Below are 65747 nucleotides of genomic sequence, written 5' to 3'. Positions count from 1 at the left end.
GCCAAGAGATCCCAGGTTGGGCCAGGCGACGTCGGTAAACCCTGGCACGTGATTCCTTTTTGCGCCTATCCCGACATTTTGGAAAGATGCACCCCAAATGTACCTTCAATCCTCTTCTTTTTGCTTGATTTTTGGCATGATTGTAGATGTATCGTCTGTTTATATTTTGGCCTACCGGATTTTGGAAATTCTTCCTCAATCAAAAGTTATTCACCATACATAAAATCGCATTTTAACATATTGCTTTATAACTCAATGATAACTACATATGAACCCATCAAACTTCGATGGAATGCTAAAATAGCATTGGACTGACTCTTTGCTCAGTTATTACCTTGGTACAACTATATATTATATGGAGCTTGGGCCTACTACATCCATTGTGGCTTCCAAGTCACAGAATGTACCTTTCCTCTTTTCCGATTGGGCTCAAACTTTGCGAGATTTCTCTATAGGTACGAATGCAGGTTTCGGCCTAGTGGATTTCCGAAATTCTTCCTGGTGCATGAGAAAAGCTCAAGAAGATCCCGCACATTTTGTGATATTCCATAATCATCCATAAAACCGCTTCAAAATGGGCTCACATCCTGTGCGGTATCTCAATATCATTATTAAGTAATAATTATGGTAATACTTGAAACATGGTTGTACTGTCAAGAGGAATTGTTTTTGCATGAGGATGACGGCCGTTTTTTTGTATCACGTGGTTACAATATTACCTCAGACGTCTCCCTTCATTTGCTGACCCCCACTACTAGTCAGTCCTCATTGCACGCTTATGATATCAACCTGCTACCGGTACGTTTGCACTGCGAATGCCAAGTACCCGATGGCAACTATACGAAGTTCTCACCCATCTCACAAGTCGCGACCTCGCACACGGTACGCTCCATTGAGGAGCGCCAAGTACCTGTGGCTGACCCATCCATCCTGGCATCTCTGAGGTTGTGAAATCAAGTACTAGATGAGAACCGACCTATCGCCAGACAAATAAGCATCTTGAGTGTGTTGTACTTCATCCTTCGCACACCTTATAATGCATACACAGGTCGCAAAGGGGGGTTTAGGCTCAAGGAGTTCACTGAGTACTTTGGGGCTGAGATAATCGGTATCAGTCAAATCGTAGATGGTGCGAAAGCTGTGTGATGCAAACTGCTCTTTGTACTTCATCGTGAGGTGAGATTTTGAAGGAAGTTCTTCTTCATCAAGCACTTCAAGGAGTCTTTCAATTGACATGTAGCGTAAATTTAGCGCTATAAACAGAAGCAACAGTGAGCAACACATGAGATCATCCTAAAATGTGAACTGACGGATTGGAATTGCACCGGGATTTACACCTGCATCATGACTTGCATATGCCTGAGGCATGGCGGTATTGAATGGCACAAATCCTGTGGGATATGGCCACATGGCACCTGGAATCGGTGGTGGAGGATAACCGGATGTCGCACCAGGTGTTTGTTTAGACTTGCTGGGTTTGGGCAGACGAGTATCATTCTCACTTGAAAGTTTGAGCAAGTCAGGAGGAACTGAGAGGGTTGCACAGTGCAATTCCTATGTATTCATGAGTTTTACATAGCAAGCAAACCAATATCAGACTTACGATGGAAATTGCCCACAAAGTGAGCTCTGCAATGGTCAAGTGCCGATGAGTCCCATCAGGCCAGACAAAACAGGATTCCCCTCCATGTTGATTACAGTTGCCATATTTGTTTGTGAGTTGCCGCATATACATTGCCGATGTGGACTCGACCAAGTCTGGATCAGCACTATTATTGAGCTTAGCACAAGAAGTTTTTGAGGCAGTTTTTGGTTTTGTGATGGTCTTATAAAATCGTTAGCATTAGCGTTGCATGAGATTCTTGAACATCTATCTACTCTCACACCTTTTTTTCAGCCTTATTTCGCCTGTCCTTGATCAATACTTTCAACGCCTTCGGAGGCTTCATCTTGGACGCCTTTTTCTGGAGGACCACCCATTTCTCGCGTTCCAAGACTATTTCTTGTTGCATTTCGGAATACTCGTCCGGTGTCTCAAGGCTGTGTGCCTTCTCTCCCGCTCTTGCAGTGCTGAGCCTATAGCCCAAGCGTAGCCGGGTCTCATGGCAGCCCATTGTCTTGGCAATCTGATCCTGGAATGTCCACCATGACATAGATATGGGTAGTCGAAGAAGTTTGACAACATTGTCAGTCTCAACTTCGAAGTCTATAATGTAGTCTATAGGAGTAGGTAAACACGAATGACACCAGTCTCAGCAGGGTGAGGAATGAGAGTTGGCACTCACCTTCAACTGCCTCCTCTTGGACTAGCGCTGGAGCATCGTCTGCACCCAGTGCACCAGTGATCTCAGATTCATCACTAGACAGATCTTCAAGTTCACTCGTCATCACATAGTCGGAGTCAGGAATGACTGCGGAAACTTTTGCTGCAACTTGCAGCTTTTTGTTCTCGTGCTTGACATTTATAACTTCTTTTGGGTTAACTGCACCCAAAGTGGCAGGACCACTGGGTGCCTTGGGCATTTCTTGAATTATTCATGCATTCGCGACCACAATTGTGTACTCTGGAATGCTGATCTGCTCTGTTTGGTCAGCCTCGATTGCCTTGGCTTTAGTGCACGACTTTCTGGTCTTCCTCACGATGGGAGGGTCAGCAGCAGAGGCGAGAATAGGAGAAATGGGGGCAAGAATGGGGGAAACAAGGGTGGGAACCGAGGAAACAACCTGGGGCTCACTTGGTTCCTCAACCGCCAGGCCCACAGGAAGGGGGTTGACGATCTCAGGTGGTGGCATTTCTGAAGCCACTTTTCAACACCTACCACGTTGTTTCTGATTCACCATGGGCTTAGCCACAGTCACTACTGTGTGAGTGGCAGTGGGATCAGATTCGCTCAGTGGTGGCACATCCACTGCCTGTCGCATTCCTCTTGTTGTGACCATGTGGACATGTAGATGGGAGTAAGAAGAGAGGTGGAACTGTACAGTTGTGAGAATCCGAACTCAGATGATTTACCAATTTGTCACGCATTTTGGTGGCTGTACTTCAGACTCATCCCCAGTGCTAATGTCATGTCCATTGCCTCCATAATCTAATATTAATGTTGTGATGTTCAGAAAGCTCTAAATAAAGGACATGTGCACACAACGTTGCACTCAAATCACGATACTATTCCACCATTCATGTGCAAATCGGCAAGAAAAAAATCTTCTCATATTGCTGCGCCATCTGAACAATCATGAAGCACTACTCGGACGCTTTCCAATGCATGTCGAATCGCCAAAATCAGTCAAGTTTTGAGTGAGCAGTGACGCGAAAGATTTTGCGGAATTTTGAATTTCGGAGTTTGCCTCGAATTTTGCAAATGGCAATAACCAGGGGGCGCCGAATATGGTGTCATATCTGTTGATGTTAATTACATCAAAGTAGTGTTTTTCTACATGGCCGTTGATCTCAACGTCCACATTTGTTCCGAACAGGATCTGTGATCTTGTTCCTTTTGTCCCCATTTGAAGGACAACTGGGTTCTCCAATTGGAGAATTGGGATGTGGACCACACAGACAAAGTCCAGCAATAAAGTGTCCATTTCGGCTCCACTATTGAATAGCACATAGGCTTTTATGCCTGCTATTTTTATGTGGGCCATCAGTGTTCTCTTCGTTGAGAGCGGTCTGTTTGCGGGGTATTTTCCCACATCTTTTGAGATGCAGAATTTCACATCAAACAAGGGGGACTGGGTTTCGATGGACTTTTGGTCCTTGTTTTCCTTGGGTACTTTGGTGTATTTCCCCAAGGCGTCTTTTCTTGGTGCTTCCACCAAGGCTTTGGTGACTTTTTCGTCTGCCATGTTTTCTAACTGGCATGCTACAGCCAGTTTGATTTTGTAATTTATGTCATCATGATCGACGACTGACATTGGGCCCATCCTTATGGTCCCAACGTTGACTTCCTCACCCTCTGAGTCGGGTGAGTATTGAGGTCCTTCATATGGGTCCTCTACTTCAAAGCTTGATGCTTCGGAGTTACCAGAGTTGTTCTCTGGTTTCTCATCTGATGAGTCTTTCGACTCTTCTTCTGTTGTGATCGCGATCTCCATGGCCGCTATGCACCTTGGTTTTTCATCGCTCCTTACATTGTGTCTTGGGCAGTCTTTCGTTTGCCCTATTTTGCTGCATTTGCCGCAAATTGGAACTGACTTTTGGTCAGTTTTCCTCGAGTTTTTCGAGGATGTATCCTCTTTCCATCTGGGTTTCAGCTCTTCAGCCTTCTTTCCTGATGGGAGGGCTCTACTGCAGCTCGTGGTTGCCATGGTAGTTGTTCAGGTATAGTAACCTGATTTGTAGGCTGAAGACATCTTCAGCCTGTTGATTATCTCGTCTACATGAGATATTGCTTTTAACATCTCCTCGTTTGAGGAGAAGTCTGCTCTGATTCTATCATGAGCAATCATTTCCCTTTTCCATTCAAGGGGAATGTAGTTTAGGAACCTGGCGTTGAAGGACACCTGGTCTGGCAGCGTCACCATCTGGGACACTGCTTTGGACAGTTCTAAGTAGAACTGTTTTAGGCCTTTTTCCGCTTCATATTTGACGTTGCGGTACTTCTTTGTCGCGTTCAATGCGGCAGAGGCTTTAATGAAAGTTCTCATCAATATGTTGAGAACTTCGAGGAACATGCCCTCATCTCCTCTGAGGAGAGTTTCGTCTCGGAGTCTTATTCCGAGGTCGAACACAGATCCCCCTAATCCACGAATCAAGCAGTCCAGATGGACTTCATCGAATTGGGGACCTTTGCATCCTCGTGAAGCGAGGAATCCCAGTAGTTCTGTGAACCACTGCCAGAACTGTTACAAAAATGGGGCCGGAGGCGCCCATTTTCGTCCGTTCTTGGCACAGGAAAGTGGAAAGTGGAGGTGAGGTGGTTCATAGGTTTTACAGGTGGTTTCACAGATGTTGTAACATGAGGTTTAACAGATGTTAGCACAGCGGGTTTTTTGGTAATTGTTGATTGGTTAAACTTAATTAATGGCACGTGCCATACAAATCACCTGACAGTGGCTGTGTGCAAGGCCCAGAAGAGGCTAGAATGGGAAATTCCCATTTCTATAACAAGAACAATTCCATGTCGTTCTCCCCTGACCATTTCTTGTCAGGGAATGCCGGCCCATTTTTTAGGGCTTCAGGCTTCACTCCTTCTGGGTAGGGAGTGAGTATTCTCACTTTGGCCATTCTTATCGCCTTTTCATACCATTTCTCTAGGTACTCCTCTTGCTCCCCTGCCTTTGCGGGGTCGCTATCCAATGGAGATCTCTCCTTTGGGGGGGTTTTCGCTGGGGGAAATCTTCCTTGCAGCATTTCTTTGGTTTCAGGCAAATTCGCCTGAAGTTGTATTTGGATTCTCTCATTGTTTTGAGAGTGTGTGTTTGAGTTACCTCTCTGTTCGAGAGGTCCATCGTAAGTGGACGTTTGTGTTATGGAAATGGGAATTTCTGTCAGGGCACGCCCCACCTGACCCCGCGCCGCACCGCCCCACTCCGCTCCCCCGCTACCACTCCCTGTTCCTTCCTTCCCTTTTCCTTCTTCATTTCTATTTCCGTTCCACGGTCGACTTCCCCTTCTCTATGTATTACTACACACTTAACCCCGCTCCCCCGATCGCCGTGCCCGCCGTGCGCATTCCCGCTCACAGAGCGGCACACCTCCGGTATCTCCCACGGAGATACCCAGAGGAGTGCGGCTGTGTGCGGGGATGACGTGGCTCCTCCCACGTGACCTCAGCCGCATGTATATAATAGCACCTGGGGTGGGAATAGAAGAAGCAGCCTTCTTCTCAACTTCCCACTTCAGGTAAGTACTGTAGCTCCCCCCTTTTAATGATAACTCAACTTCCCACTTCAGACTAAGTGGTTGGGGATGCTCACCCCACGACGGGATCGCCGCTACGCACAGCCGCTACTTGTCTCACCGGGCCCTGCGCACAGGGACCTCGCCGCTCTCGGAGCTGTCCCTGACAATTTCCCATTTCTAGCCTCTTATGGGCCCTGTGTACTATAATATCACATGACATGTAAATAGTAACAACTTAACCATCAACAATCACCAAAAGTCACCCTTTGTTAATGTCATTGTAAAGACAATTGTTAAACCTCTGTTACATTAACTGTAACACTATTTCGATGTCACAGCCACTCCCTGCACCCAGACGCTATAGAAATGGGCCAATTAGGCCCCATTTTTATAACAGTTTGGCTGAACCTTTGGTACGTGCCAATTCTTCTCCTAATCTCTGAATGATGCCTTCTTTCGGCATCATCTTCTCCTATCCTTGGGAGAAGGATCTCCTTAGCGTCTCTGTCGAGTCGCTGATGGTATTCCAGTGTGCTTTCACTGGTGGTTCTTTTCATGAATTTTTCACAAGTTTTATTTATGTCCTGGACCGTGGTCCAGGGGTGTTTGTTTGTTTCCTCACTTTTTTGTGAGAAATTTATTTCCTTCAGCAAGTCTGTCTGTTTGCTGATTTTTTCAGTCAACGCATTGATTGCGTTGGCCATTCTTTCTAGAGTTATCTCTAGACGAGCCATACTATTGTGGTTCATTTCCTTGATCTTTTTTTGGATCATGTTTATCATGTTTATTATGTGCGATTCCTGGTTTTCCAGGAGGAAGTTTGGTTGGGCAAGCAGAGACTCTCCCCAGTTGACATTACCGCTCCTGGGGGTTCCAGAAGGGGTTTTTGGAGTGAACACTCCATGCTCACTTTGTTTAGGCAAGGCTGTTGCAGAGGGTGCTTCCCTTTCATAGAGGGGTCTGTTTGCTGGTTTTTCCTTACTTTTCCGTAAGGCTTCCTCAGCGAACTCCCTCATTTCAGTTCACCTCCTCTTCATTATCTCGGAGACCTCCTCCAAGGTTGGTGACCTTGCCTTGTCTGGCATGGCATTGCAAGAGGGCTCGCCACTCTCTATGCCGACTAAGCTCGTGGGGCCAAACTCTCCAAAACTTCTACTCTCGATCCTTAACTCCACGTGGTGAGTTCTCCGGGATTTCCACAAGGTCCGGGCTCAACAAATCCACTACCCACTCGTTGCAGGCTAGATTGTTGCCCTTATTCCTACTGTTGGAATCCACTCACTCACACCCACTCTAGCGCGTCCTAGCACCTTAGAGAAATTGGGGGAAGGGAGAACTTCTATTCCAAAATCCGGTATGTACAGGATATAAGGAACAATTATTTTTAGAAATAATAGATGGCAAATATTGGTGCCATATGGCACCTGGGTACCTTATTAGGCAAAATAATAAAAAAGGGTAATAGTAACAATAAAAGAATATCAATCAATAACTGAAATGATGGTGAAATATGAAAATAAAAGAAAATAAGCGATTTCTCAACGGATTTACGGAATTAAGAGCCGAAATTGGAAATGTGGCTGAATGGAACTATTACGCAGCCAATGGGCATTTTTCACCAATTTATTAGACGCTGTGGGAACGAGTGAGGCTGGAATTCTGGGTTGCTGCTTGAGATTCCCACGCCCACACATGCCCGTGACCTGCTGTGCCTAACTTCTCCAACACGGAACTCCGTCAAATCTCCACCGATTGGGACGTTCTTGGTATCGTCGGAATCGTACGAATTAGCACTATTTTTGTAGATACCAAATTCGTATCGAGTTGTCACATGAATGGAAGTGGTTTCTGAATGTTGGAAACGGGTATCCGAGCCGGCTCTGTGTGTGGGCGATTATCCCGCCTACAGCATGTGGGAGTGTAAACAGCGGAAATTCTTTTGGAGCTTCCATGCTCTGGGAGATCCTGCTCTCAGGGCATATTTTCGCGCCTTCTTGGGCTTTCAGCCTGAAAAGAAGTTGGTCTTCACTTTCCATCCGAATGGAGGATGGAACCTGGAATATGTCCAGTAGTTTTTCAGATAGCCAACGCGGGGGCTCTTCCCTTTGTTTTCCTTTGTCTGCCTTTGGGGCTTGACTTGGGGACATGAGGGGGGACTCCAGGGGATAGTGTATTGCTGCAGCAGGCAGCGTCCATCAGTTATATTATGTAAGGGTGTAAGGGATGGGTGGTGGAGTGGTGGTGTGCACTTTGCATGCTTACTTTATTTGTTCTTTATTCTTTGTATACAATGTAAACAACTGTATTTGCATATGTATGGCTTGGGCTCGGGTAAAGGGTTCTTCACTCTTTACCCTCACCCTGATGTCAAATCATAAGCTCCATACAGCCTAGATCTCCATCAGCAAAAGTCCATTATGCTCCGGAGCATCAAGAGTGGCTGGAGCATGTGGGAGACAAAACAGCAGGTTGGGCACTCCTGGAGCCAATAGTGTTCTCCTGGGAGGGGGTTCAGGAGCAGCTGGGAGTGGTGAGGAGTATGCAATGTGCCAGGAGCTGTCAGAGACCAGATTTAAGACGAAGGAATGTCTCCGTAACGGAGGGCTTTGGCCTCAGCGACTTCTGCCAGGAGCGCTGTGCCTAGTGACACGTCCGTGCCCTAACTTACTGACTGGCACTTAGAACCTAGTGGGGGTAACTCTAGTTGATTTATCTGCTGGGGCGTAACCTATGTACAAGTAGTGTATATATATGGTTACAGTGGAGACGGTTCCGCAATTGGCGGAGCCGAACGGAGCGAAGCTAACGGGGTTAAGACATTAGCCGACTGAATATTACCGACGAGTCGGTTCGCGGGTTAGCGGAAAGGCAGGCGTTAACCCAGAAACGGAAAGGAGGGATAGGCCTGAAGGTGGACTCTGCAGGGCAGGCGAGTGTATTGCCCAGCGGAGGCGGGAGTGCGCTAGCGGACGTCGGAGCTGTCTGGAAGTCTTCGGGGCTCCGTACTTAGGGAGGCGTAGGTAATAAATTGAAATGAGGGGGTGGTGACCATCGAGGGGTACCGAGAGGTTTGCGGAATACGGGGGCTCCGAGGTTGGTGAGGGGGGAGCGGAGTTAGAACGGAGGGATCGGAGAGAACAGGAGTCGATGGCCGGGGATGGATATGACAGGAGCAGTGGGAGGAAAATTTTGGTCTCTAAAAAGTTGAAAAAAAAAAATTAGGGAAAAATCAAAAAAAAAAAATCAGGAACTATAGTGCCTTTAAAGTGCTTTCAGGACATATAATTATTTGCGAAATTGAGGAAGAAATGATGGAGAAAAATGGAAAATACTTTCCAAGACCTGAGAAATAATGAGAACTGAATTGATGGGAAAGTCTGAAAATTGAATAGGAAAGCCTTGTAGCATTGTTATTTTCTGCTGTTCTGATTTTTCCTGATTGTTCTTGGTCTCACTCCCAGCTGCTCCTGGACCCTCCCAGGAGCTTTCAGGAGCTTCCAGGAGTATTGAGGAGCAGCTGGGAATGAGACCAAGAAGAATCAGGAAAAATCAGAACAGCAGAAAATAACAATGCTACAAGGCTTCCCCTCACTTTCCTATTCAATTTACAGACTTTCCCATCAATTCAGTTCTCATTATTTCTTGGGTCTCCAAAAGTATTTTCCATTTTTCTCCATCATTCTTCCTCAATTTTGCAAATAACTATATATCCTGAAAGCACTTCAAAGGCACTACAGTTCCTGATTTTTTTTTGAAATTTTCCCTAATTATTTTTTTCAACTTTTTAGAAGTCCCTATTTTTCAAATTTTCCTCATTTCCCTCTATATCCCCCCTTCATTCCCCCCCTCATTCCCCTCCTCATTCCCCCCTCATTCTCCCCTCATTCTCCCCCTCATTTCCCCCTCATTTCCCCCCCTCATTCTCCCCCATTTCCCCCTCCTCCATATTCTGCCAGCCCGAAAGTGATTAAGTTGCCAGATTAATCATATATCAGGCCATAAATTTTGATTGTGTATTGGTGAGTCTCAGTGTCCTTGATATATATAGTGTTTGATCTAAATGTTAAGCAGTGTCTTGTTGTGTTAGTCTTGTGGTAGGAGGTATTCATGGGGGATCTTCCCTCTTTTTTTCCTTTCATTTTCAAATGCTCCAGGAGCTCCCAGAAGCTTCTCACCCCTATACACTTTGAAGCATTTAAATTGTATTTGCTGGATATGTTTGTGCACAAAGCAATGCTCCATGCCCTCCTGGGAGTGCCCTGGAGTACCTAGCCAACTCCGGAGGAAATGGGCTGTTCCTGGACTGGCCAATCTGTCAGGGGACGACTCCCTGCTCCCCATGACCCTCCCCTATGGTCCACAGCCTGACCTATGAACAGCCCTATCCAGGGCAACAACTACTGTGGGTAAGGAGATGAGAAGGAAGCTAACTTCTCATCTTCCCACAGTGGCCACAATATCAGCAAAACTTCTGGGGATACCCAGAAGTCACATGAAGGGGTAGGAACCGGGTCCGGAGCATGTGGCGTGCGGAGCATGCGCACGTGTGGGAAGCGCGGCAGGTGGAAGCGGGTCCGGACGCGGGTCCGGGTCCGGGCTAGTCAGGGTGTGTGCCCTGACATCACCCTCCCTCTAAGCCACTTCGCCCCGAAGTGGCCCTAGTCCCCAGGTAACCCATCCCTCAAGTGGTTAGAACAAAACAAAAAAGCGGAGGCAGGAGCGGGAGCGGGGGATAATGTAAGGGTGGGAGTATAAAACTATTCTAAGTTAAAAAAAGCGGCGAAAAAAATTAAAGTGGTCATCCATCGCCACATATGTGGCGCTCCCCTAAGACTTGCCCGAAAAAATTTGGGTCCTCCAGCACCCTCCATTGTCTGCTCGCGACTCGGCGACCTCCAGCCTGCATCCCTCATCCCATGATGCCCCAGCTGCAGTCGTGTCATCCCCGTGATCGCATCCGGCCTCGGGGCTGCGCCCGCTTCGGGTATGGAGGGTGGTCGTGCAGCACTTGACCTCTGGGCCATCGTCTGCGTGCCTGCACTCTGACCTCTGGGCTGCACTTCTCCGGGTATGCGGGGTCGGGGGTGTGGTAGCGCCGAGGTAGCGGCAATAGTGGGAGAGTCCCAGGGGATCCAGCAGGGTCTACACCCTGCTCCCCACCCTCCCTCTAATGCCACTTCGCCCCGAAGTGGCTAAACCTCAAAAAAACCCCCCCTCCCCCCTCCTCTGCACATGGTGGTCCGTTGCCTGGGACTCTGGGCTCCTCTTCAGGGGTGGATGGGGAAAGTGTGGAAAGGGAAAAAAAATTTTCGGGGTGGGTAGCGGGTATGCGGTAAAGATAGTCGGGCCCGGGACCGGGCGGTGCGGGGTTCGCATGTGAAAAACAACTCTCCCCCAAGTGCATCTTGCGCACTGGGGAGTCCGGGTGCGTGGACAGTGGGGTTACTTGATGTGGGCTGAGCACCACCCTCCCTCTGTGCCGCATTCCCAAGCAGTCACAGCAGGGGACCTTGGGCTCCTTCGTCAGCTCCTATCCTCCCCCTCTCATGTCCATCCTCCATCGAAATCCTAAGGTTAAACTCTCTCCTGGGTGCCCAGCACCACAGGGAGTCGGGTCTGTGAGCCACAGCGGGTCCGTGATGCGGCTGGGATACACAACCCTCCCTCTATGCCGCATGCCTAAGCGGCCATAGCAGGGATCCTGGGCACCCTCACCAGCGGCATCCATTCCCTCTCGTGCTCATTCTCCGTCGTGAATCCAAAAAGCGGCGCTTGCGCACGCACGCGACTCTCAGTCACAAGTGAAAGCGGGGGTGGGTGGTCTCATCCAGGTTATCTTGGGCGTCTGCAGTTACGAGGCTGGCAGCAGGTGGGTGACCCCGTTTCCAGAGTGCCTTTCGGCCGGTATCTCGGCAGCAGTCGGGCGGCTTTGTCTCCCTAGCGCATTCAGCAAGGTGTCCGGGTAGCGGTGGGATAACATGGGGAACCGGGTTGGTGGTCTCTAGCGGGTCATCATTCTTGCGTCTGCGGTTACGAGGCTGGTAGTGGTGTCAGGGATCAGCAATGACCCTGGACCCTATGCCGGCTGCGCATATGCGCGTGGGAAGTATGCCGGTAATTCCCGTCTACTCCGCTTACCTAAGCCCCGGTGACCCGGATCATCTCCGGCATTGTTCTGGAACATTCTATGATCACGTGATTCTATCGGCAATCTGTTTGGTTTCCCTATTGCCGGACTCTACATGTATATAGCCGACCCTAAGATGGGGACATCCCTTTCCCCCGGCTTTAATCACAACTAGGTTATCGGAGCATCTTGCGCGAGCACGCGCGTCCCTGACAAGTGGGTGGGCGACCCCGTTTCCAGAAGGCCGGTACGTTGGCAACAGTCGGGCGGCTATGTCTCCTTAGCGCGTCAGCGAGGTGTCCAGGTAGCAGTGGGAATGACCCTCAACTCAACCTCACAGATTGGTGTGCAATCTGCAGGACAGTGTTGCAAGGGGCCGGGATAGCGGGGGTGTGGCTGTGTCATGGGTAGTGAACGTGTAATGGTCTGGGGGAAGTGATGATGTGGCATGGCTGCCACTCGAAAATCGCGCGCATGGCCCATGCCCAGCTCCGACTCAGTCCGGGCTCTTGCGGCCCATGTGGGACATCCTAGGTGGGCAGGGGCGATTGTTGAAGCTTCCTTCTGCTGTCAGGGGACGACTCCCGGGTCCCCATGACCCTCCCCTATGGTCCACAGCCTGACCTATGAACAGCCCTATCCAGGGCAACAACTACTGTGGGTAAGGAGATGAATAGATAAAGCAGTAGGTAAGGTACACTTGCCTACTGTGGGTAAGGAGATGAGAAGGAAGCTAACTTCTCATCTTCCCACAGTGGCCACAATATCAGCAAAACTTCCGGGGATACCTGGAAGTCACATGAAGGGGTAGGAACCGGGTCCGGAGCATGCGGCGTGCGGAGCGTGCGCGCGTGCGGGAAGCGCGGCAGGTGGAAGCGGGTCCGGACGCGGGTCCGGGTCCGGGCTAGTCAGGGTGTGTGCCCTGACACAATCTCCTCCTGATTCTCCCAGTGCTCTTGATACTCCGGAGCACTCAGGAGCATAACAATTTTTTGCTGATGTTGACATTCTGAGGATTGAGTCAACCCAGGCCAGCACCCCAACTGGCCTTACAAAGGGTCAAAGGATGACGTAAGTTACACTGGGGCATATAAAAAGCCTGAGAGGTGAGCAAAGACAAAAGCAGGTTAGAACCCTCTACACCGATTAGGTAAGATGGAGCAGCCAATGAAAGAGGTTCAAGACATGGCTTCAGGGTAAACCGAGCCAATCAGATCTCATAAAAGACCGACCATGATTATTTATATGTTAGATATGTTAGATAGTAGTACTATGTAAAACTTTTACAAGAGCAATACAATATGGAAAAGAACATGTAAGCCAAAGTGGCAGATTTTACTAATTCCCGCTACTCTGTAGCGGGTCTTGAAAGCGTGAACTGAATGCCCGTGCAAGAGGTCCTCTATTATTGCAAATTAGCAAATTACCTGGCTAACCCAGGGTCCATCACTTGTATTCCAAAATCAAGCTAAGTTCCCGCATTTGGTTTGTAAGTAGTTGCCCTTTCAACTCCCATCTCCATCTTTCACAGCTGCCACCATCACAATCGAATGCGTTTTGAAAAACCATGCTCTACACCCTCTCAGACTCGTTAACTGCCCTTCAACCTCGCGATAACCAACGGCTATGAACCATAGCTCCAGACAGACACCAGGAAATGAACACAAACCCCCAATCGGGGCAGCCCTGACCCCGATCCCCCTGCTGGCAACAGACGACAGTCGCACCCCCAGAAATGCAAGATGACAACAGGGATGAACAAGTCAAACCTTCCGCAGCCACCTTCTCCCTCGTCCCCCAACCCTCTGGCTGTCAACCTCGATCATAAACATACCGCCATCACATGGTACTCCATCACGAAAGGTGCGTGCCTTATTGAAGGCAGCGTCATTCAATGTCCCTGTACCCAGCGAACTCTGTGGGACTGCTTACAAAATAGCCTGGAGTGTCGCGGACAAGGAAATCACGCCTATTGTCCAAGCAGCCATCCAAGTTGGCTACCACCCTGCTCCATTCCACGACTGCATAAACCTAATGAGGCAGACTACACTCACCCCCGCTCCTACAGACCTATACAGCTCCTAGAGGTCCATCGTTGCTATCCGGCTTTCATACTATGCCAGCCAACACGAACTCCTTCCGGTCACCCAATTCGGAGGAATGAGAGGGAGATCGATCTGCAGAAGACAACACCCTCTCAGCCATCCACGAGATGAAACTTACAGCTACTTCACTCGCTTTTGACATAACAGGTTTCTTTGATCTTGTCTCGCACCCACATCTGCTCAACACTTTGCCCGATAAAAATCCTACAGTCAGATGGGTGGCTTCCTTCCTCAGCGACTGCCACACTGCCCTCATCCCAGCCGCATATTTCTCTGCCCCTCTGATCGTGACATCCTTTGTGTCTGTAATGCTGTATTCCACGTTGACAACGGTGAAAAACCATTTGAGAAACATCCATTTTGCCCCTGAATTGTCTCTGTTGTACGCATCCAAATACATATCTTAGCGAGTGAAAAGAGTGGCGGGTTCTGCCGCGTCAGGCGGCGATCACCAGTTATTATGCTAATTATGGGGGAGGCAAACATGTTCTGCACATGATCGATCGGTCACTGGGCGGCGTAGTTAGGTTTACTGCGCATCTTTGCTCGGACACCGCTAGTCCCTAGAATCCCTAGAATAGACCAACTACCTTCCGAAGCGAGCGGAGCATTATATAGGCGTTGAATAGAAACCCCATAAATTTCCCGGATATGGAGTGGCAGCGAAAACCAAACCCATAAGCGATCGAGAGTCAACGTAAGAATATTAATTATTAATCGCTTTGTTCGGTGGCGACCTAACGACTTCTGACTGTTGCCCCATCACTCCCAGGGATTGGCGGAGATTTAAGCATCCTGGTAAAGTTTCAGTTTCACTAACGGGGGAACTGACGATAGTTTGCTAATCGTTTGCATCTTCGAGACATGTCTGCCACAAACGCAAAACCCATCGGGACAGCAGTGGTCGGCACTGGAATGAGTGCCACCGTTTTCCATATTCCCTTCATCCGATCGTTACCCGAGCATTTTCACCTCATCGCGATCGTTGAACGTAAAGCCACACCTGAATCCTCTATCGCTCGCGATCGATATGGATCACAATTTCCAAATCTGAAAGTGGCGAATACGCTTGAAGAGGTGTTGACTGATGAGGAGGTTGAACTCGTCGTGATATCTACCCCAAATGCTACACATCATCCTTATGCAAAGGTGGGTGCGGATCATGACTCGACTCCTCCATGACTCTGACGGCCAGAATCGCAAACGGTTCTGAATAGGCTGCACTTCGTGCAGGGAAACATGTCATCATTGAAAAGCCTCTAGTCAACGAAAGCTTTCAGGCGACGGAACTCATTCAACTGGCTAAATCCAAATCACTCGTTATCGCAACGTACCAAAATCGCCGATGGGACTCGGATTTCTTGACGCTCAGGCGTCTGCTCGAGTCGGAGAGAGTATTCGGAGAAGTTTCTGAATTTGAGACGAAGTTTGATAGATGGAAGCCGGTTTTGAAGGGGAACGATACTTGGAGGGAGAAAGCTGAATGGGGAAACAGCATCCTTTTCGATCTTGGATCTCATTTGGTCAGTCCCCTCCGTTGTCCTTTTGGCTTCGAAACGGCTAATACAATTTGGGGAAATTTTATATGTGCATTTCAGATTGACCAAGTAATTACACTCTTCGGAACTCCGAGCTCTATCTCAGGCCACGTATGGAATTCCCGAGGGCTTAAAGAAGGACTAGATGATGCTTTCATCGCCCATTTTATTTATCCGCCTTCCTCCTCTAAAGCGTCTTCCTCACACTTCACAAATCCTAACATCCCTCTCCACGTCACCGTCAAGGCTGCTCCTCTTTCCCTTTTGAAGAAGCAATTACGGTTCTCCGTCAAGGGGACGAAAGCATCATGGACAAAATACGGAGTTGACCCCCAAGAAGACCAGCTCAAGTCGAACACCTCAATAACTCCCGACGCCAAGGGGTTCGGCGTCGAAGATGCGGAATTCGAAGGGACGCTAGTCGTCGAAGAAGATGGGAAGATAGTTGAGAAGTCAACTCCCACAGACAGAGGGCACTAGTACGTTCAACCTTGTTGCCGATGATTCATTGTGGCTAGGAGTGACCAAAATACCATTAATCGCAGCTTGTCATGGTTCAAGAATGTCGGAGAGGCGATTCAGGCTAAAGATCCGAGCCTGTTGATCGTAAAGGTACGTAATGCAAATGGAGCATGTACCACTGAACGATTGGGATGCTGACGTGCAGGGCTCGTAGCCGGAGCAAGCACAGGAAGTAATCAGATTGATTGAGCTTATCTATCAAAGCCACGAGGAGGGTAGAGTCATCCAGGTATAAAGGATGCTCGCGGATGATTAAAGAGAGGGAACTTTCGAAAACCACGGTACGGAAAGATTGGAAGGGGGATGTTTCATGTTTTGCATCTCAAAAACTCGACGTACTCTGGGCTGCTAGTGGCTCTATCGGCGGGCCTATAGCTCATTACTCCCATCCGTTCCGCCACTATGAGGGAAAAGTTGAAGATTAATTGAAACACAGAAAAAATTACTAACTTGTGCGCGATCATCCCTCTCACGAGAGTTATTAGCGCAGGCGCCAAGTATTTCGCCGCTGCAGCAGCCTTCTGCTTATCTTCAGTGCCCTAAAAAGAATTCAAGGCCAATGTTGCGACAATTAGATCATTGTTGTCAACACCGAGCCATAACCCACTTCAATATCCCGAGCAATTATGAGGAAAGAAGAGAGAGACTGCGTCCCTGGGGCTTCAGGAAATCGCTTTGCCAGTTGATCCATCTCGTCAGTAGCTTGTGAGAATGCTTCAACGACAATGGCTGCATTTCCGTCCTCTGCAACCGTCGTCAGCTTGTCCTTTATGCTATTCGCGGATGATGAAAGTGACATCTTGTATTATGGGCCTGGGCTTCCGATTGTCGACTTGAATTCGCCGGCATCGTCACAGGTTCTTCGAAGCAAATACGAAGCAACATATGATTTAACACGACGCCTAGAATTTGGCTATTGTTATTGTGAAAAAAGGGAATCGCTCCAAGAGACTCTGGGCAATGTCGTCTTCTTGTCAATGCACACGATGCCAAATTCCTTCGCTATCTTTGCGCCACTATGATATTTAAGATTTGAACTAGTCCCTATATGCTCTCAGGGTTGCGTTGGAGGTGCCTGGTCGGGGCCATGTGCCCTGACAACTTCTTTTGTTTGTGTGGGTGATCGCATCTTTGTTTGCATAGCCCACGCTGCTAATCCACTACTTTGTTTATGGTAGTATGAATTATACGCCGATGCGAATGCCCACCACCCACAAGCTAAAGAGGGTTTTGTTTGTATTGTCTACTATGGGCGCCTTGAATATACTGTACTCACACGACCAACTACCGGTCACGCGTCACAGAAACCTCCCGGTCCGGTCGAAATTCAGGGTCTGTCACGCGTCACAGCCGGTTGGCGGTTGGGTGTTTGGGTGTCATGCCAGTTTTGCTGAGGCAAGGTGGCTGTGCAAGGCAATTCAAATTTTCCATTTCTGGAATGTATTTACATTCAAAAACGGAAAATTTTTGTTTGGTCTTCCAAGTTTCTTGTGTGCCTTGCTCGCATTCCACAGCCAAGTTCCTGCTCATGAATAGGCACAGGGAGTATGTGAACCTTGTAAATTTGTTTGGAGGACTGGAAGTGTAAACTGGATAAATTCAGTGACAGACAAGTTCCCGTCTGGAAAGTAGGATCCAATAAAATCACCCGGGATGTCGCTATATGAGATAGTCTCATCCGTACACAAAGCAATGCGGTGTGCAAGGGTAAAACCGTTCATGAGATGATGCACAGATGCTCAGAAATTTTATGGGGGCGGTGTTTTCAAATGTTTAAATTTTAAATTCAAGGTGGTTAAAGCGTTTTTCAGAGAAACTGTCCGATGAAAAGTGAATGGGGTATGACCCCGTTCGTGAGAAATCAACCAAGAAATGACCAAATTTCTGCAATTTCCACCTTTCAATACAGTCCGAATTATATTTCAATATATTAGTTATGTGTTCCCCGTCCATTCCCCGTCCCCCATCCATTCCACGTTCCCCGTTGACGGTGACTACATTGACAGAGATCCAGCGATCTAGCTCAATCCTCACATTGGTCGTGATCGGACCATGTCAAGTTAATTAGTTTTGCTGTATTCTGTTGATGAGCGACTTATGATCTCGGAGCTGGACTATGAGTAATGATAACCTCAGTCTCAGCCAATATGCGTGAAGAACTGAGGGAAAAGGAAATGAATTCAAATGAATGAATATGTCCGTGGCCTGGCACGGGTTAGTCCAAAATAGGCAAAAGAAGGTGTTGTGACTAAGTAGTCACATGGTGGATTCTGGGCGAGTTGCTCTCCCAGAATATTCCCACGCTAACGCAGGAACGTGGCTGTTCAGGTTAACTCCGCTGGAGTACCCTCATAGCACACGGTTCCTCCAACATATTCTAAGGACAATCGCCATCATAAGGACAATAATACTAGCATCTTTGCCGTGTCCTAGAAAGCCCAACTGCAGGGATATCATGGTGCTGTCTGTAGTGTCTCAATTTCAGACCTGTCATCAAAAGGGCACATAAATATGGGCACTCATGAAAGCAGAGTCCCCGTCAAGCTCTTGTCAGCTAGATCTTCTCTGATAGCGGTCTCTCAGTTCTTTGCTTGAACTATGCACGATCTAAACTACTATGTTCTCAACAGGGATAAGCGTGCCTGATGGAATGATGACCACATTATGGGATTAGCCCCGCGCCCGCTCCCAAAAACATCCCAACAAGCTTTCCAACAGTTCTTTGCAAGAGGGCATGCTTTATTCTTGCCAGACGACTCTGATCGAGTCCTTGATGCTCTGGATCCCTCAGCACATGACTTGCCTCCCAAAAACTGGACTGTTCAGTTTCCACCAAATTGTGCAAAATTTAATTTGAGTGGCCGGATAAACACTGACATTAGACTCATTTCATTCAGGGGAAGCACTCCCATCAGACAATCTGACACGCATCAATTGCGAAACATTCATTGTACGGAAGCAGAAAGCTGAGCAAGAGCACACAGACCATCAACAGACTGCTGCTGCCGCCGCACTTTCCACCGCAGCACAGCCCCCCGTGCCGCCTCTGCCCCAACTCCCATACTCTACATACCCAATCACGTACCCCATTGTTCCCTTTCCTACTCAACCGTCCATATTCCTCCCTCAGCATCCTACTTCCTCTCCTCCTATTGCCACCCTTACACCGGTACCTGCTGCAAAGTTGTCACCGAAGTCTCAATTAAATGAAAGAGCAGAAAGTACGTGGTTCTCTTGACTCATGAGCTTCACTCAATAACCCAAATAGAACTACTTGGAATATGCTACCAATGCAATACACTGAATCCCGACAAGGTGACAACGGAAGCAAGTCTCCATCTACCTGTTGACTGTGCTCCCTCGTTTGTGCTCGAAAAGATTGAAGAAGGAATGGGTGTCAATGTGGCCAAACATGAGATTGGCTACCTTCCAACCTTTGATGGAAAGCGATGACGCGATACACCAGTCCAACTCAAGACTGTAGAGCACATGGAAAAGGCACTGCATGAACTGCGTGATTGCTTGTCGCGGGCCCGGACCAATAAAAAACTATACATTATCAATATGGTATGTTCCAAAAGCCCTATCTACACAACACAATACTTATGCTTAATACACCAACTCACCAGAAACCGGTACCCAAAGCTGAAGACCTTGGGAAACGTGGAAAAGGCCGTCGTAACAATACAGTAAACAATGCAATCCAGTCCAACCCGGCTTCGGAGCAATACACTTTGCTTGAAAAGCAGTGGGGATGTCAGAAATGTGGTGGTCACTGTTGGCCGCATGCCCAGGCAAAGGGAAAACACCTCCACCTTAGCAATGCAATGCTGTCCTTATGGGCACAGCAATGGGTATGTATAATTCGTCGCAATCCTTGACATTGATCTTATGTTTATTGTAGACTGACAGTGTTCCCGGTGTTGATCTCTACAACCCTCCGACTCATCACTGGTTTGATGTTCCAGCTCTGGGGAAACAGACCAAGGCTATCAATGAAAAGCAACGCCGAGAATCTAAGAAGCGGAAACGCAGTGCTAGTCCACCAAGAACCCCAACAAAGTCCAAAGCTGCGACTACACCAAGCCCCCCAGTAAAGAAGGCTAAAGCCGATGTGACACCAGCCAAACAGCAGCCTGAAAAAGAAACAATAATCCTCTCTTCTGACCCTATAACTCCGGAATTTCTCTATCATCACGCATCCAAAGTCGGAACTGAAATCATAAATCTTTCATCCTCCCCAACTCCTGGACCTTCCAAGAAGGCCCCTGTCCCTGTTTTCAACCTTTGCTCTTCCGACGATTTTCCCGAGTCCGACACTGAGCATGATGAGCTAGAACCATAGACTCAGTATATAATCGCAAACTTGTTGTGAACCCAAAAAATATTATTCCAATGGAGTTTAAATACATTTCTAAGCCAAATATCCTGAGTGGCTAAACCAGCCACGCGTCGACTCGGCAGTCACGGAATACACAGCTTCAAGAAGTAAACCTTTTGCGCAATCCATATCCCTCCCAGATAGCACAGCATCAACATGATTCCTGTTGAGACGGAGCCAATGTTTGATCATAGAGAAAGCCTCTTCTATTGGGTTTAAGTCAGGGGAGTACGGTGGTAGGAATATGAGATGAACACCACTATAATGTCAAGACCAGTAAGAGCAAGCTTAGATAATTGTGAAGCACACATACCGGTCAGCGCACATTTGCTCAAGCTCATCAGATTTGTGAATCGACGCGTTATCCATAACAAGAACAGATTGAGGAAGCGGGAAGGGGTTCATGCGAGGAAGGATGGAACGAATGAAATCATTAAATGTGTCGGATGTGTATGCTCCCTCCTGAATATTGACATGGAGTATACCTTCGACACTGAGAGCAGGGAGTATGGAGTACCTGAGAAGAAGCTATTAGAATTGAAGCATGGATTTAGAGTCGAAGATGTTACATACTTGGTTCCTTGCACAAAAAAATCCCGGCGACGTGCTCGGTCACCAGATGGTGCCCAGCCATGGGAGCGTGAAGAGGTGTTGCGATTGCAACCTGTCTCATCGACAAAAACAAGCTGTTCAGCTTGGTAGTTCCGGCCCATATACTGCCTAAATGCAACTCGTAATTCTTCATTGCGTTCCGACGCAACTTTTTGCAGCTGTCAGAAAAAATAACTTCTTCAGAATGCTAAAGAAGACATAAAATGTATAATAAGTACCTTTTTGTACGTGAGACCCCATTGCTTCAAGCCTCGCCAGATAGTCGATTGGCCAACAGAGACATTGTGGTAGATCTCTAATATTCGTTGTATTTCATGAAGGTAGAGATCTGGGTTAAGCTCGATATGACCTTGCATCAGCTGGTCGATAGATTGAGCACTAGCACCAACCAATTGCCAGGATATGTCGTACTCACATCCAGATCCCAGTTGTTCAGTTTGCGGGTCTGCCCACGGTTGCCGACTTTCTCGAAGGGAATCCCCTGCCTGTGAGCCGAAAGAATACGGCGAATTGTCCAGCTACTGAAATGTGTAGCTTGTGAAATCTCCTCAGTAGAAAGGGTTTCGGACATTAGGACGATGAGTCGCTTCATGTCTGGAGTGGTGTGCTTAGCGCCCATGAGAGTGACTGTTGTGAGTGACCATTGTGCAGAAGTTCAGAGCCCGGACTTGTTATGAAATGAGACCCAGATAGCTGGGCCCAGCCACGAATACGGAATACTAGCTAGCTCCAGAACGGGGTAAAGACATGCCAGCGGTATTCTGGCTCTGTTTAGACATGAGACGCATCAAAACCAATCACGGAAAAGATGGCCAAACATTAGTTTGATCATGGCCAATGTGAGGACGGGAATTGCTAGATTGCTGGGACTTTAGTGTGCAACGGGGAACGCGGAATGGCTGTGCAAGCGCTAATTACTCTATTGAAATATAATTCGGACTGTATTGAAAGGTGGAAATTGCAGAAATTTGGTCATTTCTTGGTTGATTTCTCACGAACGGGGTCATACCCCATTCACTTTTCATCAGACAGTTTCTCTGAAAAATGCAGTAACAATTTAATATAAGTAATATAATTCGGACAACTCCGCAGCGCCCTGCCGGTTGGGTGTCACGCGTCACAACGAGTTGCCGGTTGCCGGTTTATATCACGTGACAAGCCACGTGGCTGACTAAGCCGGTAGTTGGTCGTGTGAGTACAGTACCCTTCACTGCACCCCATACCCAACAATACTGAACCCGAAACCATCCTTTTCGCTGTCGTGACCACTTGTGATACACAGGGACGCTCGAGCTGACATATTTCAATACTGTGACATCGTACATTGAAATCGTGAACTTAGCCTCAATCTGCGCAGTCGTTGGTCGCATCCGAGTCGGTAGTATGACAGATCCTCGATGGGCAATATATAGTTGACCCCGAGCAGTTCCTGGGCTCGCACCGTCTTTACAGATGTGTCCCGTGTCACTATTAGGATGTTAGCGATTTACGCTAGCGTTTTCCGCTCAGTCAATCGTTGTTGAACTAATAGATTTGAACTAATTACCTAGCGTTTTACGCTAGGGCATATGAAGATACATGAGTGACAACACAACATGTGGTAAAAGCGTAGTCTCACCTCAGTCAATCGTTGTTGAACTGAGGGAGACGAAAGTGAAAAATTCTTCACTGCTTTTATAAGCAGTCGCCTCAATGGCGCACTGACTTTGGTAGCAGGAATACCAAGAAAGGAAATATAGCGCCGCTAGCTCAACATCACATTGTGAGTTGGCCACAGCGCACTATAACTCCCAAGAAAACCAAGATTTCAACAGTCACTCCGTGGTGAAATTACACCATTTCTACCACTTGTGCTGACGTGTTCAATTTCCATTCTTAATTTCACCTCGTACTATTAGTAGACAAATCTTGTATGTCACATGTCACTCACTGTCTTGCCCAGGCGGCTGAATTGCAATGTAAACGTCGGCCCCCTCCATCTGTCAGGCAGGACTGACACAACCCGGTACCCATCTGTACTGCCATTCTCATTTCGTCTTGTCGTTCATCTTTCAAGAGGTTTCTTTGTGAACAATGTGTCTTTGAAAATGTTGTCTCATTCTCCGTTACCTGTGATTTCCTCAAGTGGGTCGTACTCAATTCCAGAAGCCCCGGGGTCTCCCGAAGTTGTCGAACGCTGCTATGCCGCCAGGAGGCCTCTCCGCACGCACACAAGCCTACGGTGGCGCAAGACCCTTCATGAAATCTTGTCATATTACATGATCTAATCATGGAATTACCTTTCTCAGTGAACGATTCTTAGCACAGTGTCTTCTTAGGGTGTCCCCATCATGCACCACAACGTGGTTCAACAGATTATCCGCTGTATGCATATTCCGCCGGCGTTCGGGGAGAAGAACCGCGAAAGTCTGTTCTTGAAACCCATAAGTACCATAAAGTGGTGGATCTGATCTGATTTACTACTCCATAAGCACCCTAAGTACCCAGTAATTCTCCGTCCACTGTGTATCAGATAAAGTCCACCTCTTCCTTCACTTCGCTTGGGTTCTGTAATGGACAAGCCGGAAATCGCTGATGTCGATTCGGAGGACAAGAAGCTCGGCTTCAGTAACACGAGTCATCTTAACAATGATGCTGCCCCCCTTAAGGGTAGCATTGATCTAGCTGCGGCTCGACGAGCCCGTACTAAAATCGACCTTGTTGTCCTTACCACGTCGACCATTGTTTGTAAGCCACCCAGCAAAGAAGATGAGCCTCGATTTAAATAGTTCCTGTCAGTGTTCCTGAATTTCCTCGTGAGCTGAAGCTTTCACGCATCTTGTGACACCCCTTACAATCTATCATTTTGCTAAGGATAAAACGAACATAGGTGAGTACCAAAGTGTCGTGCTGGCTCCAGTCTTTGACTGACGATCACTCACTCAATCAGGGAATGCTGCAAAGGCAGGGCTTTTAGAAGATCTCCACATGTCTTCGTATAGATTTTCCGTCGTTCTGAGCCTCTTCTTTAGTGAGTTAGTTTCGAGCGAGGTTCGCCATTACAATCGCTGAGACTCAATCCCACCAGTACCATTTCTACTCATAGAGCTGATCTCCAACTTTTTTTTCAAGAGGATTGGTGCCCAAATATTTATACCTGGCCTTGTGATCGCATGGGGCATAGTAGAAACATTCCAAGGTCTAAAAATGAAACCCCCACATAAGAATCAGGGGTTGATCTTGATTTTCACAGGTTTCGTCACATCCTATCACGGATTAATCATTTGTCGTCTGTTTCTAGGACTGACTGAAGGTAAGATGGTCTTAATAGCCTCACGGTCTACCTCCACTGCATTTTAGGGCCCCTGGTTCCGGCGCTCCTCCTATATCTGTCGGAGCTATACAAACGGCACGACTTGCAAAAACGGATAGCTATGTTGTTCAGTGCCTCGAGCCTTGCAGGCGCATTTTCTGGGCTTTTGGCTTATGCTATCGTTCATCTTGACGGCAAAGCTGGTAAACCGAACTGGAGGTGCGTTCGCCGTCATTTCGCTCAACTGTGCTGAATCTCGGCGCATAGTTGGATCTTCTTCTTAGTTCGTCCTCCAGGCATTAGATCTATCCATGAATTGAACCGTTCCTTTGATACAGGAGGGGATCTTTACTGTCATATTTGGTATCGCTTCGTACTTTTGGCTACCTAAGGATATTGCGAGTGCCACCTTCATGACAGAAAGAAAAATCCGCATACATAACTGCAATTCAAGAAGACACCGCCCTCGACAGAGTCGATGATGCATTTCAGCTCTCAATCGTATGGTCGTCTCTCACGGCGCCCCATATTGTACTCCTAGGCACTGCTGGTTTCTTTGCTGGTACGTTGAGTTTGTGCTCCCGTGCTTCGCTACTTTGTCACAAGTATCCCCCAGGTTACCTCACCAATGGACTGGCATACTTGTAAGATTACTGTCACTCTGCGAATCACCGTCACGGCAGTTGACTGATGATGAAATAGCATCCCAACTGTAGTAGGGAGTCTAGGTTACTCGCCCACCGAAACCCAGCTATATGGAGTTCCTCCCTTCGCCTGCGCGTTTGTCTGTGCGTCATTCCTTGCATTGTAAAAAGTTCGGATTTTAATCCTAGCATTCAATTCAGTGAGCATGATGGCCGCCTATTTCAGTGACAAATATCGTTGCAGAGGGCTAATTGCTCTTGGCGCAAGTTTCATCACTCTTGCAGGTTACGTTGTGATGTATTGTTCGTATAAATCATTAACCCAGGACAAACACGGAGTTGACTCGAAACTTTATAGATAGCACTAATGTCCACGTCAGGTATGGCTCTATTCGCCCAAACGATTGGCACATCCATCACTTCTCCTTGCGCGCTTGCGTTGATCGCGAAGTAAGATGATCGCGGTTTTGGTTCTTGTTAATTTTATGGACTTCTCATACAGTAATGCCTATCCTCACTATCGTCGTGCTACAGCTATCGCATTTGGTAACGCCAACATCATCCTACGATGCCTTTTGAATTATGCTTACTACATCCCGGTCTTAGGAATCGTCAACAGCAGCGCTGGAGGAATATTGGCGGTGTGGATGTATCACGATGCCCCTCGGTTCCATAAAACGACGAAGCTTAATGTTAGCTGCACTATTGGTAAGGATATACTCTTATTTGATGACTTGAAATAACAATATCTGGTCACTTAGTGTTCATCCTACATATATGTCTGATACTTGGCTATCTTTATTACAAGAACTTGCAGAAGGCCAAAAAGCGCGGGCTATACAATAACATTCCAGACGATAACGTTGAAGAGAAGCGGAGGCTAGGTGATGGACACCGAGACTTCATATACACTCTCTGATCTAGGTCTGGTTCGGGCATGAATTACCGTTACGATCTCATACGCGTGTATTTTTGCAGTTGCAATCAGTAAATTGTAGAGGAATGCCTTAAGCCTGGAAGCATGCTTTGGGGGATACGAAGGCCCAATGATGGTGAAAATCGATTGGAGAGCCTAACCACATAAGCTCATTGGATCACCCCAACCGTCCAGATTTTATGAGGAATACAGTTGATTCCGTTGATATAGATCATGGAGCCTCATTGGCGTGATTAGAAGGTTAAGACGATCTCAATTGGCTCAATCGAGCTTGGAGGTTTCCTGATGCTCGCCATGCTACAGCTATCGCACTTGGTAATGCTGACGACGTCCTGCGACCCCTCGGATTATACTCAGGACATCCTGGCGTCGCTCTTCCCAAATTTTCGGCCGCCAACATGGGCAAGGAACGCACTTGGCGTCCAGGCTCGATCAATCCAGACATCGCACACAGGCAATAACGTAAATTCGTCGCTGAGCTCCTCCAAATGCTCGGAAAGTACTTCAGGTAGGCCGAAAGGGATGTGCTCCTGGTTTGTAACCAGGAGAGTAGGGCTAAGTTCATAATCGATTGCAGCCTACAGGAACGTCACAGTTCCAAACGCGGAACCGTCTATGCAGGAGCGGAGTCCGTTTCTGATAACGAAGGGATCGAGTTCCGGGGAATATGGAAATAGTAAAAGGATATGCGCCGAGTGATCGGTAGATCCTTGATTTACTCGGAGGCGACCTCCAGTGCAGTAACAATTATTGAAGGACATAAATTGATTGGTGTTCACAGCTAGTACTCTTGAGTCACGCATTACCCTCAAGTGTTTTTGATATATATACTCATGCTGGAGACATGAGCCCTATACAGATGGTACCGTTGTCTACGTCCTTTCTATACGATGAACTCGACGGGTTCCCACATCCAGCTACCCTGAAGACAGATAGGCAATCTGGGCCTCGCCGAATGGTTTCGACCTCGCATCCTAACAGTCCTTCAATATCATGCATGTCAAGCCAATCTTGAAACATTGGATTCACCAGATGCAGGGGCCGGGGGGTTGTACTGATTTGAAGTCCATCCATATCGGAATTACGGTATGGTGTTCTGGAAGATTTCCTGTATGTCATGCGTCGTGAGAATGCAGAATGACGTGCACAGATGACGAATGTCAACATTTTCCTCTCTTGGTGAAGGCTAGCTTGAACTTCCAACCATCACTGCATGAATTACGTAAACAAACAATGTTTGCTAGCGGCTTCACCAAGTTGTCCTTCACTCGCTTTCTGCGCATCCTTGCTACTGGAAGCACGAAAAAGTAGGTAGAAACGTGGAAACCCGAGAGCTAAGACCTTAAGGCCCTCACTTAAGGACTGGAGCACGATGTCATAGAAAGTGCCTTGTTAACTGACAAATCGATCAAGCAACCAGAAGCAGACATAAACGTTGCACCGTAATGTTTCGAGAAATGTTGTGCTGAGGTTGAATAGGGTGAAGTTCCCACGCTTCGGTGGCATGCAGCCATGGCTAATATGCAGCGGTCGAGTTTCACGGAGCCAACTCGCTTTTTTCTTCTCTGATACTTTAGCACACATTGCAAAGCTTCAAGCGATATCTGCCTCATGGCCATAATGTCACGTCACGATCTCCGGATTCCTCTCGGCATTTCCAGGAGCCACACGTTGGAACAGGCTGGCCACAGATTCGGTCGGACAAGATGGACAAGTTGAAAGCCCTAGGAGATGCTGCATATATGCTGGGCAATAGCTCTTCAAGAGATGGGAATTGCGGTACGTTGGTTCATTTGGACGGTCGGGGATTAGAGCTCAACGGCCGTTGTCTTGATAGCAGGTGCATGTTCGCGGGACGTCGTAGGTGCCGTTGGCCAGCTAGGGGGGGATTCACCGAGCACCACCAATGAGGCCGTGAACATTCTCAATAACCTGGATTCCAACAGTATCATTGCGTCTATGCACACGTTCGTTAAAGTTCTGTAAGCGCCCCTTCAGTCTCGTAATTTTTTGGGATGATTTACGATGCTACCAGGGAAGCCGTCGTCGCTGTTCACGCATTTGTTGCAGTTGTTGTCATCCCTTTGAAGGTATCATTGAATACTTTTTGAGCTGTTTCCATCTTTCCCAACGACTTCTTCATCCATCTTTAAGGCCGTCGTACGTAAGGACCTCCAGCGACGGGTGAATGATCGGCGCACACTCTTACTGGTTCATGGGATGATCAAGATGATGAGGCGGCTAGCTGAGCTCGAATCTGTCAAACTGAACGATACTCAAACATTCACTTTAGCCGCCATTCTCCGGGAGATGGAGGTAATGTGATGCGTTTCCAAAATGTGAAGTCTCTTTCTCAGATATTTCCAGAGAGCGATAGAAGACTGTAGGATCGTTATTGAACACTATCTCAGGCGGAAGAAGATAGGTGTGCTTGCTGCCTTTTCATCTCTCACATTCGAAGCAAAGCCACTTAACATAAACTCTACAGTCCGCTTCGCGAAAGCGTCCTCGTGGCAAACGAAATTCGACGAGTTCTCTGTACGGTTCTCGACGTTGGAAGGCGAACTTAACGATGCCTTGCTGCTCGTCATTCATCGGAACACCTCCGAATCCAGGCAGCTGATGGATGGACTTAATTCAAAGTTGGATGCGATTTTGAAGTCGCTCGGTAAACCCACCGAATTGGAGCGCAGCATGGCTTGTTATGTCGATGCTGCTGGTGGCATCGAATGCTGTGTGGAGCAGGATCAGAGGCTCGAGGAGCTGATCGCCTTGTCTGATGGGGTTGATATTGTGAGTGTCAGCTGCTTTCTGATTTGCCGCGTTTCATTCCATGCCATCCCTTTTTTTGAATTCGCTGTTGTTCACATGCCACGCTAGGATCATGATCCGAAGTCGCGACTTCAAGAATACAAACAAGAGATACAATCTGCTCTTGCAACGCAGATCGAGGTTCTGCTTCAGCGCAATTCAGAAACTGTGACAGCGGAGCTAGGTCTCCGTACTGCCCAAGTTAAGAAAGACATAGAGCTCTACGCGCAGCGCATTATAAAAAGACTAGATTCTGGGCACCATGAGCGGATTAGTGACCCTTGCTTTCGGAGGATTTGGCAAGACGCAGTGCGTCCTGTACACAGGGTCTCCCCTCCCTGGCTGTTTTAACATTACCTCTTTGTAGACATGGAGCGACCCGGTCCAAGGAAAGACGTTCATTTGCACCATCTGCGAGCAGATCCGACTACAAGTGATATCTGGGTCGTCTGAGCTATCCGCCGACAAATGGGCAGTCCAGTTTCTCGAATTATCATATCAAAGCAGTCTACTGGAAGCGATCAATACAAGCCGTACTGGTTTTGTCAGCGTCGATGAGATCAACAAATTCACAGAGATGAAACCCCCACAGTTCACGTAAGCCGCACAATCTGGATTGTTCCAGGTGCTCATCCCCCGATGAAGTCTCCCAGCCTGGCTGGCATATTCAGCTGCACGATCTGGCTTCGAATTATTTCAGTATGTAATTCCATCTTCCATAATCTTCCCCATAGTAATCGTCGCAACGACAGCTACAAGGTGCAGATCCTAGGCGATGTGAAACGGCTCAAGGATGTTGTTGCTAGCTGTGCTATGAAGGGTGCTTTTAACTCAGTCGGAGAGTATCTCAGGGCAGTGACCACCGTGATCTGCGACACCTTATTCGCCTCTTTGAACGTTCCTCCTAACCAGCGCCGCGATGTGGAGGCGGAGCCTTGGCTTGTTGACCAGTTACGTTCGTTCATGAAGGCCCGGGATGCGAAACTCGTCGAAAGGCTCTCTGCCCTTCATTGGAGGACCGATGGAAAATAGCTGCCGTATTGGGAGACGCCCCCCTGGAACACGTAAGATTGCTCCACGAAAATTTAGAAGCATTTTCTTAGTCCTCCCTCTAGCATCTCCTAACCTTTCTTCATCTCCTTATCAGGCGCTATGTTGATCTTGCAACAAAGTCCGACCCCTCTCAGGACGAAAGAGAGTACCTAGAGAGCGGATGTGACAGGATATATGAAATTGCACATGTGATCAATGAACGCGTTCTCTACTTCAACTCTTCGTTGGATCAAAACCAGATTCGTGTCCTGGCTTATGGCATCTTCTCCAGTTGGAAAACCCACCTTCCAGTTCCAAATCTTCAGGACCCCGGGTGCGCAAGGGAATCAATTCCCGCGAATAAACAACCTGGCGGGCTTGAGGAGCCCTGCATTGGAAACAATCCCAAGTCTTCACCGTTTACACAGCCCGCATTTCTTCGACACCCGCCGCCAGCCGCAAGGCCTTCCGATCGTTCGAGGACTGTATCTCCGGTGCACCCGAATCCTGTCAAGAGCCCCCCTCGGACCCAGGTTCACCTTGACTCCAGCTGGGACCGTGAGTTAAGACATGCGTTCCAGCGCGTAGACACAGACAAGTGAGTCAAACTTTCCCATTCGTAACGATCTAACTTGTCATTCACAATGCTTTGCTGCACAAATTCATCGGGGGCATGTCGTGCTTATCACCTTTTCATCCATCGAATAGCTCCGGTGAAATTAGTGCCCCTGAACTGCACAGAGCACTGTTGAATGCTGATGACAGCCGTGTGTCCTATCACCACTCCCGAACCCTATGGCTACTGATGATCCGTCCTACCAGCACTGGATATTGATACGTGAGTAAGCGAGTGCTGGAATTGCGAATGATGCTACATTGACAAACCATCCACGATAGCTGCAAGATGTTGATGGCGCTTTTCGTGAGCATTTGGTAATTCATCAGTTCAATCCCTGGCGTTCATCAGCGAAATGGGCAGGACAAAGATCATAGCGGTACGATCAATTTTTCCGAGTTTGCTCAACTGTGGAAGTACATTCAGGGTAAGTGGCTTGACCAATCAATAGCGGTGCGAATCTGATATTTGCCTTGGGCCCTACAAGATTGGAGGAAGTGAGTAGATATTACCTCCATATCCGCGTATGACCTGACGGAGGGAATTAGAATATTCGAGACTTTCGACAGGGACAACTCTGGGACGATTGATCTCCTGAGCTTTCGCATGCCCTCCGTCAAATGGGCTATAACTTGAGCCCTCCGCTATTCAAAATAATTCATGTGAAGTTCGAGCGATTGACAGATCAAGGCTCAGGGATAACTTTTGATAGGTATGTATATTTGGTGTCCGCCTGTTTTGAAATACAATGTGCTGTTGCATAGATTCGTTCACGCATGCGCCATAGTAAGGGAGTTGACAGAGATGTTCAAACGGTCAGAGTTTCTATAGCCTCCTCTGACATTCCACTTATTTCGTTATCAGGCTGGACAACGACAAAGATGGCAAGATAACCATCAACTATGACATTCTTATGTTAACAGCGCTTGCTGCACCATGATGCCCCTACTCAGCGATACCCTAGACGCCCCCAATACATACCCATGTTCGTTTTTTTCGGTTGCTTGTTCTCCCACAGCGCATTTCTGTACTATTGGTAGCCTTGATCGACTGTGTGACTTCAAATGAGTATGTACTTAACTCGTTCTTGACTCGCCCACTATCATGCCAATTTCGAATTAAATCCACACTACAGGCAGGCCGCGAAAGCGTTTTCCTACCTTCATGACGAGACCTCAGGCTGCGCCGAACCCCTAAACCAGACCATTCGATGCAGCCCACAGCATGTCATATTCTTGGACGGAAACACAATGGCCACCGATCCGTGCGAATACGACCATACGAATGTGGCCGGTGTGTCGTGTGGGCACACTACTGTTAAAAAGAGGCTGGTTACCTGGGAAGCCGGGTCGCAGCTCAGAGGGAAAATGCCGCCGTCATACTGTCCAGCTCAGCCGTTAACATGCCACGGATCATTGCTTGCTCGCCACAGGTCATCCCTTCAAGTTGGAGCATGCACACCAGTCCTTACCCTCATCCTCGTTCTAGCCTTCCAACCAAAGCGCGCTGGTATGTCTTTATCTGGTTGTCTTGTCTCTTCATATTGTTACACACCATGACAAATACAGTCCGTGCGGTCAAACTTCCCTTCGCAACACTTTAAACCGACATCCTTGCCGCGGCTGGATCGTCGTTCTCCCCTGGAGCACTGGCCTCGTTTCTGCACGCTGACTCTACCACACCCGGCACTAATGATCCTCGAAGTCTCGTTCAGCATTTCTCGAAACATTACGGCACAACGTTCGGGTGTGCTTTTGGTTGCTTAATCATTTTTATCAGGGGCATGGTCATCACTTCCTTGAACATACCGTCGTGCCACAGGCTTTCCATCTTGTTGTATATCTTTCCTACTTTGTGGGGCGTCAGGATGAACAAGAAGCGCGCGAAGGACAATTTGGTGAAGCCGCTGGCAAGTGTCGTCTGTCTGCGTAATTCGACGATGATCGAGCTTTTTGGGAGTTAAACTAGCGTTTACCCGAGAGAAAAATTAACATGGTCAACCTATGCAGGTCATTCCGCATGCGTCTTCACGGGGTATGGCATACTGGAAAACTTCCATGTCGTAATTCAAACCGGATTCCGATACGGAGTGCACTTCGCGCTCGGCTAGTTCAACGTGAGCGAACCTCATCTCTTGAGGGCTAGGTTTTTTTAAACTCTGGAAAGCGATGTTCCATTAGGGACAATTGGTCAAACTCAGCAAAACCCAGTTTGTCATTTCTATGTCTTCGGAGCTAGTAGATGAATATGGAAACTGGATGGCAAGGAACCTATTGGTATGAACACGAAGAAATATTTAAGCTTATATATACTAGCGCGCTGGGGAACAAGCCTCGAGTAGTTCCCGACGGGAAAGCTCTCTGCTCGCGGGCTGAGGAAGACGACTGCGTTCGAGAACATACTCGAAGGCAATATGTGCATGCGTGAACGTCAATCAATTCGCACACTGCTTGTGCATACGTTCCTTGACCGGCCAGAGTTATATAGTTTCGTGGTGTAGAACGTCCCAAAACTCGGTTCCTGTTGGATAGCAACGTGGTCACCAAAGACACACACGGCATCTCCTGTTGGAACGATGCAACAAGCTGGGAGGTCCCTATATTTCCGTGCTGCAACCATCATCGGCTTGTTTGTTATGCCATTCAAGGATGATGAAAGTGACATTTGATACAATGGGCCTGTGAACATTGGGCTTACGATTGTCAACAACTTTCCAGGTCGTCAAAGGCTCTTCGAAAAAAACAAACGATGCAACATGGAGAACACGACACAAAAATGCCCCATATTTGGCTATTGTTATTGTGGAAAAAGTGAATCACGGGAATCGCTCCAAGAGACTCTGAGCAGTATCGAGAGCGCTCGTCTTCTTGTCAATGTATACGATGCCGAGTTCCTTCGCTGCCTTTGCGCCACTGGAATATTTAGGATTGGGAGTGGTGCTAAGTTCCCCTGGCAAACCCTTGTTTACTTTGTCCTTCAGCTCTGTCTGTGCCAAAGCGTCCACTGTCAAATAAGCCAATTCAATAAATAGGCACGTTCAGTTCGGGATCCCATGAAGGACTTACGGAACTCTTGCCAGATATAAGCTCCATTGCTGATGAGGTATCGTTCTCCACCTGCGTTGTCACGAACGACCGCTTCGGCATGGGCATCCGCGACATTCCGCACATCTACCCAGTTATTGGTGGGTTTGAGGAGGGTTTCCCTATCATGCGTGGCACTCGGGTCTAGAGCGATCCTGCGGAAGTAAGCGGCTGAGGTGTTCAATTGTTCCGGATTCGGGCAATCGTGAAGAATTGGCTACGATTTACACGTATCAGCAAAGGGTGAGCAGTTAGTTGTGCGTTCTGAGACTTACCCCATAAACCCATGGAGGTAGAATCGTTACCAAGTCAAACTTGATTTCTCCCTTGCGCTTTTCAACAAAGTCCCATGCGGCCCGTTCTGCGAACGTTTTGCTTGCACGATACATTGAGGCTGGAGGCGCATCTCTCCCTTGCTCGGCGACAACCTGAGGTCGTATTCGTTCCAGTCCTTTTCAGTGATAACGTAACCATCGCCTTCGAGATTGTAACATGCTGCATTCGATGACGTAACTACGACCCGCTTTACATTTGTGCTAGAGAGAGAATCGTCCTCGTGAATATGAATGGAATCGACAGAGATACCAGGATTACCCGTATTTGAGAATACTTTCTAAGATTCCAGTCGTTCCTTTGATCGCAGGAACGAAATAGTCGTCCGGATGCGTCCCTTTCATATGGAAAGGTGAAGCAGTATGTGCCACCGCATCCACATTCTTCACCGTTTCATCAAAAGCACCTTCCTATCACCCGTAGCGTTCGCCAAAGAGAAATTGAGGCACTGATCAGGGGAGATCTTACTTGAGCGACGTCCTCTACAACAACATATGAAAATTTCCCAGAGAAGTCTTTCTCGAAAAGGTTCTTGACATATTCCCCTTTGGGAGCGGATCGAACGGTTCCGAGAACAGAGAAACCTCGTTCGAGCAACGATTTAACGACCCAAACTGCAATAAACCCAGAAGCTCCTGTTAACGATGGATGATTGGATACGTTGTGTGAGCGCGCGGTAAGCCTAGCTAGTAAAGATTTACCTGTTACTAGGACAGTTGCTGGGGCTTTAACGCCAACCATGTTGTTTCCCAGAGGCAAGGATCCAAGAGAATATGCCGATCACAACCAGATGCTTGACTGTTGGAACCTCTCTATATATGCTCTCAACTTGTTGCACCTCCGAGGGGAGTCCGCAAGGAGATTATGTACAGATTAGCCTCCGAGATGGATGATAAGAATATTAAAAATGCGCTGGCCTCGGTTCAAATCTGGCTAAATATGACCCAACAATTAATTCCGACAGCGGCGGAACGGCTATACACTAATAGAAGCTAGGGTGCATTACTCGCCCCGACGATCACCTCTCCGCATGCACCGGAAACGTTCCAAGCCTCGGTTCTTGCTGTTGGTAGCAACCGGCGTGGCCACCATCATAAAGACATGCCCACTGGCAGGGCCAGCACCCTTATTGGAACAATTAATGCAATAGGTGAAGAATGGCTGAGGAGTTTTTACCGGCATGATCACACGCACCTGTGCATTCTGTGCAGCCACTATGAAGGAACAATCGTCACATTGGGCCTTGGCTGTCGGAGTTTCCCATGGTCACGCACAGTAATTCTATGCTGAAAAAGGGAAGCATGCTGATACATATTCTCGTACTCGAAGTTACTCATCGATCCAGTTACCCTTCTCTACATCATCTAGCTCCTTGGCTGTATGCCCACTGATATGAGATGTGTCACCTAGCTGCGTGCTACTTTCTCACACGTCCATGCACTCACCCGGCCCGGAGCGAAGTGATACCGATTTTCCCTGTCATTCTCGACCACAACAAATCTATCTTCTCACTGCACAAGGTTGCTGCGTATTTACATAAATGACGACGACAAATTGTACTGCAAAAGGATTACGAGTAGCACCATCAGAAAAATCCGAATTCCTGCCCATGCAATGTCCCTAGATTACGTATATAACTAGGAAGATCGATATTGGAAAGTAACAAGTGTGATGCTTGCGAACGCAGCCAGCACACAAAATAGTCGAGTTGTCAAGGTGGTAGATGCCATCCCATGTCCACTCAGTTTTCGACACCACGAGGATTCAGTCCTCAGTTTGCACGCTAATTTGTATACAAAAATCCTGACCAGAAACAGAGCTCGCTGCAGCGCTTAACCGCGGTATATAGCTGGGTTCGCCGTTATTGCATCCTCATGGGAGTCTGTTGCAACATTACCTTTTCATCATTTACCATCTTCTTGGATACCTTTGAGGGCTGTCATCGTTCATTTTGTTACCCTGTAGGCCTGTCAATGTCGGACTTCAGGGAAATTATAAGTTGGGGGACCCATGCATGCATTTGAATTACGCATGAGAAACAATGGCGCGGCAGAAATTCAAGATAAGGAATCCAGTACATGCATGATGATCATTTCCAAAAGAAAAAAATCACACTAAAACCAGCTGTTGCGATGATGCAGCCGATGTATGCAACTGGAGGGTTTCGATCGTGACGCCCTAGCGTATGAACCACTGCAACTAGCTGAGCCGGTCCCTTCCAACTACGTGCATGCGATCAAGGGAGAGGTGAGTGAATGATGCCGGTGAAGTACGTACGCGCGCGGGGGGAGGGGGAGGGCTGTACCCAGCCAGGCCACCACAAAAAAAAAAAAAAAAAAAAAAAAAAAAATGAGTTGCACGAAAAGGCTTTGTTTCCGTTGCACTTTGCAATATTAGGTACCAGCCTGCACATTAGCATGCCATCGCTGCCAATGAGGCAGCCAACGGAGAATCCATCAGGCGAGAGCAAAAACAATCAACTATATCCGATTGCGCATGAGGTGTTTGGAAAAGACCTTGGAATTTGTAAAATGCCTTGCATTCGTCCAACTTGAAAAATAATGATGACTGTGGACCGGGACGTGTCCCTCCAGATGTATGTATTCGGCCATTGATTCCTCAAACTGCACCGTGAACGGCAAGTCGTGAGTCAGGCCATGAGCAGCTAAGGGTGAATGTCGCGTTGATTTGAATTTTTCTTTTCTTTCGATCCCTCAAATTCTCATAGTGGGTAATCACGCTTGAAGCTGAGACCGACCCATTTGCCATTTCGTCCAGAGCACTAATTAATTGGATCGTCATCGGATCTCAGCCCGATTTTTTTTTTTTAATTTTATTTTTCAAGCCTTCGGTGGTTGGACTGGAGAACCATGATTCTCCGGACGCCCTCGGGGGTCCAAGCGTGAATGCCTGTGGTTGAAACGACTCGGACGTTGAAGTGGGCCCAATTCACGTTTGTATGGGGGATCGCTCAGCTGACAAGACACCAAATTCGTTTCTGGTCCTAGTTACAGGCATCGATTTGGGGGGTTATGATGGTGGGGGAAGATGGGACGCCTTTTTTTTTTTTTATGTTGAGAACGAATTTCGTGGCAACCTATCTGCACGGATACAGACCGATAAACAGACGGATGCAATGGCCCTTTGCTAGACCCCCCCCCCCCCCAAGTCATCGGTTCCGTTAGTACGGCTGACGAACCCGGGGAAGTTCATATCAGCAAAAAAATGCAAATGGGTATCAAAACGTTTTGATCGAGATAAAACACTCACATCATCGATCGAGGCATACAATCTCGTTGCGATCAACCGCCCGAGAATATTCGCCGGCGGGTGCATAAAACGTACGATGAATGAGGTGTACTCCTTTGCAATGGTGGAGTCTGTTTCGATCCATCTAAGCATTTCAAAGTGAATTATGATCATCGCGCGCGGGAGACGAACAAGTGAAGTGGCTAAGGGGGGGGGAGACATACGCGAAACCATAGTTTCCTGAGAAGTCGGGACTGAACGCGATCCTTCTGACAAATCCATAACTGTTATCCTTGACGAATTGAATGGTGTATCTGGCATCTAGAACCATGGACAGGAAGGATCAGTGTTTGTCGTAACAGACACTGGTCCCCTGCCAACATACCGAGATGGGACCATGCCTCGTTGTCGATGTAGCCTTGCTCGCCTCCAATTCCAGGAACAATATGGGCAATGAGTGTCCCGTCTGCAAGTGTAACATTTCCCCTACGTTCAACATCAAGGTGAGTCAGCGGTCGGAGGAAGGACAAAAAAACAAAAAAAAAAAAAAAAAAAAAAAAAGCAAAAGATGAACAAGACTACAAGAGGATGATGAACTCACCCTAAAATCTTGGTATTTACCCGTCTATATGATTCCGCATACGGAACCGCTCTCAAATCCAAATCGATCAGGACGTTCGAATTGGCAATGTGCTTGAAAACAGGTGGTTCATGCCTGTGCGCTGTGCGTGCGCTTGCCCAATCACGGACGTCGGCTTTCGCTGCAGTAGCTACCCCCGTGTTGGGGCCGAGGGAAGCAGCGAGGAAGAGGATGGATGACAAGAGTGCTTGAAGAGAAGGCATAGCAGTCAATAGGGAAGAGCGCGGTGACTGGGATGTATACCACCCGACCCCCTTCTAAAGTCTGGGGTTGGAGTTTGGGCAGTTTTCATATTTATACACTCCTGTCTAGGGGGGGGCCCTGAACGACTACACGGCATGTGCCAGCAAAGGGTCCATGCTGACTGAGATATGGATGTTCCTCTGAACTTTGTGAGGTGTGTATGGCATAATATTCCGATATAGTACTTAAGGGTAATGAACAAACTCGGAGGCAAAACCGTGTGCCAGCGCTTGAGGGCTCATCAACTTCTGAACAAAGAAGATGTGTCCAGCCAACCCTTGGGAAGCAATAATTCTATGACAGGATGGACGGACGAACTAGTGCGCTCGACCCAATTCGTCAAACCCAAACGGAGATGTTTCCATATGTGGTTCAAAGTGGGGCTGACATTGCGCGCGAATGCCACGTGGTCGCCCATGAGCCCCAAGGCCTCCTTATCTCCAAGCTCCGCTGAACGGATTCCTGAGCAGAAAGAACATTGAACCCTCTCAGAAGCACGTAAGAAAACACGGAAATCATATCACCAATTATTGCTGGTGAAGCCGTAGCTGGCTGAAGCAGCTTCTATAGAGTGAAATCAGCTGCGCACGGAAGCAGGGACTCATGCACAAGGACCCTTGTATAGCTTCAGCTATGTAGCTGGATTCCCGATCAATATTTCGAGGCGTGCGCGAGATCGAGATCCATGTTTCACTCTACATAGCGGAGATCCCAAATCCCAAAACGAAAGAGGGTTTTTATACATTTTGCAAAAAAAAAATCTGCCGGTTGGGATATACATATTCTAAAGATCATCGTTCACGGAAAAGGATTTGAGTTCGGTCCTCACCCAAATGTTGTTGACTAGTCAATTCTTATTACTTATATGACAGGAATGCATTGGTTAGCTGGAACCCAGCGCAGTACATAGGACATAGAATGATGGAGACTAATCCATCGCACTTGCTTTACATAATGCGTGAAGAACAAGAAAAAAAATTAGCAATATTACCAGCACGTTAGAGTGCCTGAACCCTCACGAACTTGATGGCTTGTCATAGAGAACACCGCTTCTAGAAAGATAGGAGACAATAGAAGTTTGTCCAATGCTTGTGTCACTCTCAAGCTCATTTTCTGAGCGTAGCCTGTTCGACCGAGGTACGACTCCTGTTCAATGAGATGATTATGAGCCAAAACATTCCATGCAGGCGTGCGCAAGCGGTCAGACTTACATTCACTCTTCATGAATACTGAGCGCTCAACGTCGTCCTCGCGTTTCATCCTGGTAAAGGTGGTGCTCATAAGGAGCAGCGAGCCAACTTCTGAATAGTGCGTTCGGACACTCCTGAAACTTCAGCAATCTCCGAAGATAATTACACGTGCGACGAGTTTAGGCGCCTAAGTAAACACGGGCACACTGGTACCGTTGCTTCCTGTTAAAATGCCCAGAACGTGCCAATTTGGTAGTGAGCGACTCTACCTTGATCACTAGTTCGTTAAAACCGAAACGGGCAGATTTTTATTTGCAAGGGGTTGCAAACACTTGACCCTGCCGGTTGTCCTACGTTTCTCTCGTACCAACTGGGACAGATCCAATGATGGTGTCTATCAAGGCAAATATTATGATGAACCATTCGCACGTTGATACTCGGGTCGAACCACGCACCCTTGACTTGCTCTTTGACAAGCGCCCATTGGCATTGATTTAATATGATCTGAGCTAACGCGCGACATAGCCCTTAATAATCCAAGATTGCGATCACAATTTTTGGGCATGCCAAGTAAATCAGACGGTGTTGCGGTTCGAGGCGCATCCCGATCATTGAGATTCTACGCAACTGAGGTGAATTTTTTGTTGTACTACTGTACACGTAACGACGTGGCAGTGTGTCCTCAATACAGCATGCGTACACGGGATCGTCAAGGCATGGCAAGGGTGACTGGTTGGTGAGGTCGGCGGTGACGGAGTCCTCTGGCTTGTGGTTATTGGCTGTACTGGATTGTCGTCGATGGAGGAACCACCACAAAAGCCGTATTTACATTTATTTGTACCGACACTCTCTATTGAGAGTTCTGCTGCGGACGTTGAACTTGTCTACAAACCCGCGACGACCAAGCAGTCGATCCTAGAAGCCCTCAAAGAGTCTCACAGCGGACACTGCGAGCGGTGAATGCATTCATCCCGGGCTGGCTATACATACACTGTGCATTCATGTTGAACCCCAACTACCCAACTTCCCACAGTTTCATTGGCGCACAGACATGACTCTCTGCCCTCAAGAGGAGAATTTACTGACAACTCTTTTTTTCTTCATACTTACCTTGACCTGGAGAGCCCTTTCAAGTTTTGGGATCTCTGGTACCAGGGATGCATCATTGCACGGCGACCACGTTGGCCGCATTGTGACCTTGGTGTTTGTATATTCCATATTGGAGTATGCAGGGTCTCAATCTTTGCCTGCTCGTTGCGGCCCTCCGGCTGCTACGAGCCAATTCTTTTTTTTTTCATTTCCTTTTCTATAACTCCTAATCCCAATCAACCATCATTTGAGCGGGGTGTAATTTCAAGATTGTAGTGGCCCACCGATGCCATTGCTGTATCATTTGTATATATAAGAGACCTGTGAGGAGGGCTGCAGAACTTTGTCTCAGAGCTAGATATATAGAGTGCTCATTTGCTCAACCCTTGCCAGCACACTGATCCTGATCTCACTACAACACGTTGAAGGAAGATAAAACTAAGACGACAACGCTACATAAAATACAGAGACAAAACAGAATGCAAAGAAAACTGAAGGGCAACCAGGCCGGCGGGGAAGAGACCATTTGTGCATTTATGTAGGAAATGGCGGGGCCAACAAAGAACAATACAGAGGGCGTTGTCCAGTCTATTGCAATAGAGGGTGACTGTTGCCCAGGTGATCTCTTGATCGGTAATGGAAAGCGAGGGGATTACTGTAAAGCACAAAGAAATTGTGGGGATCTGGATAATGGATAACTCGCATCAATTTATCGTCGCGTATGGTACTTATCTTTCCGAGGTCGGAAAGGGCTGCGGAAATTATAGGCATAACTGTAAGCGCAAGTGATATTGTCGGAAGTAGCCGGTATCAGCCATGATCGTTTCATGGCTATTGCCGTGAAACTGGTTTGCCGACGCTTGGGAGAAAATCTCCTTCCAAATTTAGGCATGCCGTCAAAGAAACCCTTGCACCTTCTGTCCCCGGTTCGGTCGCCAGCGCTGTCCATTTAGGGCAACCTCAGCGCAGGAGCTTGCAAGAGACACCAGAGATTGCTTTTGTTATGCATGAGGCTGATTGCAGCGCCATGGTGACTGTGTGGGGGCTTGCACATTTCATAAATATTGCACTTTCTCACGGAAAAACAATCTTCGGCGAAAAAAAAAAAAATGGCCTTCGCCAGCCCGACCATTTATTTATTTTAAAATCAAACAATGGACACATCACAACGCTTAAGTAGAACTTGCTTTCGCACTTGCATCCAAACGTATTTCCAGACTCAAAACTGATGGCAGGTCCCAGCGCTGCGTGTTCTCGGGAAACTCTCCTCCCCCCTGAACAAGATGGAGTACCAAAGGAAGATTGCGATCCTGAGCGCTTAGAGTATGAAATGGGACCGTTGGAACTAAGCAGGAGGGCTCGATGGACCATACTGGCAGGAGTGTGGCTGGCCAAATTCCTTGTGGTGAGCTATATAACACAACCTTGGATTTTCACCATCTATTTCAATGACAACTTTTGTTCATCTCTCCCTAACAGTCGGTAAACAGTAAGCTTCTATGAAACTCTATCTAGAATCAGAAAGCACCAACACATCCTCTGGCGTTTGCGCTTGCAGCGACCCTCGTTGCGACCTTGTTAACTCCATCTCGAGCGACTTCACATCTTCCCATTTAGCGGGTTGGCTCGGTACAAGCTACCTTTTGGCGACTGTTCCTTTAATCCGCTCTATGGGAGACTATGTGATGCGATGGGACGAAGAGGTGCAAATCAAACTGCTCTCGTCCTTCACGTCCTAGGTCTGTTGGGCTGCGGTCTCTCGAGGAACATGGAGACGTTGATTGCGGCTCGTTTCGTGAGCTTCTCTAGGCCTTTCCATATGACCGCTCATTTGCTGATCAGCCTATTAGCTGGCTGGCATCGGTGGAGGAGGTCTCGTTACTACTACCCAGTATGTAGTTATTGAGTGGGATAACTCTCTAAGCTGATGCCTGCACAAAGGGTCATCATTTCGGACATGTATAGCGTTCGGGAGCGGGTCTCGCCACTGCCGTGGCTTCAGTTTTCAGTGAGTTGGGGGATATACATTCGAGTTGGGTTGTTTCGAAACATTGACTGATTCAACAACGTGGTTAGATGTGTTAGGCACAGGCCTGGGCGGCGCTTTGGGAGGTTTGATAAACGATTGGTGAGAGGGAGCTAAACTCCCTTACACCAGTTTCTAACGCGGTACCGTCCTATTGCACAGGCTTGGCTGGAGATGGGCGTTCCTCATCCAGCTTCCTCTTTTCGTATTATCTTCTCTATTGACCTGCTCTTCCCTCCACTACGTCGTGCCTGGAAGAGAAGAAATGCATGGGAGGCTCTGAAATGCGTAGATTATGCTGGATGCTTGTGTGTCCTAGGCGGAGTATGTCGTCTTACTCTCTTGGGAAATAAGCTCTACTGAACAGCACAGGTTGGATCGTTTTTGGTTTTCCTTTCTCTACATTTTAATAGTGACATTCCTGTAAGTGTTTTCGCGCATGACCTATATTTTCGAAAGATCGGGCTTGAATTTTTATTTTTATTATTGGATTAGTTGTCTGATCCATTGGTCATTGTATCAATCGGACTCGCCATCGCTTTCGCCATCTTATTCATCGTCGTCGAATTCTACGTAGTCGAAGAACCCATCCTCCCTTCGTGGCTACTCAAGAAGCGCATTCCCTTACTTGTCGGCATCTCCAACATCCTCGTTCCACAGTGCAACTTTGCTGTGATGTACTTTTATCCATTATGGTTCCAGAGTGTGCAGTTATCCTCGACTTCGGAGGCTGGTGAGTTTTTTTTTTACATTTCTAGGGTATCTATCTATATAGCAAGTGGAGCAACAACACTCAAAGAAAGAGATGTTTAGGTGCTCACCTCTTTCCGAAAGCCGTGGCTGGAACTCTTGGATCACTCTTTGCAGGGTAAGGCTGCTAACCGCAAACTGCATCTCTCTTCACGATAACACATCACTGACGAAACCCCCCCCCCCGAAAAAAAAAACTAGGTGGATGATCAAGAAAACTGGAAAGTACAAAATCTTGATTATCATCTTTGGGTAAGGGAGGGGCGAGAATTTTTTTCGTATTCGTCGATAACTCATCACATCCACAATCTAGAATTTTTCCCACCATCGCTGCTTTCCTCATCGCCAACCTTCAAATGGACTCTGGAGCTTGGGCCCAATGGTTTAACATCGTATGTTCCTACGAAACATTTCGTCTCTACAGCAATCAAATCTCAGTTTGCGAATCTCCATAGGCACCTCTTGGGTTTGGAAATGCAGCCGTACTGCAAGCAACGTATGTCCTTGTAACTTTTTTTTTCCCTCAATGAGTTAGTCGCAACTGACTGAGAGTACTTCACTAGGACAGGTAACATTTTCGTATGGGGCATGCGTATCAAATCTTTCCTCTAACAAACTCGTGATTTCAGTCGCTCTCCTAGCTTCCGTCGAAGGTCAGTTGCTATATATATATCAAAGATTGAATAGCGATGGAGTGAGCTCAAAAACTACTTGCTTTGTACAGTTCAACATATAGCCGTCATGACAGGCTACACTCAGCTGTTCCGGGGTATTGGTGAGGGTTCCGTATTTTTTTTTTTTTTTTTTTTGGTATCACCCTCACAATCGCGCTCGGAACACACCGCAGGGCAAGCATCTTCTGTTGCGATATCCTCCGCCATGTTTCAAACGCGACTCCTTTCCGAGCTTCGATCGCGAATTCATGGACCTGATGCGGAGAATGTAAGGTTTTTTTTTTTTTTTTTGCTTAACTCTGACGTCGTCGTCGTCGTCGAGGTGCTGACAAGCCATGGTGTTTTTTACGCTAGATCGTCCAGAAATTCGTCATTCCGCCAAAGTTGTCGCCTCTCTTCCTTCGGACTTACAGCTGTCCGCTCGAGAGTCATATGCGATCAGCTTGAGAACAGTTTTCTTTTATGCAGCCGTTTGCATGTTCATCTCTTTCGTTGTCCGGCTTGGGGTACGTTGGGGCTTCTTCTTCATCTTTTTCTTTTTTTTTCCCAGTACAAATAACTTATTACGATCACCACTTTTGCGACAGATACCGGAGATCTCGCTGGATCGCAGATCGAAACCAACGCCTCATCCCAAGTCCTCGCGTCAGAGAAGTAGACGGAATCCTGGGGTTTGCATTTAGAGCTTAAACTCAGCCTTGTTCATGAATAAACCACGGGGATGAGACTTTGAAAGTTCACCCATTCACGGACACCGATAAACTACAGGTGCATATCTTCTGTCCTTACTGTTCAAAACTACAACAAAGATACAAATAATGTCATGTTATCGACATACTACGACGAAGCATGCATGCAACAGTAACACTTGCCTAAAGACAAGCCACCGCAAACACCGATCAACATGGGTATTGGATGAGCAAACCATGACGACAACGCCGGTATGCATATCATACTCACATCTACATATATCAGTTATTGATATTATACCCTTCTTCCATATGCCTAGTATATACGTGGTTCACTGTGTTTATTCGCATGGCACTACGCTACGCTACACGCTAACTACGTTCCGCATGGTAGCGCTTATTCGCATCTTATTCCTTATATCACTTATACCCCTGAACATATGGTTACAATATTGTTATTGGTGATCTTTCCAGTGTCCCGCTACGTGATAATAATGGTCTATCTATATATTACATAGGATCGATCGATCTGAGTCCGTGAAGTCTGATATCAGATTGTCGCACTCAGCCACCTTTACACACTGTATGTGGCACAAAACAAAGGGCAAACAATGCTCCCTTGGCAACGTTGCCAGTCAGAAAGCAACAATAAAAGCAACAAGTTTACCTGTAAACTTGGCTTTGTCCCAATGACCGCAACATAGATATCGTTGGCTAGCCGACTTATTGGTACAATGGGCCCATCTCAACACTATACATTAGTCATGTACGTGACGTCATCCATGCACTTTTGACACCAGCGGTCATTGCGACATCATTCCAAGAAACGATGTTCCGCCGAACACCGAGAATGGAATTAAGCCTGTATATGTAATCAAGCTTTTGATCGAGTATCAACTACATAAGACGGTGAGTGACAGACGTAGTTTTACATATCCGCAATGGGGTGATTCAAAGTTCGAATCGATCACTTCCCGCGAAAGATCAGCCGACGCTGACCCGGAAAGCAAACCCAAGCGAACACCGCGCGTGTTGATGACAATATGTTGAAAGTGGCGCGACTCACAAGACAAAAAACATCCGGTTTTAGCGAAAAAAGGGGATCTCGAATCTCTTTATCAAAATCGGCAAAATTTGGACCCCCTGGCACAAAGTGATTTACCCAAATAAGGAAATCCCCCCATGAGGTATGATTGTCCTTTACCCGATGAACTTGAAACCGGCAGATTTTTTTTTTTGGCAAACGGCGCGGCAGGAAGGAAAGCCTTCCGCTTTCGGGTAGTCTCCGCCATGTCTCCCAGCTAGTCTGGCCGGACCAGATCGACTCGCAACCAAGTTGTGTGCAAACAGGCACTAGTGATCATGACAGAAGTACGCATCCATATTCACCGCGAACCACCGGTAGTATGCATGCAGGGTTACTTAAGCTGTCGCGAACAGAAGCCGAAGTGTGAGAACTCTGTCCATTGACGCTAGTTCACCGTTCCATGTCACAAGCACAATTCATTCACCACACTTTGCCTAAGCTACTTAAGCGCGGGTTAGGAATTGCAGGGTCCCTCAAACAGAAAATATCTGGACTAAGACGGGCTTGAACTGCTCGTGCTCGTGCTCTTGGTTCCGCCAACCGACTCGAACCTTTTTTTTTTCTTTTTTGCATCAATTCCCAGACCAATGACAAGCCCCCAACTCGTTTTCTCAGAGAACACTCCCGTCCTCTCTGGACAGAATAATGCATTACCAGGAGAACAATATTACCGTACGGGATTCGAACCGGTGCGAAATGACGACCCCGAGCAGTTAAAGTCCGAGATTGGGCCGTTGGAAATAAGTAGGAGAACTCGGTGGACCGTATTAGCTGGAGCATGGCTGGCAAATTTCCTTGTGGTGAGTGTATGGTCACAATCGGGGAGGAGGGGTTCCCCCATCTGTTGCAATGTCAACTCCCATCGATGTCTTTTTTTTTTTTTCTCATAGTCAATAAACAGTAAGCTTTTTAAGAATACCACCGAAAAATCACCAACATATCTCTGGTGCTACTACTGCAGTGACCCTCGTCGCAACCCTAGTAAGCTCCATCTCGAGCGACTTCAAATCTTCCCATCAAGGAGGGTGGCTCGGTACAAGCTACCTTTTGGCAACCTGTTCCTTCAATCCGCTCTATGGGAGATTATGTGACGCGATGGGACGAAGAGGTGCTAATCAAACCGCTCTCGTCCTCCACGCCCTTGGCATATTGGGATGTGGTCTCTCGAGGAATATGAACACGTTGATTGCGGCTCGTTTCGTGAGTTACTCATAGATCCTCTCTCTCTCTCTCTCTCTCTCTCACACCATGAATGACCGCTCGTTGCTGATATTTGGTTCATTATGTAGCTGGCTGGGATTGGTGGAGGAGGTCTGGCTACCACTAGTCAGTATGTATCTATTTTTAGGATTTGAGCGAAATAACTAGCTCCAGCTAGCTGATGATAACCTGCAAAAGGATCATTGTTTCGGACATGTATAGCGTTAGGGAGCGTGGTCTCGCCACTGGAGTAGCTTCAGTTTTCAGTGAGTTGGGTTGGACTTGCATTATTTCGAGTTTGGGGCGTTCCCCGAAATCATTTGAACATTGACAACGTGATACATAGATGGGTTGGGTACAGGTATGGGCGGTCCCCTGGGAGGTTGGATAAACGATTGGTGAGAGCTATAGCCACAATCACTACTACCCCTTACTCCACAGAGCTTTCAAAAAACTTATATCTCCAATCGTAGGCTGGGCTGGAGATGGGCGTTCCTCATCCAACTTCCTTTTTTCACGATATCTTCTTTACTCACTTGCTCCTCCCTCACCTACGTCGTACCTGGAAAGAGAACGGATCGTACATGGGAGGCTCTGAAAGGCGTAGATTATGCTGGATGTTTGTGTCTCTTAGGCGGGGTATGTTTTGTTCTTTTCTGTCTTGGAAGTCAAGCCCCCCTCCCCACTGAAATAGCTCTAGATGGGATCATTTTTAGTTTTCCTTTCTCTACATTTCAATGGCGATACACCCGTAAGTGTTTGGCGTTTCGTATATGTTTCGAAACATCAAGACCAAGTTTTTTTCTTGTCATTTAAGTTGTCTGATCCATTGGTCCTTGCGTCAATCGGATTCGCCATCGCTTTCGCCATCCTATTCCTCCTCGTCGAGTTTCGCATAGCAAAAGCGCCCGTTCTCCCTTCATGGTTGCTCAAAAGGCGTATTCCATTACTCGTCGGCATCTCCAACATCCTCGTTCCACAGTGCAACTTTGCTGTGATGTACTTTTATCCGTTATGGTTCCAGAGTGTACAGTTATCCTCGAGTTCGGAGGCTGGTGAGGAGTTGTTTTTTTTTTTTTTTTCTAACTTAGGGTTTGTTTGGAGTTCAACCAAAACTCAAAAAAAAAGAGGTTGTTCAGGCGCTCATCTGTTTCCGAATGCCATGGCTGCATCTCTTGGATCACTCTTTGCAGGGTAAGGGGGGGGCTTACCACCACACGTTACCACAGTGCTCTTGACGATCGTATCACTGACAAACTTGATTAATGACACTAGGTGGACGATCAGGAAGACTGGGAAGTACAAAATGTTGATTACCATCTTTGGGTGAGTTGGGGGAGCCAATTTCGTTAGCTCAAAAATTAACAATTCATGATCTTATAGAATTTGTCCTACCATTGCTGCCTTCCTCATCGCCAATCTTCAAATGGATTCTAGTCCCTGGGCTCAATGGTTCAATATCGTGCGTCCCCTTCCCTCCCCTCCGTCTCGTACTCGCGTCAAATCTCATTCGCGATCTTCATTAGATACCTCTCGGGTTTGGAAATGCAGTGGTGCTGCAAACGACGTACGTCCCATATCCCTCTCGAATCTTGACAAGCCGCGCTGACTTGAGAATATATTTTCACAGATCAGGTAATACTTTTTTACCAGAATCTTTTTTTTTTTTTTCCTTTTCTGACGAGGCCTGCCTGTGATTTTTTTTTTTCAAATTTTTCAGTCGCTCTCCTAGCTTCTGTTGAAGGTCGGTGTGCTATATATATATATTGAATCCCCCGATGTTGAACAATGATGGAACTCAAATTTTTACTGCATTGCAGTTCAGCGCATAGCCGTCACGACTGGCTATGCTTCGTTGTTTCGGGGTATTGGTGAGGGTCCCCGCTCATACTTTTATTTAATTTGCATTGCCCTCATCATATTTCGCGCGCCTCTGGCGTTACAGGACAAGCATCTTCCGTCGCAATATCCTCTGCTATCTTTCAAACCAAACTTCTTTCCGAGCTCCGATCGCGAATACATGGACCCGATGCCGAAAATGTTAGTGGTGGCGTTTTTTTTTTTTTTTTTTTTTTTTTTTTCCTTTTTGTTTGCTTTAACTCCTGAGGTCTTCGAGGGTACTGACGGGCCATACGTGGTTGCAATAATAGATCGTCGAGAGGATCCGTCATTCTGCTAGGCTCGTCGCCTCGCTTCCTCCGAATTTGCAGCAGTCCGCTCGAGAGGCGTATGCGATCAGTTTGAAAGCAGTTTTCTTTTATGCTGCTCTTTGCACGTTCACCGCTTTCGTGGTTCGGCTTATGGTACGTAGTAGTTATAGGCTTTTTCTCCAACACGATGAACCTCTTTTCATCTCAAATTGCGATGCTGATGACTGACTGCGTGAACAGATACCGGAGATTTCACTAGATCGCAAACCCAAAACAATGGGCTCAAACGTCAGATAGCTAGATAGGATATGATCCTGGAACTTGCATTAGAGTAACTCCACCTGTTCGTCGGAAATTCAACGGGAACTTATGTTTAATGGTTTCGATCTACCTTGATGCGACTACTGTCGATGGCCCTTATTGCAGTTTTATCGGACAGTTTTTATTGCGTCGCTGCGCTAGATAAAAGCACGGCTATCTTTGCCTTTCATTCCCTCAGTTCTCGTTTATGAGTCTTGAAGTGTCCCTTTATTTTTACGATTAGGTATCTTTACTCACTATGATCTCATTGTGTAATACGCGTTCGTATAGTTATTATAACGCCCGTTTATATAGATGATAAATACAAGGTGACAGGATTAACCTTTGATCGAAAGGCATCACACTCGGAGCGACCCATTAGAGTAAGGGTGCATGCACGAAATTCACAAAGACGACCATGTCCATGTCACGCTTCTTGGATTTTCCGGCGCCGTGCGCAGATCGAAGAGATCTTGGGACCGCGCGGCGCAAAGCGGCGCATCACCAAGCGGCACCGCGCGTTTGAACTCGGACAACCTGCCTAATCGGAGGGTATCTATTGAAATTGAAGGTCCCCTCGGACCTCGGAGCTCCAGAGTGGAACTTTGGCCGCTCTGACAGTTTATGTAATGCTGGTGTATATGGGGTTGGGGTTTGGGGTTGTGGCGTGCGAAAGAAAGGTGAGACCGGGATGCAACTGTCAACCAGCATTGAATTCAAGGGCGCTTTCTGCAGCAAAAGTCCTATTCCAGAGAACGACTTCTTCGATGGGAATAACGAACGGCTTTGATCGCGATATATGCATGGGGCCCGCGAACACACATCTTGTAAGGTAGTACCTTACTAGACTGCTACTCACTCATCTGGCACCTGGAAAGTACCAGATCACATACATAGAAAAGCTAGCTCTTAAGAAGGCTCGTGAGCGCAGCTATATGCTTATAGCTAGAGGCCCGCGGGATTAGCCATTTATAGGAGGTACATACTACGATTGCGGCGTATGAAGATAGAGAGCTACTATGGTTTCTTAGCGTAAAATGAAAATCTATCAGCAGCTGAGGCTTCTCAACGAGATGAGCTAGGGATTCGATATATAGTATCGCGCTCCATGTTAAGCTAGTTGATTGTGATTAAAAGCGCTTGGGGAGAACAAAATGATGTCGGTGTATGTCTTTTTCTGCATACATATTGATCCCGGTTGCAGACTTTCCCTGTTCGTCGAGCCAGGCTGGCCAGGGGTTCAGACAACTTAGCCAGGCAGGAGAGAGAGAGTTGAAAGTCCCGAAGCACTTCAGGCTGATCTGATCAAGGCCATGAAGCCTGAGAAGGATTGATATGGTACTGAAATGTAATACAGGCGCAGCGGCAAGAATGGAAAGAACCTTCTGGAAGGATCGATACACGGCGATTGTCGATAGAACATCAAAGCCCAACATACTTTTCTACTCTTGTCAGATGAGAATGAAAGACTGGTGGCTGGGTTGTACGGGCGCAAATGATGCCGCCGCGCCGCCACAACATTTTCCGCTTCGGTTGGTAACTCGCGAATCTCACCATTACGGGAATGTCACCGCTCGTTCAGCCATGAAAACTTAGCTATGTGCAACTTAACTAGCGGCCCAATGCATAAGTAAAGCCTGGGGACTGGGAGTTTTCGGCCCAAAAAAAAACGGTGGGTCATCGCAAGCCAAGGGGTGAGCCACAGGCAGCAGACTCATCCTCTCGAGAATGACGAGATATCTACAAATACAAGGGCTCGCCGCAGTGTATGGCTAGTAGCTTGGTATATAGTGCGATGGTATGTCACTGACTGATTCTGGGAGCCCAAAAACTAAAAAAACGGAGTTTCACTACGTTTGTATAAGGGGGGGGGGAAAAACGAACCTGCCAGAACAGATGGAAGAAAGGGTCAGTTCTACTACGATCACTTAGAGTGTGTGTGACAGCCGCCCCAAGCCTCTGTATTTGGGCGTTTCAATGATACTACCAGTGATGGTTGACACGATATACACAGCAAGAGTTATGTTTCATCATCTAAGGGGGGGGGGGATTAGTTACTGGCTAAGGAGAATATAATATCAGGGCTGTGAAGTTACTATGGCTAGCGACAGCTAATGCCGCCGTCACAGTGCGCTGATGCGATCGCTATTATGTCGCAGCTCGAGCTTTCGCTAGGAGGGATGGCCCTAGCCTCGTCTATTGCTATCAAATACACCAGAAAGTTAAAGTTGGATTTCTCCTATGACTTGTGATTTCATGCTGCTGTCAGCGCCAAAACAATAGTGTGGAAAAGAGTGTGACCCACTGCACTTTGAAATATGGAATATTTCAAGCCAGAAACCCCCCCCCAATTAGGTTCGTCGCGCGGGAGGGGGAGGCTGGAAACTGCTTAGGATGGCTCTGTCGTATGGCGCCGTGGAACGACTCTGTGCGATGTCGACTGTGGCATGGAAGGTCGAGCCGGCGAGGTGCGGTTTGTCATTTCTTGCCGACCGCATGTAGGAACATCCCCCCCCGGATCACCTTGTGTTGAGAATGATTACCTAGTCATCCGGCACTGAAATTTCGCTGTGTCAAGCTTCGTTACGGGCCATGCCTCCGTGTTTTTTTTTTTTTTTTATTGCGGCTGCGCTCGGACCAGGTAGAGGCCTTCCCTTGCTTAACAAACGGCGTCAGCGTTAATAGCTCCCCTGCACCATGATCGAAATCATACATACATAGTCCCATTAAATATATTTCCATGTTTGGTTGGAACTTGGGTGCGCTTAGAAAGGTAGCCGAGCTAGCGGTGACTAGATCCAAAGGAGAAGGAGCAATGGTCGGCGGCCATGGATATGTTCTTCTGTATATGATCGTGGGCGGGCGAGGTCGCAGGTGCGGTACTCCCAGTAAGCTAGAGCCTGGCAAGCAGCAAGGTCTGATAATGATGATGAATCTATCTTATGTAATACCCCGCGGCCTTGTGGTGACGTGGCAGTGCGGCTACCTCTCTTCGGACATTGTGGCAGCAAGATCTGACCTAGGTGTTTTTTTTTTTCGAACAAGATAATTTGCCCGCTACATGCAGCCGGGGAGACCTTAGCGAACGGCTAGAGATCAAGGCCTTGCATGCATAATTATCCCCCGAGAATATTTACAAAACGCAAAGTTCACAGTGCATAGCCGACTTATATAGCTTAGTCGGCAAGGAACGCCTGCCCCCTCCCCCGGGCCATCTGAAAGATGGATCTATTAGAGTGCCAGCCGGAAGACGGGGCTTATGAAGATCCAGGAGGTGTCCAGGGAGAGCATTCATTTGAAGTTATCCAGTACAAAAAAAACCAAGCCTCCGGGCGCTACAATTCCATGGGAGTCCATCAGCCAGCCGCGCGAATACGCCAAATAAACAATGACCAAATGCAAGGCCGAAGTCCTGGGAGGGAGTGCCTAACTCTGCAAGCATAGTATTCGCTATCGGCAGGGGAAATACGTTATTTATGTCATGGCTTACGTGAGGACATTCAGGAGCCGGAAATCTAGACTCGCCGCCCAACTGCACCCATCATTCACAGCCCCATATGTGCATGTACAGTGCGATCAAGCCAATCAAATATTTGCTTTCCTACTTGGACGGAACGTATATCCTAAGCAATTCCAAAATATCCCATCAGTGTCGGGAACATCATTATTGAAAGATAAAATGAACAACCTGTAATCACATGGCATGACCCTAGCTGCGTTTTGTAGCCGAAAATTTTTCACGGAATGACGGATGACCTTCGCGGCGGTCGAATCCGCGGCAGGTGACGTGTCCCGTGGCTGACCGTCATGTTCCGAGGATCGGGTCCTCTCTCTCGGTATTCATTGGGAGGGTGATCTTGATGACAGGTTGATCCCGACCGGTGTCAATGACTGCACGGCTTTCTCAGCCCGAATTTATTTTGCAGATTGCTGTGAGAGCCTCGCTACGACTTTTTCCCTCCGTTTGTAGCACGGATTTCGGGCTGTGTGTTAGCACGTTCATCAAGAGTGGAGTTTCCTGTTCCACAGGCGTCATGATATGAGCGCTTGCTTCCTGCTCCATCAGATAGTGTGGTCCACACTGGACGTGTGAGAGGGACGATTTGAAAAATCGAGTGAACCTAAAGCATGCTGTAACGCTATAGAAGCCTAGACCAAGACGCGAGGCGCTGATAGTGGCAGCTGCGTGCGGTGTTGAGGGAGGGGGGCTAGAGCTTCTAGCATAGCTTGCCACTAGTGCGCGTTGCACGGAAGCTTTTCATTAGCGCCGATGTAGTCCAGAAGTCGATCCCTGTACTGGCAAACGTCTCTTGAATGCAGGCCAGACCTCTCTTATCAGGGCAATCAGAGAAATTGGCAAATGTGCGATAAAGCCGGATGTTTCCCACCAGCAGGGGAACTGAGGTATCTTGGAGATGAATGAGAGCCGCGCGGCCAGTTACAAAGTAGGCAACTTGTGAATGAATACTACCTAATTTGGGTGGGAGTGGCGGCCAGCTTCGAAATTGCCTTGTTGCTTAAAACAGACGTTTGTCGAGGTGTCACCAAGTCCTCGACTACCAACCACCTCACTCCTCCAGCCGTATGGCGTGTCACAAGTTACCCTACCGATCCAATTCCATCGACGAGCAGTTCAAGCACTATCGTCTGGATGGTTGGGACGAAGCAGCCTACGAGCGCGAATATGAGAAAGAATTGGCCCAGGAGTGTGGAACCTGCACGTTTAGGCGGCCTGTGGACGACGATGAAGCAATCTCCTTCGCTCGTGGATCGCTGGATGAAGTGGGCAGTGTTTCGAGGTGTACCCCGTTTGAAGCGGAACGTCCTGCACAAGTACCTTCATTCCGCACTCTGGATCCCAACGTCAAAGTTCAGCTCGGTCGGAGTAGATCTCATCAGGGGCGCAGAGACACACAGTCTTCACAATTTTCATGTCCATCTCCCAATACCTTCCATCCCCTCCGGAGATACTCGATTACAACAGGAGAAGGACTCCCGAGCGACCATTGTGGGCTACCTCGGAGGGCTAGCGATGTGAGTTCCAACGTCTTCTTTGCGAGTCGTTCAGGCTCCTCAATGAGAGTCCTTCCTTTTTTAGATTGCTTTGTATCCCAGTGCAACAAATGAACCCAAATCCCCACCCATCAGCGCTAAATAATGATTTGTTACGGACACCGTGTTCCGATTCCCAACCCAATCCCCATATCCCCCCACTCCACTCCACTTACGCCCTCATCGGACCTAAGCATTCCTTCACTGTTGAAATCCGAATGGGCGCAAATGCACCCCTCCCCCCACTCACCCACTCTCGTACTCCTAGTAGCAATGCACCCCCCCCTTCTTCGTTGTACCTATTTTCATAGACAATCCATTCAGCTAGTCAGGCAACAGCCTCACATCTTCACATCTCTGCCCCGGCAACCGCTGGCAAAAATCCAGATCGAGCCCTACCGATCTGCAACAACGCTGTTGATGATGATACCTCTAACCTCTAGTCTCGTTGCTGTTGGATTTCGTCTACGAGTTACGAGGGGTACACGACTCGCAAGCTGGAGTGCGCTCGTTATGTGAACTTGGTTGGAACTTTGGGAAGTTCGCATGATGTGGCCCTCATAGACTTTGGTCTTTTTGGCACAAATTGCCGGCCGGTCCGGTCCGGCCCGGTGGCAAGAACTTGCCCCACTCGGAACTTGCACATTACTTAATCTTGTTGTGCTAATGTCCGGGAGCAGTCATTCGTCGCACCCCACTAGTGTGACCTCCCATGCTAGTCACCTGGTTCTACTCTATTGGCTTCCGTCATAGAGATGTCACTTGGACGTGGGCAATGGGGATAGTCGCCGACGATGTAAATGAATGTTCTTGATGACGAGCGGCTGGATGGATAACTTGGGCATTAATATGAAACGGGGGGTCGGAACATTCATGGCATGCAGAAACCCCCCATCTTCCCTAGCTTACATGTAAATACTATCGAAGGATGTCTTCATGAAACGGCAAAAAAGCTCACTAGCCTGAGCGCTCTGGATCCTAATATTATTATTTTTTCTCACTCGTCTACATATGGTATATACCAGTGAGCTAGCTAGTGCGTGATCCGGTATATATTCTCCCTCCCTTTAAGCTTCCTTGGTCCATTTAACCACAACAGTACTGGAACGTGTTTCACGGGTTAGTTGGTGATATTCATTATATTTTATAGGCCCGTTCGGAACGTTGGAAGGAAACAGGTTTTTCTCCACTTAGTTTCTTAATTCAAAAGCACTATGGAGTCGTTTGCTTCTCCTCCTCAAGGAAGATCGAAACAGGCAAAAATATAACCTGTTTCTCCAACCGGAACGAAGCCTATAGCTATAAGCTCAGGGCTCATATGCTCAATCGGTCGCTAGACGTAACACACGAGGCCACTCTTCGCCATTCAATTTTTCCGTTATCACATCCTAGCCAGGTGATGGCAGAGCTTCTAGTCGGGTTCTATGTAATTCCTGTGAATTTTGTGTGCTAACATTATATACATGTATACATGATCATGAAGTTGGACGTGGGCCGATCGGTGATTACGCGCGGCGCCGCTGCATGTAACGACGGCTGCTCATCCCAATAGCATGAATGGCGAAACAACGCTGGCGCCGCTATAGGACAATAGTATGGCGATAGAGGGAACAAACGCATGCAACGGCAGCCATACTTGAGCGATCGCAAGGTCCATCTACATGCATCATCATGCCATCATGCTCCGATCAAACCCCTCTGAACCAAACTCGTCACCGTATCCGACAAACATTGCTTCTTACTGATATACTTGATCCCAAGCACCCTCCCCGCCTTTTCGCCACTCGAATAGCTCGGCTTGGGAACAAGATACGCTTCACCTGGGAGTCCCTTGTTGATTCTTACGGCCGTTCCAGCACTTCCAACCAGAGCGGCGAATGTAGGGTCGTCACTGGCTTCGGAAAGGGTGTTCACTAGAATGAAAAAGAAAAGGGGAGAAGAATGATCAGCGACCGTTCGCCTCTTCTTTTTTTTTTTTCTCTTGTGTATGTGTGTGTAGGAGGGGGGGAGGATATGCGGTGGCGGAAGACCAATCGGAGATGAACAAAATTACTCACAAAAGTCTTGCCATGAGTAGGGCCCCACACTGACGATAAACCTTTCCCCGCCTGCTTCTTCGAGGACCAAACTTTCAGCATGAGCATCAGCGACGTTCCTAACATCGACCCAACTCCCGTTCGCCGATAAGAGTCGAGTTCTTTCGTCTTGTTCCGAAGAAGGGGTGGAAGGACTTGTGCTTTCAAAGGCGACTTTTCGGAACAAGTCAATGGAAGTGTTCAAGGAGGAAGGACCTGAAAGTTCGTGAATTGTTGGCTGGAATTGAGAGTGTGTGATTGTGTGGCGCAGTAGTATTGAATTGTACGTGAGTTGATGTTGTCGCGCCGAGTTAGTAATTAGTGACAGCTGAAAGAATGTTGTGATAGGGGGGCATGTCCACTTACCCCGAAGACAAAGGACGGTAGGATCGTTACCAGGTCAAATTTGATCCCTTCCTTGGTCTTGACAAATTCCCATGCAGCTCTCTCAGCCAATACTTTACTGGCTCTATACATGTTCATCGCGGGGGCTTCTCCCCTTTTCTCCTTGACAACCTCCGGATCATGCGTATTCCAATCTGATTCGGTGAACACGTAGCCAACGGGTTCAGGGTGAATGATGGATGCTGCTGATGACGTTATCACTACCCTTTTGACATTTTGTCTGACGGGTATGTATGTAAGGTAGGTTGAGAAGTATAATATTGATATCAGAATAATGGAGAGCTGCGAATGGGGTCGCCAGACTTACCCATATTTGAGGATGGTTTCGAGAATCCCAGTGGTGCCCTTGATGGCGGGAGTGAGGTATTCGTCAGGATCCGTGGCATTCAGATGAAATGGAGAGGCTGTATGAACGACCGCATCGACGTTCTTGACGGCTTCATCGAACGCTCCTTCCTGAATGCATGTGATATCGATAAATTCATTAATTCGTATATAACACGCACGCACACACACCTTTCCGATATCCTCTACGATGACATAGGAGAATTTCCCAGGGAATTCCCTCTCAAAAAGGTTCTTAAGGTATTCACCCTTTAAGGTAGAACGGACGGTCCCGATGACGGAAAATCCACGTTGGAGGATGGATTTGACGACCCATGCTGCGATGAATCCGGAGGCCCCTGGAGTACGTACATGCAGAGTGAGAAAATGTTACAAATGTGGGTATAAAGGATGGGGAACAAACCTGAGACAAGAATTGTGGCGGGAAGTTTGATGGCAGTCATACTAGTGAGCGTTAGAGGTTCCCTTGAGTACGAGATGTGATAACTACTCGGGGGAAGGTTCAATGGACACCAAGGTGTGGGTTTAGTCAGTCTTATAAAGAATGCGGTTTAGGAGTCACTGGGGATAACGTTCGGGCCCGATCTGTGCGGAGAACGATAGCCATCGACATTTAGTCCCTCCGGGAGTGGCACGACTGCCGGCCGAGCTTGTTTGGTCATGGTTCCAGATTTACTAGTACTGTCTCCAACAGATGTAATCATGTGCAGGGGACTTTGCCATGAACCTCCAATATATTCCGATGACATTCTGTATCCTCCACATTCGATTGAAATATCGAGTGTGGAGGAGATCAGATTATGGGGAAGGCCCGCGGTGCGGGCATCGAGCCCCGCACACACACTTCTTTCTTGAGATGCAAGGATTGCTGTTCTCCATCGTTATGATGCGAATTAGACCTGTCGAAGTACGTGGAATAAGCCTTGATTGACATGAGATATATTGTTGAGAAATAAACAGTGCTGAGAGCTAACTATTGTCCATGATCATGAGTGACGCATAAATAAACAGACGCAAGACGAAGGGCGAGAAGGATAGGATGTTGTCCTCACTGGCAACTGGGAGCAGCGAATGCAGAGGTATGGTCTGTGGTAAGGTGAATTCAAGTGAGGGGCTCATGTCACCTTCCGGACAAACCACACAAAGATAAAGAACGAAAAGACAAGAGCCAGAAAGATCATGTAACATGCCCATCGTCCCCCTTGTCGTGTGGCCATGGCGTTCATTCGTCTAAAGGTCCCACTTAAGATGTCGGTTGTTTCTGTGAAAGCGTCGTTCTGGAGGCAGAAGTGCAGAATGAGAGAAGAGTGTTAATTCCGGATCAGGATCAAGAGCGTAACAAAAGATGGAGGGGAGAATGGGAAGAAGAGGAAGGTGAAGAGGAGAGGGAGTGGAACGTACCATATGTGTTAATTGTACCGTTGACTCTCGCACTTCATTCCCTATCCCAGTCGTAATCTGAAAGACACAATTCAATTCCCCAGTCACACATACACATCCTAACAAGAGAGAAAACTCACATCTTTCAACAGTTTAATCTTCGCATTCAGTCCATCAATCCTCTCATCATTCTGACTCTCCAACTCCTCCGCCGTCCTTTGCGATTGGTATCTCAGCGTCGTCGAGTTTCCATTCATCCCTAACCCAACCCTGTTCCCGGCATGGTGCCATTATAATACGTCGACGATGAATTTGACGACGCATAATGGCTATTGGTATTTTCGAGTGTACCGCTATACGGCGACGAACGACCCGAGTAAGGTGGTGTATTGGTCCCTTGGGTCGATCCTTGCGAGCGGTCTCGGTAGGACAGAGATGACGGTGCTTTGAATCTGAACACAAAAAATCGATGAGAAGTCAATGAGGATGGTTGACGTGGTGTCCACGGCATGCACAATTGCTATGTAATATCCCGCGTACCTGTTACTCATACTAAAATATCCCTTCATTTCTGTGGCGACGATGTGAGGAAGGCTGACAGGGACAACGAAGCCGAGGACGCACGTCGGGAGCAGAATGGGGAAGTAAAATGGAGGCAGTGCTACGGGGCAGATAACCGGCAGGTCCCGGCGAATGAATTTCTCCGTAATCTCAAGAGACTGAGCTCAGTGTGCAACGCGGCGTCGATTAAAGGTTAGACCCTTAGTGTGCAGGGGAGCACTATAGAAGCTGATCACCTGCTAGGTCCGGGTTCGGGGCATCTTCCCGCAGGGACCCACGTGCTATTCCTTACGATTATTGACGTGCCGCTCCGTTGTGAACCGCCACTTAGATTGTTGCACCAAGTGCATGCGGGCAGTACCCGAGCGATTTCCCTGTCCATGCTTTCGCACCAGTCGAACGATTCAGGAAATTCCAGCATTGTCGTTGGAGTTCACTACCGCGTCGGTAGAAAGATCGGGGAAGGAAGTTCCAGTGCAATTTTCGAGGGTATACTCCAGTTTTCCAATATTAGGTTTGCATAACACAAATAACCTTTTACTTCTTCCCAAGGCACGAATCTTATAAATTTGCAACCTGTCGCCATTAAATTTGTGCGCAAGACAGACGGCCCGGCGGGAGTGATTCGACGTGTGTTTGCCAAACAGGAAGCGTGGAAGTCCGACTCCGTGCCTCAACTTCGGGATGAATTCCGGTCTTATCGTATCCTGTCAGGCTGCGGTAAGAGAACCAGTTATAGAGATTTAACACGATCTGACCTTTGAGATCATAGTCGGCATCCCTCAAATTTACTACTTTGGTTACGAGGGTCCCGACAATATTCTTGTCGTCGATTTGCTAGGACCAAGTTTAGAAGATTTATTTGACTCGTGTGGACGGAAGTTTTCCATCAAGACCGTCGCAATGACGGCTAAACAGTTGCTAACTCGAATACAAACAATCCACGAAAAGAATCTTATTCATCGCGATATAAAGCCAGACCATCTCTTAATCGGACTGCCTGGAACAAAAGCCGTGGATATTATTCACCTTGTCAATTTCGGTTGGTCCCACAGCGCCCTTCCCAACCTCCAGGCTTGCTTATTCATGCATTCGGCCAGGATTGGCAAAGGTATACCGAAACCCCAAGACGGCACAACACATTCCTTACAGTGAGCAGAAGAGTCTGATTGGCGCCGCTTCCTATATGAGTATAAATACGCATCTGGGCCGAGGCGTGTCGATCTCTTCATGCTGTATCTTCGTACCTAACTATTTCCATCATCAGAGCAATCACGGCGAGATGACTTAGAGGCACTTGGCCATGTCTTTATGTCAGAGACCACCCTATCTTCAATGTCACCGCCTCTGATTGCCAATATATTAGGTACTTTCTCCGAGGTAGCTTGCCCTGGCAGGGACTGAAAGCAGAAAACAGACGCGTGAGAATTGGGGAGAAGAAGCAATCCACTCCCATCGATGAACTTTGCGTGGGGTACCCAGGTAGCATGGAGTCTATGATGATGTCTTGGTGTTCCTGTCTAACCATCAAATGCAGAAGAGTTCGCTGTTTATATGCTCTATGTGCGAAAACTGGAGTTTGATGAAACTCCTGATTACGATTTCCTGCGCCTACTTTTTACGAAGATTCTCAAGCATATCGGTGCAATCGAGGATGGCGTGTATGACTGGCATCTCCTGCATAGTGGAAAGGGACGGGAGGCTAATTCAGTGCGCCGAAGCCTTTTCTTACCTCCTACCTCGCTGATCATTGCATTTCAGTCTGGCACACATCTTCTTGCGCATGCCAATCAAACTAACGCTTCTCAAGGACCCCGGGTAGAGCCTCCGTCGGGTTCTGGGCCAGTGGTTTTCCAGGATCTTGGTTCCCGACCTGAAACTTTAAGTTTCAAGGTATAATTTGCAAATGCTCCATGACTCTAGTATCTCATCGTTTGAGCTAAGAACCCCACTGATGAGCAAGCAATCAACCCATTCCAATCTCGGTCTCAAATTCGTCCTAACACATTGGCAACATCCGTCCCCGCCCCATCACCACAACACCCACCCTGGTTGTCACAACTTCTTTTGGAACTTTCAGGAGTTGACAGCCGTAATCTCACCGGACAAATAAGTCAACGTGACGTTTTACAAGGCCAGGGCAGCTTTGGGAAGGTTTACCAAGGTGTTTACAATGGGGCAAGAGATCAGTTCCGTTTTTCCCTCGGATTCGTAAATTGATTGGGGTCCATTATATTACCAGGAAATTGTGTGTGTCAAGGTCCTGAAGGAAGTCCGCACTTCTGCGAACGAGGAGGTCGTAACAAAATTCTGTCGGGTTCGTCCTTTCATTTTCGCTCTTCCTACCACAAGGAGAGCTTATTATTTACTCCCCCAGAGGATGAAGCGTGAAGTGAAAGTCTGGACAACGTTACAACATCCAAACGTTGTCCCATTTCATGGGTGGGCACTTGAGTGCTCTTCAGAAACCAACACGACGTGTGCCAAACTTGTTTCGGCTTGGTGCGAGGGGGGAAATGTAACAGAGTACCTGAAGAAAACTCCAAATGCTGACCGTCGTCGACTGGGGAGTGTTGGATCATTTCTGCTAAACTCGAGTGACCATCTTACTCCTTCCTGGTAGGTTCTCAATGCCGCCCTGGGCCTACGGTATCTTCATGTTAAGGATGTAGTTCATGGCGATGTTAAGCCAGTACGAGCCTAAATCCCCATCTCGATTGCCATGAAGTTCATCGGGCAGGGAATTTCCTCAGGAAAACATTGTCGTCAATGGAAAAGGATTGCCATGCTATGTGATTTTGGGTTGTCGCACATTCTTCTCGATCTCTCCACGTACGCAGATGGATCGAGCGCTACTGGTACTACAAGATATACGGCCCCGGAGGTTCTTACTTATGAGGTGCAATGCCGCGATCGCAAAAGCGATATTTGGGCGTTTGGTTGTACATCTGGACAGGTGCGAGTGCTCAACGTTACTATGCAACGACTCACTACTGACCTCGGGGGGGTGCCTCTTGTTGCTTTCAGATACTTTTTGATCAAAAACCGTATCATGGATCAGAAACCCACCCTGCGATTCTGCGCGCGATAATGAATGGGCGCGCCCCGTTTGAATGGAACGATCCTGACGACTTTCTCGCCGGTGTCATTAGTTGCCTCGAACGAAATCGCAGTGAACGTCCAACCATTGAAGAACTGGTCCTGCGATTAATACCCGTACCCACCGCTGAATGATACCCTCATTGGAAACATTGTGGATCACTGCTGGATCTTCATCTGAATATTGCTCATGTAACTTCTGTGTATGTGTATGGAACATTGTACTTAGGCCGGTATATGTAGCTTCATTCTGTTCAAACTAACCGCGGCACCTAAGGCTCTACTGGGTAGCGCAAAACCCCCGTCGACGTCAGCCCTTGAGTGAACAACTTCACGGGTACGGTTTCTCTGGGTGCCGCTATAAGTATGTCGTATATGTGTTAAAGAACATATCCTATCGATTAGAAAGAAGCGGCGTCTATACATGGGATAACTCTCGGCTGCACGAGGGGTTCATCAAGATTGTCAAGTTGGTATGGTCGGGGTGATGGAGTCCTCTGGGTTGTAGCGTCGGGTTACCCTGGCCCATGTGGTTGCAGGATTGTAGGCAGATCAGCCTCTATTGGAACAGATTCATTCCACACAGCTTTTCGATGCTCTAGTGTCTTTCGCATCTCCACCAGTACTCTTGGACTCGCTGTTGTGTTTCCTATCCTGGGTTAAGACAAGCCTGTCGTATCAATGTCAAATTACACAGGCTACCACAGAGACTGGCTACGGGTTTGCAAGTGTCAGCGTTGAACCCCTCCGCCGGGGCTGTGCCGTCACACTGAATGGACGTGGTAGTAGAATCAACTCGTCTGCGTTGTTGCTGATCAAAATCATTCAGAAGCGATAGGGCACTTGTCTGTTGATCTTATCCCTCCCCGGCGGTTGTTAGTCGAGGTTGTTACACAATTTTGGCCCAACGCGGGGCGATGTGGTCACGCTTAAGGCCCAATCCAAGTCCATTCCAATAGAGGCTGGTCACCTACCTAGCCAATGCTCTGACCTCGCAGACCTCTTAGGGAAGGATTAACAGCCTCCTGAAGAACAAGCGGAGCGTGGCGAATAGATGATATCACGAGTGGGTAGAATCTTTCGCGTTTTCGACACCAGAAACACAGCATTCGACAATGAAGACTCGCAAGGTTACCCGGAGGAGGAAGAAGGGTACGCTCACATCCCCGAAAAATGCTGAGCGGCCTGAAGTTTTCAGGATAGATCAAAGAAACAAACTAGTAACCATCATCCGCTAGCTGGCCAGTGGCGAAGGCCGGACAGGTCAGTGCCGATCGTGACGTCATGAATCCGGGAAAGCTTTTCCAGGCCAGCGTCGATCCCCAAGCTACCTTGTGGCTTTCTCTAGGAGACTCTCTGTTCTGCCATGCCACTCATGCATCAATGAATCAATATGTGCGAGATTAACAGGGGAGGTTGGTCAACCTGAAAGAATTCATAGCCGATTCACGCATCCTTGCATGCGAATTGATGTCGGACGCGAAACAGCTCGAGAAGCGAATACATTGTCACACGGTGATCTTGAGTGATACAATCAGTCAGAGGGTCTTAAAGCTATCAATCCAAAGGAAAAGTTCATCACCCTTGTCCAACCACCTTGTTGGAGCGGCCCACACACTCACAGATTGAGGACAGGCACGCAGAAATATATTAACCAGGTTGGTACATGCACAAACACAGTCGGAGTGAACTTCGCGCCTCAACGAAGACGCTCCAAGATCGGCAATGCGTTGATGGCATGGACTATTACAAATGTTGCAAGTGGTCAAAGAAGGGCTTCGAGTTAAGCATAGGCGAGATTCCCCTCTTTAGATACATTTGTTGCGCTGCTGGAACGAGTGAACTTTTGCTGGCGGTTGGTTCCAGGCTCGCGCGCGCTCATGGGTTCCTCCTTGTGGGGAGTGAGCCAATTGCGCCATATGGGTTTTGGGTCTGGCCGCGAATGGGCGGAAAGTGTACATCATCCCGAGCAGCACAACCCAGTATCATTTAAGAGATCCGTGCTACGATAGTTAGATAGACAAGAATGGACTTACATGAAGGTGACGAGTTCGTGGTCTATTATAATCGACCACATGAGATGGCTGGGGGCATCCATCATGTGGAGGTGGCGGTAGCGGCAGTGGCAGCGGTGGTAGCGGCGTCGGCAGCGGTGGAAGCATGGGGACGGGATGTGGTGCTGCAGGCATCAGACATGAGTCTGGTTGCACCCGAGGCCATGGTAGGCGTGTGTGGGATACATGCTGCTCACGAATGCGGGGCAGCACTGCTACCCCTCTGGGAAGAGGTTTGGGCACCTCATAGTGGGTGGGCAGGCAGGGGTGGAAGGTGGTGAGTGGTGTGGGGAAGCCAACGTAACATCCCGATGGCCAACGGACGGGGCCCACCATTGGTTGGTAGTGAGCCTCGATAGCAGCCCTGACCTCCTCTCTTGAGGTCGCTGAATCTAGTCAAGATGAGGGGGAGAACCGTTAGTTTAGTGCTTGCTTAGGTTTCCCACATCGAACAGAAGTGTCACTCACCGCTGCGGGTATGTTGAACTCCCATAAAAGAGGGAAGGGCCCATGTTCCTGTACGAGCCTCTCTATGATTTTAGGGTCTCGGTTCATACAGTATTGCCTAAGCCTCCTCTGCCTTTTATTCTCCCCTGGTGTCAGTTGGTGCAGTGGGATCCATTTGAGCTCAAGCATCGTCAAAAGACCAGTGGAACGTAGCTACAGCCCGAAAAGCTCGAGAACACTTCTCAGTTGCTCACCTGGGGCGTTGGACGGAAGGAGCAATTACATAATGTTCGAGTTCGAAATGTAAACAAAAGGTCGGCTCCTTCCTTGCCAGGCTCTTAATTCGCAGTTTAGTTATATTGGGGTGTATGTGTCGATCCACTGACCTCCTTCCGGTCAATAATGTCCTCCGCATAACCGCTGAAGGTAGTACCCTTCATTTCTCTGCCACAGCACCTGATCTAATTCACATACTTCTCGAATGTCCCAAGCACGAACACCACCGAAACGTGCTCCCAGACGATGAAGGCAAACTGATCCTTGCTGACCTCCTGGTGGACGAGAAAGGAATAGAGAGGGTAGCAGGGTTTCTGTCAGCGAGTGGAGCATACGAGAAAGAGATAAGGACAGTATAGACACACTCCGAGATATGACACCGCTGGAAGGCGGAACCCATCCCATTTTCGAAACTGACACCTAAAAACGGTCAACCCAACACGACAACTCAAAAGTGGAGCAGCATTTGGGCAACGCCTTATCAGAGAGATTAAGGACACCCGAATCGGACTTATTTCTTTATTTTCTCACCTTATTTTTGTGTATTTATCTCGACCCCTGCCCTTGGCGCTCTCACGAGCAGCCTACAGTTTGCAGGTTAAATATCCAGAATAAACAACAACAACAACCTGATCTAATTCAAGACCGACGCCACAACACCTTGTCATAGCCCCTTTTGTCACACCCCAAATGCTTCTACGACGCGGAAGTGCCACTTGCTGCATGTCTTTCACTCACTGATCTACCTCCGACATGTCCATTGGCGTGGTAATATGACTATCCTGGAAGGTGGAGACATGGAGTTCCTCTGTCATCCTACACTTGTAAGAGGCATATGACGAACATGCCAGGATGGAAATATAGCTGTGGGTGACGTTTCTCCACTTG

General features: G+C 47.9%; 15 protein-coding genes across 15 annotated transcripts; 9 read left to right on the top strand and 6 right to left on the bottom strand.

Annotated features, from left to right (window-relative positions):
• Positions 1 to 960: 960 nt before the first annotated feature.
• On the bottom strand, positions 961 to 2523 carry EI90DRAFT_3010713 (uncharacterized protein; the record flags this gene model as incomplete). Its single annotated transcript, XM_039056395.1, has 6 exons — positions 961 to 976; positions 1031 to 1253; positions 1311 to 1554; positions 1604 to 1825; positions 1887 to 2218; positions 2286 to 2523. The coding sequence occupies 6 exons, from the start codon at positions 2521 to 2523 to the stop codon at positions 961 to 963; spliced, it is 1275 nt and encodes a 424-aa protein (XP_038923726.1).
• A 12333-nt stretch (positions 2524 to 14856) lies between these two features.
• EI90DRAFT_3027278 (uncharacterized protein) lies at positions 14857 to 16411 on the top strand. Its single transcript, XM_039057980.1, has 5 exons — positions 14857 to 15226; positions 15295 to 15600; positions 15676 to 16094; positions 16161 to 16227; positions 16292 to 16411. The coding sequence occupies exons 1-5, from the start codon at positions 14942 to 14944 to the stop codon at positions 16370 to 16372; spliced, it is 1158 nt and encodes a 385-aa protein (XP_038923725.1). The 5' UTR covers positions 14857 to 14941; the 3' UTR covers positions 16373 to 16411.
• A 2390-nt stretch (positions 16412 to 18801) lies between these two features.
• EI90DRAFT_3010710 (uncharacterized protein) lies at positions 18802 to 20482 on the top strand (the record flags this gene model as incomplete). Its single annotated transcript, XM_039056394.1, has 5 exons — positions 18802 to 18976; positions 19035 to 19358; positions 19604 to 19704; positions 19767 to 19991; positions 20042 to 20482. The coding sequence occupies 5 exons, from the start codon at positions 18802 to 18804 to the stop codon at positions 20480 to 20482; spliced, it is 1266 nt and encodes a 421-aa protein (XP_038923724.1).
• Positions 20483 to 23528: 3046 nt separating this feature from the next.
• On the top strand, positions 23529 to 26002 carry EI90DRAFT_3027269 (MFS general substrate transporter). Its single transcript, XM_039057979.1, is given in 18 exon segments — positions 23529 to 23551; positions 23566 to 23585; positions 23607 to 23857; positions 23909 to 23925; positions 23984 to 23999; positions 24060 to 24140; positions 24198 to 24308; positions 24363 to 24422; positions 24470 to 24641; positions 24690 to 24705; positions 24761 to 24824; positions 24847 to 25066; positions 25125 to 25210; positions 25268 to 25369; positions 25447 to 25516; positions 25569 to 25612; positions 25673 to 25774; positions 25828 to 26002. 16 exon segments carry the CDS (start codon positions 23683 to 23685, stop codon positions 25983 to 25985), a joined length of 1494 nt encoding a protein of 497 aa, XP_038923723.1. The 5' UTR covers positions 23529 to 23551; positions 23566 to 23585; positions 23607 to 23682; the 3' UTR covers positions 25986 to 26002.
• Positions 26003 to 27439: 1437 nt separating this feature from the next.
• EI90DRAFT_8779 (uncharacterized protein) lies at positions 27440 to 30273 on the top strand. The gene is made up of 13 exons (XM_039068190.1): positions 27440 to 27483; positions 27539 to 27782; positions 27841 to 27985; positions 28039 to 28093; positions 28158 to 28319; positions 28371 to 28428; positions 28492 to 28796; positions 28884 to 29123; positions 29182 to 29411; positions 29460 to 29513; positions 29567 to 29573; positions 29634 to 29878; positions 29962 to 30273. Exons 2-12 carry the CDS (start codon positions 27710 to 27712, stop codon positions 29844 to 29846), a joined length of 1542 nt encoding a protein of 513 aa, XP_038923722.1. The 5' UTR covers positions 27440 to 27483; positions 27539 to 27709; the 3' UTR covers positions 29847 to 29878; positions 29962 to 30273.
• Positions 30274 to 33277: 3004 nt separating this feature from the next.
• EI90DRAFT_3143192 (D-lactaldehyde dehydrogenase) lies at positions 33278 to 34619 on the bottom strand (the record flags this gene model as incomplete). Its single annotated transcript, XM_039064994.1, has 7 exons — positions 33278 to 33465; positions 33528 to 33762; positions 33821 to 33996; positions 34017 to 34081; positions 34140 to 34288; positions 34347 to 34513; positions 34580 to 34619. 7 exons carry the CDS (start codon positions 34617 to 34619, stop codon positions 33278 to 33280), a joined length of 1020 nt encoding a protein of 339 aa, XP_038923721.1.
• A 2339-nt stretch (positions 34620 to 36958) lies between these two features.
• EI90DRAFT_8481 (uncharacterized protein) lies at positions 36959 to 38087 on the bottom strand. The gene is made up of 5 exons (XM_039068154.1): positions 37729 to 38087; positions 37513 to 37613; positions 37352 to 37448; positions 37149 to 37272; positions 36959 to 37068 (listed from the first exon to the last, which is right to left on the bottom strand). Exons 1-5 carry the CDS (start codon positions 37968 to 37970, stop codon positions 37060 to 37062), a joined length of 573 nt encoding a protein of 190 aa, XP_038923720.1. The 5' UTR covers positions 37971 to 38087; the 3' UTR covers positions 36959 to 37059.
• A 3361-nt stretch (positions 38088 to 41448) lies between these two features.
• EI90DRAFT_3027239 (major facilitator superfamily domain-containing protein) lies at positions 41449 to 44918 on the top strand. Its single transcript, XM_039057978.1, has 21 exons — positions 41449 to 41694; positions 41926 to 42084; positions 42140 to 42180; positions 42231 to 42267; positions 42323 to 42417; positions 42478 to 42520; positions 42574 to 42639; positions 42688 to 42738; positions 42811 to 43048; positions 43129 to 43183; positions 43267 to 43317; positions 43379 to 43457; positions 43521 to 43561; positions 43629 to 43633; positions 43695 to 43718; positions 43790 to 43840; positions 43913 to 44012; positions 44073 to 44077; positions 44103 to 44245; positions 44327 to 44574; positions 44822 to 44918. The coding sequence occupies exons 1-20, from the start codon at positions 41518 to 41520 to the stop codon at positions 44420 to 44422; spliced, it is 1557 nt and encodes a 518-aa protein (XP_038923719.1). The 5' UTR covers positions 41449 to 41517; the 3' UTR covers positions 44423 to 44574; positions 44822 to 44918.
• A 1184-nt stretch (positions 44919 to 46102) lies between these two features.
• Positions 46103 to 49499, top strand: EI90DRAFT_2963677 (MFS general substrate transporter; the record flags this gene model as incomplete). Its single annotated transcript, XM_039055465.1, has 17 exons — positions 46103 to 46319; positions 46477 to 46715; positions 46805 to 46845; positions 46914 to 46981; positions 47062 to 47113; positions 47189 to 47354; positions 47416 to 47466; positions 47533 to 47770; positions 47855 to 47909; positions 47991 to 48041; positions 48099 to 48177; positions 48242 to 48282; positions 48431 to 48456; positions 48533 to 48586; positions 48661 to 48755; positions 48866 to 49018; positions 49106 to 49499. The coding sequence occupies 17 exons, from the start codon at positions 46103 to 46105 to the stop codon at positions 49160 to 49162; spliced, it is 1683 nt and encodes a 560-aa protein (XP_038923718.1). The 3' UTR covers positions 49163 to 49499.
• A 4250-nt stretch (positions 49500 to 53749) lies between these two features.
• On the top strand, positions 53750 to 54323 carry EI90DRAFT_3114388 (uncharacterized protein; the record flags this gene model as incomplete). The annotated part of the gene is made up of 2 exons (XM_039062663.1): positions 53750 to 54199; positions 54264 to 54323. 2 exons carry the CDS (start codon positions 53750 to 53752, stop codon positions 54321 to 54323), a joined length of 510 nt encoding a protein of 169 aa, XP_038923717.1.
• Positions 54324 to 55894: 1571 nt separating this feature from the next.
• Positions 55895 to 57485, bottom strand: EI90DRAFT_3143194 (NAD(P)-binding protein; the record flags this gene model as incomplete). Its single annotated transcript, XM_039064995.1, has 7 exons — positions 55895 to 56037; positions 56275 to 56421; positions 56449 to 56530; positions 56659 to 56917; positions 57005 to 57153; positions 57214 to 57380; positions 57446 to 57485. 7 exons carry the CDS (start codon positions 57483 to 57485, stop codon positions 55895 to 55897), a joined length of 987 nt encoding a protein of 328 aa, XP_038923716.1.
• A 465-nt stretch (positions 57486 to 57950) lies between these two features.
• Positions 57951 to 58876, bottom strand: EI90DRAFT_3027214 (uncharacterized protein). The gene is made up of 2 exons (XM_039057977.1): positions 58563 to 58876; positions 57951 to 58319 (listed from the first exon to the last, which is right to left on the bottom strand). Exons 1-2 carry the CDS (start codon positions 58677 to 58679, stop codon positions 58158 to 58160), a joined length of 279 nt encoding a protein of 92 aa, XP_038923715.1. The 5' UTR covers positions 58680 to 58876; the 3' UTR covers positions 57951 to 58157.
• Positions 58877 to 59363: 487 nt separating this feature from the next.
• On the top strand, positions 59364 to 60860 carry EI90DRAFT_3143187 (kinase-like protein; the record flags this gene model as incomplete). The annotated part of the gene is made up of 9 exons (XM_039064993.1): positions 59364 to 59472; positions 59536 to 59576; positions 59631 to 59703; positions 59756 to 60025; positions 60084 to 60197; positions 60251 to 60296; positions 60350 to 60465; positions 60521 to 60743; positions 60794 to 60860. 9 exons carry the CDS (start codon positions 59364 to 59366, stop codon positions 60858 to 60860), a joined length of 1059 nt encoding a protein of 352 aa, XP_038923714.1.
• Positions 60861 to 61251: 391 nt separating this feature from the next.
• On the top strand, positions 61252 to 62262 carry EI90DRAFT_7802 (kinase-like domain-containing protein). Its single transcript, XM_039068034.1, has 3 exons — positions 61252 to 61300; positions 61361 to 61939; positions 62011 to 62262. Exons 2-3 carry the CDS (start codon positions 61706 to 61708, stop codon positions 62215 to 62217), a joined length of 441 nt encoding a protein of 146 aa, XP_038923713.1. The 5' UTR covers positions 61252 to 61300; positions 61361 to 61705; the 3' UTR covers positions 62218 to 62262.
• Positions 62263 to 64047: 1785 nt separating this feature from the next.
• EI90DRAFT_3027208 (uncharacterized protein) lies at positions 64048 to 65003 on the bottom strand. Its single transcript, XM_039057976.1, has 3 exons — positions 64970 to 65003; positions 64605 to 64920; positions 64048 to 64528 (listed from the first exon to the last, which is right to left on the bottom strand). Exons 2-3 carry the CDS (start codon positions 64627 to 64629, stop codon positions 64095 to 64097), a joined length of 459 nt encoding a protein of 152 aa, XP_038923712.1. The 5' UTR covers positions 64630 to 64920; positions 64970 to 65003; the 3' UTR covers positions 64048 to 64094.
• Between the last annotated feature and the right edge of the window lie 744 nt (positions 65004 to 65747).

This window comes from Cantharellus anzutake (genome assembly GCF_015039405.1).
Source record: "Cantharellus anzutake strain C23 chromosome Unknown EI90scaffold_1, whole genome shotgun sequence".
Lineage (NCBI taxonomy): Eukaryota > Fungi > Basidiomycota > Agaricomycetes > Cantharellales > Hydnaceae > Cantharellus > Cantharellus anzutake.
This window is presented reverse-complemented; position numbering and strand designations above follow the sequence as displayed.

Coding starts and splice junctions, on each gene's coding strand:
- EI90DRAFT_3027278 (XM_039057980.1), top strand. CDS start 14,942: ATGTCTGCCACAAACGCAAAACCCATCGGGACAGCAGTGGTCGGCACT. Junction 15,601..15,675: donor TCGATCTTGGATCTCATTTG/GTCAGTCCCCTC, acceptor TGTGCATTTCAG/ATTGACCAAGTAATTACACT. Junction 16,095..16,160: donor CCCACAGACAGAGGGCACTA/GTACGTTCAACC, acceptor CATTAATCGCAG/CTTGTCATGGTTCAAGAATG.
- EI90DRAFT_3027269 (XM_039057979.1), top strand. CDS start 23,683: ATGGACAAGCCGGAAATCGCTGATGTCGATTCGGAGGACAAGAAGCTC. Junction 25,211..25,267: donor CTTCGCCTGCGCGTTTGTCT/GTGCGTCATTCC, acceptor CATTCAATTCAG/TGAGCATGATGGCCGCCTAT. Junction 25,370..25,446: donor AGGTTACGTTGTGATGTATT/GTTCGTATAAAT, acceptor TGTCCACGTCAG/GTATGGCTCTATTCGCCCAA.
- EI90DRAFT_8779 (XM_039068190.1), top strand. CDS start 27,710: ATGGACAAGTTGAAAGCCCTAGGAGATGCTGCATATATGCTGGGCAAT. Junction 27,783..27,840: donor TTCAAGAGATGGGAATTGCG/GTACGTTGGTTC, acceptor TTGTCTTGATAG/CAGGTGCATGTTCGCGGGAC. Junction 29,412..29,459: donor ATGAAACCCCCACAGTTCAC/GTAAGCCGCACA, acceptor CCCCCGATGAAG/TCTCCCAGCCTGGCTGGCAT.
- EI90DRAFT_8481 (XM_039068154.1), bottom strand. CDS start 37,970: ATGCCTTCTCTTCAAGCACTCTTGTCATCCATCCTCTTCCTCGCTGCT. Junction 37,614..37,728: donor GTAAATACCAAGATTTTAGG/GTGAGTTCATCA, acceptor TGTTGAACGTAG/GGGAAATGTTACACTTGCAG. Junction 37,273..37,351: donor TCAGGAAACTATGGTTTCGC/GTATGTCTCCCC, acceptor TGAAATGCTTAG/ATGGATCGAAACAGACTCCA.
- EI90DRAFT_3027239 (XM_039057978.1), top strand. CDS start 41,518: ATGGCAGGTCCCAGCGCTGCGTGTTCTCGGGAAACTCTCCTCCCCCCT. Junction 43,049..43,128: donor ATCCTCGACTTCGGAGGCTG/GTGAGTTTTTTT, acceptor AGAGATGTTTAG/GTGCTCACCTCTTTCCGAAA. Junction 43,841..43,912: donor TCAGCTGTTCCGGGGTATTG/GTGAGGGTTCCG, acceptor AACACACCGCAG/GGCAAGCATCTTCTGTTGCG.
- EI90DRAFT_3027214 (XM_039057977.1), bottom strand. CDS start 58,679: ATGAATGGAAACTCGACGACGCTGAGATACCAATCGCAAAGGACGGCG. Junction 58,320..58,562: donor AGATTAAACTGTTGAAAGAT/GTGAGTTTTCTC, acceptor TTCTGCCTCCAG/AACGACGCTTTCACAGAAAC.
- EI90DRAFT_7802 (XM_039068034.1), top strand. CDS start 61,706: ATGAAGTTCATCGGGCAGGGAATTTCCTCAGGAAAACATTGTCGTCAA. Junction 61,940..62,010: donor TTGGTTGTACATCTGGACAG/GTGCGAGTGCTC, acceptor TGTTGCTTTCAG/ATACTTTTTGATCAAAAACC.
- EI90DRAFT_3027208 (XM_039057976.1), bottom strand. CDS start 64,629: ATGGGAGTTCAACATACCCGCAGCG. Junction 64,529..64,604: donor AGTTCAACATACCCGCAGCG/GTGAGTGACACT, acceptor CATCTTGACTAG/ATTCAGCGACCTCAAGAGAG.